Genomic DNA, 72,089 nt, shown 5'->3' with positions numbered 1-72,089 from the left:
ATTTTTTTAAATTTTTATCTCTTGTCATGTTTCTGGTTTCTTTCAGACTGTCCTGGAGTTCTCTGGCCCTCTCCGAATTGCTTAGGGCCTTTCAGAAGCGTGCCGGCTTGAGTTTTTGCTGTCCTCCCCAATTTGCTGTTATCTGGGGTAGGCTGGGATGCAGGGGCGGTACAGTCTAGTCTCTAGCCTCTGTGTCAGTTAGTTCATAAATTAGGCTGTACTTTCTGGTTGTCACTGAGTTGTGACCATTCTGCATCCGCCCATTGGGCCCCAAGCAGAGGCCTGATCTAGCCCCAACAGCTCCTGCCAGTTCTCCCTGAATCAGAAGCAGCTGGGTAATGGCACAGGATTCTGCCCAGGTCCCAGCCGTTCTCTTCCAAACCTCTCTGTGATAGGAGCTCTAGAAAAGCAGATCTGCCCAAAACCAAGATGGCTCCCACTAAGTTCTCCGTGCGGAGCTGAAGCCAGCAAGCAATCAGACTCTGCCAGGACTCAAGATGTCTTCCACCAGCCCTCCCTACAGGGGGTCCTGGTGATGTCACCAAGCTGCGATTTCTGCCGCCAGGCTAATATGTCTGCACCAGATTCTGTGTTATTGATTTCCCCGTGGTGGCGGGCCAGCTGTTCTCTGGCCAAACCCAGCCGCCGCGGGGTTTTCTATACTCACCAGAGTCCGGTGCAAGTCCCCGCTCCGGGACCGCCACATACCAAGCCGTCCACTTTTCCCCACCTCGCGGCTCAGCGCTGACTGGTCAGATTTCTGTGCACCGTTTAGATTCGAAACGCCAGAGCTCTGTACATCTGCTCTGGTGCAGCGGTGCAGAACTGGCTGCTGCCTGGAGTCTCGATCTGGGTCTCAGTTTCCGCAGTCCCCAAAAGCAACTCAGCTTTTCGTGTTGGGTCCACGAGTCTGTTCGTTGATTTAAGAGCGCGGGATTTGCAGCCTCCGGTCTCAGCACGACTTTAAATCCTCCAGCTGTACTGTCTTGGTTGATAAGAATCGCTATGGATTTGTCTGGTCCTCTCCATGCTGTCTTTTTTTTTTTTTTTTTTTTTTTTTAGCTTTGAGTTTGAATTCTCTGGAGAGATTCTTCGCTCGATCCCCTAGCACGCCGCCATTTTCTCCTACACTGCATAGATGTGGTTTTGATCTCGGCAATTCTTTTTAAGATAACAAGTAACCATTGTTCATCACCTTGTATTTTGTTTTTACATTATGTATTATGTCCATCCTTTTGATTTGACTGATTCTGTCCTGGTATGTCACATTTGGTTTTACTTTCTTCAAAAAAAAAAGGAATAAGAACTGTGCGAGTAATAAAACCCAAAATGTCTAATTGTCATTGTACAAAAGAAAGGAAAAGAAAGTTCTCTAAAAGATATAAGTGCATATATATTTAAATGTATAAGATAGATAACCATATTACTGAGTTTTGTTGGATTATTGAACAAAACTGTTTGCAGTCTCACTGTTTGAAATTCCCCTCTATATGCTTTAATTTTGTAACTTCAACAACTATTTCTAAGATGACAATATGTAATTAACTAGTGATTTCCTACTGCTTATTTTTTTTTTTTGAAATTCTGTATAACTTGTACCCTTTTTCTTTTTTCTCCTTAAATAAAATTTAAAAAAATTGATTGATATTAATATGCTCTGTTTATCAGATAAAAGAGATAGAAAATGACCACAATTGTGAATTTTATTTTTCTATTTTTCTTAAACTTAGAAGATCAAAACCAAAACAAAGCAAAAGTAAAATCCCACAAGTAAGTGAAAGACTATTTTGAGCTTATCATGCTGCTACTGAATGAAACACACCTGACCCCAACCTCCCTGATTCTTAATGGGATCCCAGGGCTAGAGGACATGCACATCTGGATTTCCTTCCCATTCTGCTCCATGTATGTAGTGGCCATGGTTGGGAACTGTGGACTTCTCTACCTCATCAGCTTTGAGGACTCCCTGCACAGGTCAATGTATTACTTCTTAGCCATGCTGTACTTCACTGACCTTGTCATGTGCACCGCAAGCATCCCCAAAGCCCTCTGCATCTTTTGGTTCCACCTAAAGGAAATTAGCTTTGATGAATGTCTCATCCAGATGTTCTTTATTCACACTTTCACAGTGGTGGAGTCTGGAGTGCTCATGCTTATGTCCCTGGACCGCTACGTGGCCATCTGCTTCTCTTTGCACTACTCAACCATTCTCACCAATCCTGTCATTATAAGGTCTGGATTTGCTACTTTATTGAGAGCAGTGCTACTCATAGTTCCCTTGATTTTCATCATCAAGCAACTGCCCTACTGCAGAGGCAACATAATACACCATACTTACTGTGACCAGCTATTTGTAACTAAGTCATCCTGTGGAAATATCAAGGTCAATATTATCTATGGTCTCAGTATTGCCCTACTGATTGGGGGTTTTGACATTCTGTGCATCATCACCATCTCCTACACCATGATCCTGCATGCAATGGTCAGCCTCTTCTCAGCAGATGCTCGGCAGAAGGCCTTCAGCACCTGCACTGCCCACATCTGTGCCATTGTTTTCTCCTACACTCCAGCCTTTTTCTGTTTCTTTTTCAATCGCTTTGGGAGCAATGTCATCCCTCCATCTTGTCACATCCTTGTGGCCTATGTCTACCTGCTCCTGCCCCCCACTATGAACCCTATTGTCTATGGGGTGAAAACTAAGCAGATACAAGACTGTGTTGTAAGGATCTTTTCAAGTTGCAAGGATACAAAACCACACAGCATATAAAAAAGCACATTTTACAGGAAAGGAGAAGAAATGTACGATTAGGAAAATGAAGAAAATGAAAAGATAAGGCAATACAGGAGATGGGAAATGTATACAATGTTTTTTCTTAGCTGTTTGTTTCTGACAATATCTTCCTCTAGATCCTGCTTTTACCATCATAAGAGATGATGTGAAGAGATGTATTTCCAATTTCTGTACTCAGAATTCCAATGTCACTCATGTGTGCTTTCTTTAACTTTGCCATATTCCCCAGCTGTTGTCATTCCTAATCCAATTTTCTATCAACAGTGTGAAAGTGGAGTGAGTCATACAAAGAAACAAAGTAGATGATACTCCTATAACCTGGTGCTAATTTTTTTCTATTTTCAATTAGTGACTGAAAAATCCAATTTATTCTTTTCTTCTGAATAACATATATAAGCATCACTACATTTATTCTGTTTACTTACACTATCTTCCTGATGATGAAATATAGATTATTCATGAGTTCATAATGTGAAATTTGAACTTTCAGATTTTTAATTTGGAAATGGTTATCTGACCATGTCTCCTTTATGCTGATGGATACAAAATGTTTCTCACATTAATGAGATACACACTTCTCCAGATAGCCTTTGAAATTAAATAAGATGGAAAAATACATGTCATTTATCTACATTAGGAAAAATAATAGTAAGTATTATTTTGTTGGCACAGAATAAGGAGAGAACCAAATACTTACCTTGCTTTGCACTTATTTGAAAGTGAAAGTAAAGAAATAAACATTTTCTTAAATTTTTAAGTTTTTAACCTTTTAGCATTTAGAAAAGATAGTGAAAAAATAGCGATTTAATAGTATTAACATAACAAAAATGTTAAATGTGGATGCACAGTTAATTTCAATATTTAATCCCCGAGGAGCCAATAATGAGAAATCCTCTCCCCTTAGTCTGATTCAGTGTACGCGTACCCAAGATTTTGTATTTGTGTCATCTCTGTCCATTCTCCTGGCTTTAAAATTCTACAAAGCAGCTTTCTCCACCCCAAAATAGTTCCCTGTGTCATCCCTTTCTCTAAACAATTTAAAGGAGACTATGTATAACAAATAGTCAACACTAGCCTACACAAAATGCCACTTTCTGAAGTTTGCTTACATGTCCTTTATCTTGAACAGCTTTTGTCATTTTTTCCAGTACCTGTGCATTAAACTTACTAGGTCACTCTATAGTTTCATCTAACAGAACCTCCCTGAAATACTGAAGGTAACTCATTCACTCCTACTGCCTCCAAATATAATTTTGATTTCAGAAACAATACTAATTTCATTTGTCTTCTCCTTTGGTGAAGACTCGACACACTATTATATGATGATACTGAATGTCTTTTCCTTACTTTTGCAGTTTCATGATTGAGTGTAAAGAGTGTAAGATGAGTGTGAAGCATATTCTTTTTCTATATGCATAAATTTTATTAAGCTAAAATGTTTTTTACTGTTTTACTTTTAAATCATTATAGAACTGTGAATATTTTGAAAAATTTAAATATATATTGAAACAATTGTCAGGTCTTTTTTGTAAAGATATAAATGAGTTGACCAGACAGGTCATGTATGTATCATTATCATGAATATACTTTAATGTTTATTTCAGTTTAGTACAGTATTGTTAGCTAAATCAACTACAATTTATATTTTTTTATAAATTCATGAAGAGATTGTGAAAATTTTTGTTTTTTTTCTTCCTGTAGAGAATTTATCTTTGAAATTAACAATTTATGTTTTTGGAAATATAAACTAGCACCTTTTCCTATTTTATCACGTTCTGAAATACTTTACACAATTCAAGAATGATATTGAGCCAAGTGTGGTGGTGTAAACCTGTAATTCCAGCACTCAGGAGGCTGAGGCAAAAGGATGTTCACAAGGCTCAGCTACATAGTGAGCTCAAGGTTAACTTTATTTGAGTAACAAGACCCTGTCCCAGACAATAAACAAAAAAGAATGGTATTGAAATTCTCCTTCTCAATAGGGTAATTTTATAGGTTATTGAGTTTAAAGAATGGATCATACAAGTTTGGATATGGTGTTAAGTATATAAAAATTATTTCTGTTTAGTTTTTCACTCGTGTTATTTTTACTGTCAAATTTGTATTCATCTACATATAATTTAGGGGATATTCTGAAATGAATTCATGCTTCTTACTCATTGCAAATTGTTTTTGAAGGGTTTGCATTTGGCTTATTTTTATGGTATTTACTTTGTTTTCTTCTTTATCAATTTACCAGAAGTATATTTACCTTAATTTTTTCAAAAAGTTAGGTTTTCTTTATAAAGGGTCTACTTTATTTTACATCTTATACTTGATTTTTGATACATTGATTCTCATTCTTTTTAAAAAATTAACAAATGTTTATTATTAAAATTAAAGTTTCAATGTAATATTCTCACACATGGAAATATCAAGTTGTGTTCAGGTCCAGCCTCCCTCTTCCTATTGGTTTCCTTCCCCTTCTTTTCCTTATTTTCTATCAGTTCTTTCTGTGTTTAACATAAATACAACAAGAATATAACTATACCTAACTTAATTGAATTCCTCCCATCCTATTTTAAATATATCATTTTAAAATTTGGATATTTTCTTTTTCATGAAAAATCAATAGCTTTCAACATAGAACAATTTTGAGCACTGAAGAAAACGCTTTGCAGAAACTCAAAAGTAAAATGGAAAACTTGTTTCTTTGCTGATTTTCAAAAGTAAAATGGAAAACTTGTTTCTTTGCTGATTTTCTGTCTGGTTGATCTGTCCCTTTGTGTCAATGGTGTGTTAAGTGTGTGCTCTGGAATTTGGTGAATATATATTTAAGATTGTTATCTCTCCCTCTTGAAGTTTTCCTCTAACAGTATATAATGACCTTCTTTATGTCTTCTGATTGTTATTGGTATGAAGTTCACTTTGTCTGTAAACAGAATAGCTACCCCCACTTTTTTGGGGGGATCCTGTTGCATGAAGTATTATTTTGCATCCTTTGACTTTCATTCTGTGAGTATCCTTTTGGGTTCGATGGATTTCTTGTAGACAGCATATGGTTGAATTTTGTTTCTTGATCCACTCTGCCAGTCTGTTTCTTTTAACTGGTGCATTGAGACCATTTGCATTAATGGTTGTAACTGTTATATGTTGGTTTACTGTTTTTCATGTTATTTTTCTGCTGTTGCATCTTTATCTTTCTGTTATGTGTATTTTTCTGCTTTGTTTCCTGGATTTTTCCTAAGTGTATCTAAACTATCTTTCAATATTCTTTGCAAAGTTGGCTTAGTGATAATGAAGTTCTTCAGCTGTTCTTTGTCATAGAAGTATCTTATTTCTCCATCGATTTTGAAGGACAGTTTTTCAGGGTACATCAGACTACATTGGAAATCATTTTCCTTTAGGATTTGGAATACTTCAATCCATGCTCTTCTTGACTTTACTGTTTGTGCTGAGAAGTCTGCAGTGATTTTGATAGGTTTTCCTTATAGAGGATCTGTCTTTTCTCTCTGACAGCTTTTAATATTCTATTCTTATGTTGGATTTATGGGATGGTGATTATTATATGTCTGTTTATAGTTTTATTTTGGTTATGAGTATTTGGAGTTCTATATGCTCACTGACGCTGATGTCAGTTTCTGATCTCATGTTTGGGAAATTTTCAGCTGTTTCTTCTCTAAATATCCTCTTGAGATCCTTTATGTTGTCCCTTTCTTTTTCATTAATCCCTTTCAATCTTATATTGCTTTTCTTTGAGTCATCTTGCAGTTGTCGAATTGTTATTTCCTGATTTCTTGTTATTTTTAAAAGATCTTTTGATTCTGGCTGCACTCAGAGAACTGTGGAGTTTCCAGCAAGCAGGCAGGCACACACTATCCCCAGAGCCCAGCCTATTTGGGACTCTAGCACCCTCTGGGTGCAGAGTAAGAGCTGGGTGGGTCTGGGGCACCTGCATCCACCTCCCCATGTGTCTGGAGGACTGTGGATTTCTCAGCAAGCAGGCAAGCATCACCAGTTCCAGAGGCCCTGCAGCCTGTGCCAAGTGCCCAGTGCACCCTGCCCCAAGCCCAGATTGTTCAGGATCTTTGAGCTTTCCGGGTGCATTGAAGTGGCCAAGTGGGCCCCAGGTGCCTACATCTGCCTCCCCATTCTGGCTGCTCTCGGAGAAATGTGGAATTTCGAGCAAGCAGGCCAGCGCACAGTGTCCTTGGGGCCCAGTTTATCTGGAACTACGGAGTTCTAAATTGGCAGAAGAGGGCCACTGGTTCCAGAGGCCCAGCGGCCTGGGAAACTGGGTGCCAGAGTCCCAGGAGCTGTGAACATAGAAGTGGATTTCCAACAAACACTGAGGAAGCTTTCAAATAAAACTTGAAACACAGAAATATAGGAAAATGACAAAACAAAAGACCAAATTACAACCTCAAACCTACAACCCATCTCAAGAAACCCTGAGTGATGTATATAGAAGAAAATTTATGTCATACACCTCAAATATCAGACATCATAGCTACTGAAATAAACAAGTAACTCCAGGAAGTTTTACAGGAATTCAAACTCGAAATAATCTCCCAGGTAAAAAAAGAAATGATAAAAGAAATGAAAGAGATTCTGAATATATCTAAAGAAAACAGAGTTAAAAAATTGGAGGAAATAAACAAAAAGATAGAATGCTGGGATGAGCAATATAAGAAACAAACAGAATACATAAAGCAGATGCACAGAGATATACAGGAAATAAAAAACTCCACTGAAAGCTGTAAAAACTGCCTCAATGAAAGTGAAGATAGAATTTCAGACCTTGAAGACAGGAGTGCAGCTAGTGAACAGGAAAGGAAAGATCTTTTAAAAATAACAAGGAACCAGGAAATAACAATTCAATAACTGCAAGATGACACAAAGAAAAGCAACATATGATTGATACAGATTAATGAAAAAGAAGGGGACAACATAAAGAATGCCAAGAGTATATTTAGAGAAGTAATAGCTGAATATTACCCAAGCATGAGATCACAAACCGACATCAGGATCAGTGAAGCATATAGAACTCCAAATAGTCATAACCAAAATAGAAATACACCCAGACATATAATAATCACCATCCCAGAAATCCAATACAAGAATAGATTATTAAAAGCTGTCAGAGAGAAAAGACAGATCACTTATAAAGGAAAACCTATCAGAATCACAGCAGACTTCTCAGCACAAACAATAAAGTCAAGAAGAGCATGGAGTGAAGTATTCCAGATCCTAAAGCAAAATGATTTCCAACCTAGACTGATGTATCCTGCAAAACTATCATTCAAAATTGATAGTGGAATACGATACTTCCATGACAAATTCAGCTGAAGAACTTCATGAACACCAAGCCAACCCTGCAAAAAATATTGAGAGACAGTTTAGATACACTTAGGAAAAAACCACTAAGCAAAGCAGATAATTAAACAGAACAGAAAGATAAAGAGGCAACAGCAGAGAGATAACATGTCAACAATAAACCAGCATATAACAGTTATAACCATTAATGTAAATGTTCTGAGTGCACCAATTAAAAGAAACAGACTAGCAGAATGGATCAAGAAACAAAATCCAACCATTTGCTGCTTACAGGAAACCCATCTAACACAGAAGTATACTCACAGACTGAAAGTCAAAGGATGGAAAACAATACTTCACACAACAGGAATCAAAAAAAAAAAAAAAGGAGTTGCCATTCTGTTTGCAGACAATGTGAACTTTAAACCAACATGATCATAAAGGACAAAGAAGGTCACTACATACTCATTAGGGGAAAACTCCAAGAGGAAGAGATAACTATCTTAAACATATATGCACCAAACTCCACAGCACCCAGGTATATAAAACAACTATTAACAGAAATGAAAACTCAAATTATCAGTAACACAATTGTAACAGGAGCTCTTAGCATGCCTTTGACACCAAGGGACAGATCAACCAGACAGAAAATGAGCAAAGAAATAACAGAACTGCATCACACCTGTAAACAAATGGACTTGATAGACACATACCAAATGTTGCACCCAACAACATCAGAATACACATTCTTCTCAGCAGTACATGGGTAGTTCTATAAAATAGACCACATATTAGCTCACAGAACATATTTAAACATTTGCAAAGGAGTTGAAATCATCCCTTGCAGGTTATCAGATCATAGCGCTTTGAAATTAGAAATTAATGATAAAAGATACTGCAAAAATCCCACAAACACATGGAAACCGAATAACTCACTATTGAGTAATGAGTGGGTCACAGAGGAAATTAAAGAAGGAATTAAACAATACCTACAAGAAAAAGAAAATACAGACACAACTTACTGGATCTCTGGATGCAATGAAAGCCGTCCTCAGAGGAAAATTTATAGCACTGAGTTCCCACATCAGGAAAACAGAACGAATACAACTAAATAACCTGAGGCTATACCTCAAACAGCTAGAAAAAGAAGACCAAGTCAAGCCCAAAGCCAAAAGAAGGCAGGAAATTATAAAAATTAGAGCAGAAATCAATGCAATAGAGACTAAGAAAACAATCCAAAGAATCAACAAATCAAAGAGTTGGTTCTTTGAAAGAATAAATAAAATTGATAAGCCCCTAGCCAACCTTATTAAAAAAGAGCAAGAAAAAGCTCAAATTCGTGCAATAGGAAATGAAAAAGGTGAAGTCACAAAGACTCCACAGAAAAACAGAAGATCATCAACACCTATGTCGAAAGCCTCTACTCTAAAAGGTTTGATAACACAGAAGAAATAGACAGATTCCTAGAAACATATGAAGTAACAAAGCTAGATCAAGAGGATGTAAGACTGTGGAATAACCCCATCTCTATTAATGAAATTGAAAATGTAACTAAGTCCTTATCTACAAAGAAGAGCCCAGGCCCAGATGGATTCACTGCAGAATTCTACAAGAAATACAAAGAAGACCTAATGCTGACACTCCTCAAACTCTTCAATGAAATTGAAAGGGAAGCAATTCTTCCTAAGTCATTCCTGGAGCAAATATTACTCTAGTACTAAAACCTGAGAAAGACCTAACTAAAAAAGAGAACTATAGACCGATCTCCCTAATAAACACAGATGCAAAAATACTCAATAAAATATTGGCAAACAGGATGCAGCAAATCATCAAGAAGATTATACACCATGACCAAGTGGGATTCATCCCAGGAATGCAGGGATGGTTCAACATACATAAATCAATAAATGTAATCCACCTTATCAATCAAGCCAAAATAAGAATCACTTGATCATTTCTATAGATGCAGAAAAAGCCGTTGAGAAGGTCCAACATTCATTCATGATAGGAACTTTACAGAAAATTGGAATAGATGATCTTTACCTCAATATATAAAGGCCATTTATGACAAACCAACAGCCAGCATCATACTAAATGACCAAAAATTGAAAGCCTGTACTTTAAAATCAGGCACAAGACAAGGATGTCCTTTATCACCACTCCTATTTAATATAGTACTAGAAGTACTAGCCAGAGCAATTAGACAAGAGAGAGAAATAAAACAGTTAAAGATAGGAAAAGAAGAAGATAAATTATCATTGTTTTCAGATGACATGATACTCTACATAGAAGACCCCCCTAAACTTCATTGACAGAGTCTTAGATATAATAAATAAATTCAGTAATGTAGCTGGATACAAAATCAATACTCAGAAATCAATAGCATTCCTATACACTAACAACAAATTCACAGAGAGGGAAATAAGAGAAACTACACTCTTCACATTAGCAAGCAAAAAAATGAAATATTTAGGAATTACTCTTATGAAAGAAGTGAAAGACCTATACAGGGAAAATTATAATACAGTGAAAAAAGAAATTGAAGAGGATCTCAGAGGATGGAAAGACATCATGGATAGGAAGAACAAACATTTTGAAAATCGCCATTTTCCCAAAGCTGTTATACAGATTCAATGCAATGCCAATAAAAATGCCATCAACATACCTTATATATCTAGAGAAATCACTCTTAAAATTCATCTGGAACCAGAAGAGACCTAGAATAGCAAGGAGAGTTCTAAGCAGCAAAGGCAATGCAGGAGGCATCACAATCCCTGACTTGAATTTATACTACAAAGCAACAGTAGTAAAATCAACATGGTACTGGAATCAAAACAGAGCTGAAGATCAATGGAATAGATTAGAAGATACTACCACAACTACAAATACATTCAACCACCTTATTTTTTATAAAGGAGCCAAGCAGTTTCACTGGAAGAATGATAGTCTGTTTAATAAACGGTGTTGGAAAAACTGGCTCTCCATGTGCCAGAAACTAAACTAGACCCATGCCTATCACCATGTACTAAATTAAAATCTAAGTGGATTAAAGATCTGAGTATTAAAACAGAAACACTAAATCTATTGGAAGACAAATTCGGTAGAAACCTTGAAGACATAGGTGTAGGTAGAGAATTCATGAATGGAACTCAAACTGTAATACTTCCCAGAATCAATAACTGGGACCACCTCTTATTAAAATGTTTCTGCATGTCCAAAGAAATCTCCAGCATAGTGAAAAGAAATCCCACAAACTGGAAAAAGATCCTAGTGAACTCCCCCTCAGACAAGGGACTTTTTTCTAAAACATATAAAGAATTAAAAAAACTCAGACCCCCAAAATTCAAAGATGTGCATATGAGATGAATACGCAATTCTCAGATGAAGAACTATAAATGGAAAATAAATACATGAAAAAATGTTCATCATCATTGGTCTTTAGAGAAATGCAAATTAAAACCACACTGAGATTCCATATCACTCCTGAAAAAATGGCCAGGATCAAGAAAACCAACAACAACAAATGCTGGAGAGGCTGTGGGGAAAAAGAAACTCTCCTACACTGTTGGTAGGAGTGTAGACTGGTACAACCTTTGTGGAGGTCAGTCTGGAGATTTCTCAAAAAGCTGGGATTGGAAGTCCCATTTGTTCCAGGTATTCCACTTCTAAGCATATTCCCAGAAGAACTCAAAGCATCATAGCACAGTGATTCATGTGCACCTATGTTTATAGCAGCACAATTTGTATTCGCCCCATCTTGCAAACAACCCAAGTGTCCATCAACTGAGGAATGGATAAAAAAGTTGTGGTATTTCTATACAATGGAGTATTACTCAGCTATAAAGCAGGATCACATTGAGATATTTATCAATAAATGGGTGCAGCTTGAGACCATACTCATAAGTGAAATAAATCAATCTCGCATGTGTGAATACCAAATAGTTTCCCTAATGTAAGTAATGATTCAAATATATAAAAGTAGGTGGTAATCATGATTCCCCATTATGTGGCCTTGAAGTCTTATAAAGTTTTCACTTATTAATTGGAGAGGCTTTATTCTGGGCTGCTTGATATGATTGCCTGTGATGAAATGAACAGCTGTTTTGAAGAAAATAAGTCATCATAATAGCTAGAGCTGATTTACTATCATCTTGTTTTGAAGCCACACCAAACTATGGCTTTTCTGTCTCCATTGGTTTTATCATGATGTACCTTGATGGATTTTATTATATGTGATAGCATAAACAAAAATTGTTATCGGCAAAGAGATAATATAGAAACCATTGTTTATTTTCTGTTAGTTGGTTCTAAAAACCCTACAATGCTTTCATCCACTTGAATGGTTTTACACTGACTTGATATGTTTGAAGCTCTAGTATATGAAGTTATATTCAAATATTTCAAGGAAAAAGACACTATGGTAAGTACTATTAAACCAGGTTATTTGGTGGCGAAGCACTAGTTTGCTGAAACTGTCATGCTTTGACCTGTACTGTTATGATGTACGTCCTCTTTTATCTCAATCTCTTCCTTAATCATTAAAAAATTATTTAGTTATTTTTTATGATTTTTTATTTAAGGGGAAAAATAAAAAAATTAGCAGGATATATTATAATAACATTTGATTTTGTATTAACTTGATTTGAAGTCCTGTAATACTCCCACTAACTTGTTTTAACTGATTAGACTCTGTTCATTCTGTATGATAGTATCAAGTTTGAAAGTATAGGCAACTACTTTGAAGGCAATAAGATTCACTATGATGCCCATTCTGGTTTGACTATTTTCTTCTTTGGAAGTCCTGTAATGTTTACAAGGTTTAGGTTTTATTCGTCTTGGTCTCTACTGTTTTATTCAACTTTATAATACCTAATGTGATAGACAATTCTTTTTAAGGAAGCAAGAGGCGTTATGGTAACCATTGTCGATAACCTTGTACTCTGTTTTTACATCATGTGCTGTGTCTATCCTTGGTTTTGACTGACAGCTTTGTTTTACCATATTTGACTTTATTCTCTTCCAAAAAAAGGTAATAAGAACTAAGGAGTAATAAAACCCAAAATTTGTAAATTTTGTTGTAAAAAACAGAGGAAAAAAAGTGCTCTAAAGTATACCAACTGCTAGGGTGTTTAGGGGTGTTAAATAGATGCTCATATTAATGTTTTTGATTGGATCATTGAACACAACTGTTTGCAGTCTCACTGTTTGAGTGTCTACTTTGTATGCTTTGATACTGTGACTTGAGCAACTGTCTTTAGGATGATAATTGTAATCTATTAACTGGTGAGTTCTTACTTTTTTTTGTAGTTCTGTATTAATTGTACCCTTACACTGCTTTGTTTTGTTTTGTTTTTTCTCGTTTTCCTTTTAAATAAAATTTAAAAAAAGATCTTTCTTTTCCTGTTCACTAGCTGCAATCTTGTCTTTGAGGTCTGAAATTCTATCTTCACTTTCACTGAGGAGCTTTGTACAGCTTTCAATGGAATTTTTGATTTCCTGTGTATCTCTTCGTGTCTGCTTTATGTATTTTGTTTGTTTCTTATATCGCTCATCCAGGGATTCTATCTTTTTGTTTAGTTCCTCCAATTTTTTTATTGTGTGTTCTTTAGATATGTTCTGCATCTCCTTTATTTATTTTATCATTTCTTCTTTTACTTGGGAGGTTATTTCTAATTTGAATTCTTTTAAAGCTTTGTGGAGTTGTTTCTTTATTTTAGTTGTAATTATGTGTGATATTTCAGGTGTATGCCTTATACTTTTCTTTTCTTTTTTAAAAATTTTATTTAAGGAGAAAAAAAGCAGAGAAAGGATTCAAGTTATACAGATTTACAGAAAAAAATAAACAGTAGGACATCACTAGTTAATGGATTACATATTGTCATCTTAAAAATAATTGTTCAAGTTACAAAATTAAAGCTTGTAAAGTGGACATTCCAACAGTGAGACTGCAAACAGTTCTGTTCAATGATCCAACAAAACTCAGTGATATCATTATCTATCTTATACACTTAAATATACATGCAGTTATATTATTTAGAGCACTTTCTTTTCCTCTCTTTTGTACAATGACAATTACACATTTTGGGTTTTGTTGCTCCCACAGTTCTTATTACTTTTTTGGAAGGGAGTAGAACCAAATGTGACATAACAGAACAGAGTCAATCAAATCAAAAGGGTGTACATAATAGATAATGTAAAAGCATAATACAAGGTGATCAACAATGGTTACCATAATGCCTCCTGCTATCTCTAATAGAATTGCCTATATCATCCATTATAATAAAATTGAACAAAACAGTAAAGAACAAAAACAAGACCAAAACATTGGAGACATTATAGGTCTTTAAAAGTAGATATTAGTCAACCAGAATGGGCGTCATAATGAATCTCATTATCTTCACAGCTGTTGCCTAAACTTTCGAACTTGGTATTATCAAGCAAAACAGAATAGGGGGACATCAGTGAAAAACAAGATGGTGAGAGTAATACAGGGCTTTAAATCAAGATAATGTAAAGTGAAAGTGGGTTACTATAATATATGCTGCTATTTTTAAATTTATTTTTCCCTTAATTAAGAGGATAAAAATAAAAAAGTAAATAATGAAGTGGAGATTGAGATAAAGGAGGGCATAACAGCAAAACAGCGCAGATCAAAACATAACCATTTAAGCAGAATAGTGTTTCACCACAAGATAATCCTGACATAAAAGTAGTTACCATACGGTCTCTTTCCTTGAAACCTTTGAGTATAACTTTGTATACTATAGCATCAAATATATCAAAACAATGTAAAACCATTTCAGAGAATGACAGCATTACAGGGTATTTAGAATCAACTAACAGAAAATGAACAATGGTTTCTGTATAATCTCCTTGTCTTTAAAAGTTTTTGCTTATACTATCAGACATAATAAAATCCAATAAGATACAACCTGTTTAGAACAATGGAGACAGAAGAACAAAAGCTTGATGAGACTTCAAAACAAGATGATACTAAATCAGTATTACCTATTAAGATGTCATTTTCTCCAAAATAGCTGTTCCTCCAATCTTCTCTGCCTCATTTCTGTTGAGCTCTTTTTCTGTCATTAGTTGTCAGTTTGTCTTCTTCATTTTGTTTTCTGCTCCATTCATTGTGGCCTCTCTGCCACTATTTCTGGATTCTTTGTATTTTTCTTTTGTAGAATATCCTGCAGTATTCTCTGTAGAGTTGAATTGGTGGTTGCATATTCCCCTAGTTCCTCTTTATCCAGGAAGCACCTTGTTTTTCCATCAATTTCCAGGGATAGTTGTGCAGGATATATCAATCTTGGCTGGAGATTATTATCTTTCAATGCTTGAATTATTTCCCCCCACACTCTTTGTGATTTGATGGTTTGTGCAGAGAAATCTGCTGTAATTCTGATGTGTGTTCCCTTGTAAGTGATCTGTTTCTTGTCTCTGATGGCTTTTAATATTCTTTTCTTGTATTGAATTTCTGGAATTTTAATTATTATATGCCCGGGTGTGCTCTCTTTGGGTTTTAGGTGGCTGGGGTCCTGTTTGCTTCATACAACTGAGTATCTTTACCTTTTGCTAAATTAGGAAAATTCTCCTGGATTATTTCTGTGAGTAGCTTTTGTAGTTCATTTGTTTGTGTCCCTACTTCTTCTTTTATGTTCTTAATTCTTAAGTTATGGATTCTCTTATCATCTTCTAGTCTTTGTATTATTGCTGTTTGTTTCTTTGTTACTTTTACGAAGTTTTTCATTTCATACTCCCATATTACAAATCTGCCCTCCTGTTCAGATAGTCTGTCCTTAGTTTCTTTCAAGCTGTTATGCCAGTTTTTGATAGAGTTTTTAGTTTCCTGGTAGTCTCTTTGAACCTGCTTCACATATTCTATGTTTTCTCTATTTTTTCCATCAAACAATTCTCCCCTCTTTTTCTGTTCTTCCATTCCACCATCTGTTTTTTCTTGGGTGGTGCTTAACATTTCTCTAACTATTCTGTTTATTTCTAGCTTCAGGTCATTAATAACTTCATTTCTGAACTCATCTATGAGGCTCTCGAGATGGCGCTTTATCTCTATTGGTGCAGTGTCTGCTATTGCCTGTTTCTCAGGATTGGGGGCTGAAGGGCCTTTCTTGTTGCTCCCTATTCCCATATTCTTTGTTCCTTATATATGCAAGCATATATAGGAGGCCCAGCTTGCTTCCCTGTCAGCCACAGTCTGATTAAATTGCACCGGCTAGGTGTTCCTGCCCATCGCAGCACACCAGGAAGTTGCAGAGACCAGGCAGCCTATGCGGGGCTCACCCCTCCAGGTCACCCTCAGGCGCTGGGATCTGGGTTGTGCTAGCCTACTGCATCACATTCTAGGCCACGCTGCTGTGCTAGCCAGCAGCGTCACGTAGGCTAGGCACTTCTCACCAATCCCGCTTGAGAGGGGGATACATGGCTGAAGTCTCTGCAGCACCCTGTTCCCGCAAGTCTGCCCAGTCCCAGAATGTCCTCTGTTGGAGTCTCCTAAACTATGGAAGAGTGTCAGTTTCTCTCACTCACCTTACCACAAGTCAATGCACAGCTGCCTGTCCATCCTGTTTTCAACTCCGTTTGCTGATTCCCATTCTCAGAGCTTCTGCATGTCTCTCTCCCTCCCGAGCTGATGTAGACACAGCTGCCGTGCGGCGGGAAACCCAATTTGCAGCTTCCAATACCTCAGCTTCCACACTGAGGCTTTTCTGTTCCTGTTATAGCACCAGGATTGCATTCCAAGTTGGTTTCTCTCAGCCCAGTTCGTTCTTGGGTTAACAGGGCATATGTCCACTTGCTTATGATTCCTTACTACGCACCATTCCTGAATTCTAAGCTGGGTCTTTCAGAGAGCCTCCATAGCTGCTGCTATCTGTCTGCCATGTTCTCCCACTACTTTTCTTTTATGTACATTGCTCCTAAAGTTTTTTTTGGTGGGCTGGAAGTTTGAGATTGTAATTTGGTCTTTTGTTTTGTCATTTTCCTATATTTCTGTGTTTAAAGTGTTTCAAGTGTTAATCCAAAGGTTTCCCAGGGTCTGTTGTAGATCCTCTTCTATGTCCTCAGCTCCTGGGACTCTGGCCACCCAGTTCCCCAGATTGAGAGAGGGTCATTGGGGTTGGGAAGGCCAGCCACAACCCAACCCCCAGAACTGATGGTGCCCACTAACCCAGAATTCCAGAGTCCTCTAAGCCCATCTAGGGCCTGCCGTGCTGGTCCAGTGCACTGGGAAGCTACAAAGTTCCCTCTCCATGCTAAGCAAGGGCCCCCAACTAGCTGGCCTCAGGGGAAGGTGCATGGGATACTTATGCCAGGCCACCCAGCCTCTGGAACCAATGGCATCTGCTTGCCTGCTCAGAACTCCTTCTGTCTTTTTTTTTATTTTAGTGTATCAAGGCCATCTATATTAGAGATTATAGCCAACCTTCTCTACTTCATTTCTCTTGTGCTCCTTTTCCATCATTAGTTGTCTGTTTGTCTTCTTCATTTTTCTTTTGGCTCCATTCACTGAGGCCTCTCTGCCACTTTTCCTTGAATCCGAGTACTTTTCTCTCTCTTTAGAATGTCCTGCAGTATTCTCTGTAGATTAGGATTGTTAATCACGAATTCCCCCAGTTCCACTTTGTCTTGAAAGCATGTTGTTTCTACATTAATTTCTAGAGATAGTTTTGCAGGGTACATTAATCTGGGATGGACATTATTTTCTTTCAGGACTTAGAACACTTTGCTGTAGGCTCTTCTTGATTTGATGGTTTGTGTTGAGAAGTCTGCCATTATTCTGATGGGCTTTCCCTTATAAGTAATCTGTTTCTTGTCTCTGACAGCTTTTAATATTCTGTTCTTATGTTGAATTCATGGGATCTTGATTATTATATGCTTGGATGTAGCTCTGTTTTGGCTGTAGGTGACTGGAGTTCTGTATGCCTGATACATCTGAATATTCTTTCCTTTTTCCTATGTTTGGGAAGCTTCCCTTAATTATTGCTGTGAATAGCCTTTGTAGCTCCTTTGTTTGTACCTCTGCTTCTTCATTCACATTCCTTATTCTTAAGTTATAGATCCTCTTGTCATCTTCTAGCCTTTGTATTGTTACTGCTTGTTTCCTTTTTTAAGAAATTTTTCCTTTCATGATCCCACATTGCAAACCTGCCCTCCAGTTTGGATAATCTATCCTTAGTTTCTTTCAAGCAGTTTTGTCAGCTTTCCATAGAGTTTTTAATTTCCTGGTAATCCTTTTAAACCTGCATCTTGTATTCTATGTTTTCTTTATATTCTTCATCAAATGGCTCTCCCCTTTTTTTGTGTTCCTGTATTCTTCTATCCATGTCTTCTTGAGAGGTGCTTAGCCTTTCTTTTATTAATCTGTTTATATCCTGATTTACTTGATTAAATATTTCACATTTGAACTCATCTATGAGGTCCCAAGGATATCTCTTTATGTCCTCTGGTGCCATGTCTGATATTGTATGTTTCCTGTCCTCAGTCTCCTTTGTATTTACCTTTCCTGGATCAATGTACTCATGGTTGGGGGCTGGGGACTTTTTCTTGATGCTTCCTCTTCTCATATTTTTTGTTAGTTCTTCTGAAGTGTGCTGGCTAGGTAATCCTGCCCTCTGCAGTGTGCTATTAAGGTGCAAACAGGGGCAGCATGTGCTGACTCCTCCCCTCTGGGTCAGTCAACCTGCTGAGGCCTTCACTGCATTCGTGTATGCCGGGTGTAGGGAGTTGGTTTGGGATAACCTATTTGATCTCAGCCAGGGATATGATCCAGGCCAGGTGTACCCCACCAATTCTTTTTGAGAAGGGAGCAGCTAGCTGAAGTCACTGCTACTCTTTGTTCTTGCCAGTCCTGCCCAGCCCCAGAATGTCTTCCGTTGGATCCCCTTTTTCTGTGGAATGGTTTTATTCCTGCCACTCACTGCAGGTTGATGCAGATTCCCCTCCAGCTCAGCTTGCCATTTGGCTTGCTGATCCCTGAGCTCAGTGTGACTGCATTTCCAATGAGTCAAAGCAGCGGGATTTCAGGCAGCTCAGTAAGTTGCTGCCGCTCATGTACGGGCATTGCAGCAGGAGCACTGAGCCTTTAGCTGTTCCAATAGTAGCACTGGGAGTGTATGTTTGATTGGTTCTTCTCACCTTAGTTTCTTTCTGGGTCGAGAGGAGTCATTTCCTTCTGTTAGGGACTCCCCACACTGTATTATTTGAAATATAAGTTGACTAAATCATGGAGCCTCTGTAGCCTGCTGTTATCTATCTGCCATCTTTACCAGAACAACAACATTCTTTGATCCAATCTATATTTATTGAGCTCCTGCTGGGAGCTACATAATACAGCAAGTAGATGCCCAGTAAACATAAGATAAATAAACCAAAGTTTGCTTGCCATTTAAGGAGTATAGGTATGTAATGATCATGTCAACTACTTTGGAAAACAACAGTACTAAAATTTTACCTGTGACTTATCACTGCTAGGTGCAATTATTCAAGATATTATAAGTATAGCTTTACTTGCATAGATGTACTATCAAAAGCACCTTCTCTTCAAGGATCCTTTGTTTATTTTATGATGAGTATAAAGGAGAAAATAATTGGTGGCTTTCCTTGATGGTTTGTCATACTCCCTATAAAACTTGATATACTTTTCTTATATATTATTAATTTAATGCTTTTGAATTACAATATCAGTTAACATTTTAGAAAGAACAATATTTTCTTCAATATTCATGATTCATAGTAAACTTATAAATTGCTGCATTTCTGGGTGATCTTTTTAGTGTTGACCAAACCACTTCCTTTCACACAGTGCCACCAGTTGGGACTATGGATTGTGCTCATCACAACTTGGAGTATGAGAAGAGTGAGAATAGTCTCATTTACTCAAGGCACCTCTGCTTGTTCTGAAAGTATTTAACGCTAGTATAGGAAACAAGGCATCAGTGGGGAAAACAAGACAGATTGCTAGTGCTCAGTGGAATTATTGAACATGGTCTGGAAAGGCATTTGGACACCAGGGAAGCCTTCTCTGTGTGAGTGCCAGGCAGGTTACAGGAATCCTGATGAGAGGCCAAGATGATCACTCTGGTTACCAGTTCCAGGAATGTGGTGGGAGAAGGAAGTAAAAGATGCCTGTCGCTCCCACTGTCATTCTGGGCATTGAAGGTAGAAGGCAGCATGGGTGTTTGAGCACAGATGGCTCAGATTAAATGCACAGACCTCACACATGGCTCAAGCCCAGGTTTGGCTGTGGACTTTTGATGACAGGAGGTCTGAATATATCCCATTTCTGACATGAGTAAAAGTTACCTCCAATCAGCATGTCAGCACTCTTCTTGTGGCCTCATCTTGTGTGAGTTCATGAAAAAAGCAAACAAACCAAAAAACACTATGCAGTCCAGAGAGAGTTTCAGCTGCTGTTTAAGACACACTCTTGAAATCTGGTCTCAGGCATGGGACCCTATGACAGACGATGGATATTGGTGGTTCTTAGGAAAATGACTGGCTGCGCATGCTGTTGTGAGTAGGAAGAAGAGAGTCACAGAGCTGTCTATAGAGGAGAATTAGAACTTTATATGTTTGGTGAAGGCTGAGACCCCCCCTGCCCAGGGAGCCCTGCTGTCCTCAGCACCAGTAGTGGATGCAGACCCATTTGAAAAAACCACTCCAAAGCACAGAGGTCACCTGGCAAGAGAGCCCAGGGCAAGGACTCTGCACAGCCAGATCTAACACGGTATGGCAGTTTGATTATAAGCCATATCAGAGGCAGCTTTGCTGGGTGTTCTAGTCCATAATATGCACAGTATTGTATTTATATTTAATCTAACTCACTCTCAAAAATATTTTTAACAGGAAGTTATCTTATGCTCACCATAGACCCCTTGACATTGTGTAAAAAGTTCACTTTATTTAACACGTTTGTAAGCAGTACGGGTATTGGTGACCAAGGTTTTTATTTTAGTATGGTTCATAAACATAAAAAGTCACAAAGCTCCATTGCTGTTTTTGTTCTTTCTCTTGCACAGTTTCTGTTGTCTCCCTTTTCTCGTTATCAGTACCAATCTTAGGCTAAACTTTCAGTCTTCTATTTTCCTCGACATTTGCATTGACTCTCACATATATTTTCTACCTGAATCTACCACAAGAGTTTAAAAGTATTCACCAAAAGAATTTGTCTTTGTGATTTTTCTTCTCTTGTTATATGAAAATAATGTGATTTTGCTACAATTTATTTTTTAGGTATACAAGTGACTATTTATGTGAAATTTATTTTTATTTGCTAAATAAAGAATCTATATCAGGTTTCCATCTGTTTCCACCTTTCGAATTTGATCTTTCCTAAAAATTTTAGGTTTATGTGGCAGAGGCTGTAAAGTGTAAATTACAGCCTATACACATAGATACAGGAAATCCCACAAGGTGATAAATATAGAGGAGTTGTTCTTAGTCCATGTCAAGTTTCAGAACAAAAGCTCCCAGATACACAAAAAGTTAATAAAGTTGCTCTTTTATATTTGCCACCATTTCCCTATACAGTAGTTTGGTGGTTTTTTTTTGCAGTATTTCACATATTTTTAAAGATCTAGACAATGATTCCAAAACATAGGACATGGGGGTCTAGGGATTTAAACCCAGCAGCATAAGCACCTGCCTGACAAGTACAAGGTCATGAGTTTGATATCTGGCACCAAAAAGAAAAAACCAAAAACAAAATGAAACCAAAAACCCCAAAATAAACAAAATATAGGACATAATAGATACTTCTCCTGATTTCTAAGTAAGAATTCTCTAATTAGTCATCGTTTAATTCAGTTATATTTTGACCTATTTTAAAGCAAATTACATTGCCCAGCCACAACTTGTGTTTGTAAAACAGACTAAATATTGGAAATCTGTAACTGATAATAATAAATATGGAAAGGTTTATATAATATTTTATATTTAATGACAATAAATATCAAAAATATATAATTAATGTTAATTAACAAAGTTAAAAAATTATCCTGAATATATTTTGAGATGGATAATCAAATCTTGTCTATGCTTGTCTATGAATTTTATTTGCTTCTCTAAGTTGTATGAATTCCTGTACATTTGAAGCAAATGATGTATTTAACAAGAAAGATTGTAGATAGAATATAATTAGAGTTACACACAGGAACATGTATTTATTCACATCTAAAATGATTTTCCATTAAGTGAGCAAGAAGCATCATGTCTCCTTTACGCCTATACTATTGTCTCTCAAGGTTTCCAATCAACAAGGTATAGTTTACTGGAGAAAGAAGGAAGAAGGAAAAGGTTAGGAGAAGAAAAGCATCAGAAAACAGAAAAGAAGTGAGAATGACATGAGAGATCATAAAAATAAAAATGAAAGATTTTAAAGATGAAGACAAAATTTGTGATTAGCATAAAAAAAGAAAGACTGCGGGGTGATAGATGTTCTAATTGATATACTATCATTAAATTATAGATTAAGCCTTGTTTTTTTCATCTATAATACATGACTAGAACCCAAATTTTCTTAGACGGAAGGTACATGGAGAAATGAGAATTCTCATTCCTTTGCTGCAAGTGCTTCTACTACACCTCGATCGCCACCTCCAGCATCGTGTGTTAGTCTCTAACTTTTGTTCTTATACATGGAGGGAGGTAGAAGAATGGACAGTAAAGATAGTTCTGTGTATCTGTCAATACTAAATCAATTCCAATCAAAATGATTTTCAGTATTACCTATGTTTATCAAAGATTTAATAGGAAGCTAAGATTTTTGTAACTTTGGTTGTAAGTGAATATGTTTACACAAATTTTATAGAGAATTATTATTTTGTGTAAGTACATTTACAATCCTATCTTGGACCTGTTTGGTCCTGACTCCATAAATAATGGGGTTAAGGGCAGGTGGGACAATCATGTATAGATTAGCCAAAAGCATATGAATATAACTTGGAATATTTTTGCCAAACATGTGTGTCATAAAAGAAAAAAAATGCCAGTGTGTAAAAACACAGCATGACACAGACATGGGAACCACTAGTATTGAGAGCTTTTATCTGGGCATCTTGAGAAGGAAGGTGGGAAACAGCTCAAAGGATAAGCACATAGGAAGAGATGATCAGGATCAAATCCATCATGATATTAGAAATCACCATGAGCTCATAGACTATGTTCACCTTGATCAGTGCACAGACCAATGAGGCCAGATCCATGTGCTCACAGCAGGTGTGAGGCATGAGGCGATGCCCATGGAATGGCAGTCACAGAATGAGAAACACAAATGGCATCACAAGAATTAAATTTCTTCCAACAACAACAGGGACCAGGATGTTGATGGTTTTACTTGTGAGGATGATTGTATACTGAAGAGGCTTGCAGATGGCAATAAAGTGGTCATAAGCTATGACCACCAGTAAAACTGTCCCCATGCCTGTGAACATGTGAATAGAGAACATCTGAGTAAGGCAATCCTCAAAGCTGATCTCTTGAAGACTGAACCAGCAGATGCCCAGCATTTTGGGGATGGTGGATGTGGATAGGCCTCAATCAGAAACAACACGGCCAGGAAATAGAACATGGGCTGATAGAGGCTGCATTCAGTCTTGATCACCAAGAGAATGGGGCTGTTCCGCACAAGGGATGTGAGGTACACAATGCAGAATGTTATAGCAATCCAGGTATGCCCAGTCTGCTGTCCTTATATTTCCAGCAGGATAAAGAAGAGTGGGTGGACCTGAGTATGACCAATGGAATGCATTCTCCTAACAAGTGTCAGTGAATTTCTGTTAAGTATGAAGCTTTATATTTTCATTAACAATTCTTATTAAGGCCATAGAGGGATGAAAAAATATCAGTAACCAGGCAGAATATTATGGTAAAAAACTTTATAAGGATTATAAATTCTCTTGATTTTAAGGGTAATTGTGCAAATAATTAAACACAGGTCATTATTCTGAATCCATTATAGGCAACACTGTTCATGGTTCCATTTTTTTCTAATTCATGTGATTTTCAGAAGTACTAGAAGTATTTCATGGTGTAACATGTACTTATGTTTTATCACACTGTCTACCACTCTTTAATTTGGGAAAATTATCATGCCTAATGTTTCTCAAATTGTAGTCTGGTAGGAATTTATGCTTCACATCATCACCGATATTTCAATTTGATATACATTTAAGAATTTACATTTTGGATCTAAAATAGTCACGTAAGGAAGATCAATCACATCTTATGTCTTAGAATTTTCTCTACAATAGCTCTTTGGCCATGATAATCTCTTTTTTATATGAGAGAATATGTATTTTAAAATGTTTTCTCAGTAATAAAGCCTGCTTTGATGATGAAACTGCTTACTCGAGCTTGGTGTGCGGTGGTCCTGGAATGAGGACTTGCACCGGACTCTGGTGAGTACCGGGAACCCCGCGGCTGCTGGGGTTGGCCAGAGAACAGCTGGCCTGCCACCACGGGGAAATCAATAACACAGAGTCTGGTGCAGACATATTAGCCTGGCGGCAGAAACTGTAGTGTGGTGACATCACCAGGTCCCCCTGAGGGGAGGGTTGGTGGAAGACATCTTGAATCCTGGCAGAGCCTGATTACTTGCTGGCTTCAGCTCCACACAGAGAACTTAGTGGGAGACATCTTAGTTTTGGGCGGATCTGCTATTCTGGTGCTCCTGTCACAGAGAGGTTTGGAAGAGAACGGCTGGGATTTGGGCAGAAACCTGTGCCATAGTGACATTACTCAGCTGCTTCTGGTACAAGGAGAATTGGCAGGAGCTACTGGGGCTAAACCAAGCCTCTGCTTGGGGCCCAATAAGCGGATACAAAATAGCCACAACTCAGTGACAACCAGAAAGTACAGCCTAATTTATGAACTAACTGACACAGAGGCTAGAGACTAGCCTGTACCGCCCCTGCATCCCAGCCTACCCCAGATAACAGTAAATTGGAGAGGACAGCAAAAACTCAAGCCAGCACGCTTCTTAAAAGCCCTAAGCAATTCGGAGAGGGCCAGAGAACTCCAGGACAGTCTGAAAGAAACCAGAAACATGACAAGAGATAAAAATAAAAAAAAAATCTTCAGCTGCTCAACAGGAGAAAACAAGCCCAGGAGAACTAAACACTGAAGACAACAAGCACAGTAATCATCCTCTACTCGACACAGCATCAGCCGAAATTAAAAAGTTCCTACATGATCTCATAGAGGAATTTAAAGCTGTACTCCTGATCCAAGTAAGGCAAGATATAAAGAGATTAATTAAAGAAATGACAAGCCCTGCCCAAGAGAACACAGACGGAAGAACTGAGGAAATCAGAAAAGAAAGAGAAGCATCTGAAGAAGAATTTAAGCATAACTTAGAATACATGAAACAGATCCAAAGAGAATATCAGGAAACTAAAAATTCCATTGAATATTGGCAAAATACCTTGACAGAAACTAAAGGCAGCCTTCTGAAACTTGAAGAGAGATTTAGGGCATATGAACGTGAAAGAAAAAGCCTCTTAAAAATAACAAGGAACCAGAAAGAAGCAATTCTAAAACTGGAAGATGACAAGAAGATACATAACCTAAGAATAAAGAATGTGAGTGAGGAAGCAGGAACATCCAAAAATGAAATACAAAAAATATTCACAGAGATATTAAAGCAAAATTTCCCATGTATAGCAAAAAGAAATGATATCCAGATAAAAGAAGCATACAGAACGCCAGCTACCTACAACCAAAACAGATCTACGCCTAGACATATAATAATCGAGATCCCAGAAATCCACCAAAAAAAACCAGAATATTAAAAGCAGCCAGAGAAAAGATGCAGGTTACCTATAACGGAAAATCTATCAAAATAACAGCAGACTTATCAACACAAACTCTTAAGTCAAGAAGGGAGTGGGGAGAAATATTCCAAGTCCTGAAGGAAAAAAATATGCAACCAAAGTTCATATATCCATCAAAACTCTCTCTAAAAATTAATGAAGAAATAAGATACTTTCAAGACAAGGAGGAACTATGGGAGTTCGGCCACCAATCCAACCCTACAGAGAGCGCTGAAGGACATTACAGAGAAAGAGAGGAAGAGATATCAGGATTCCAGCTACAGTGGCAGAGAGGCCTCAGTGAACAGGGCAGACAATGGAATGAGGGAATAAGGTGGACAAATTATAGCAGAAAAGTGGAGTAGCAGACATGAGGCAGAGACGGTAAGCTAGTCTTTAGTATAGACAGCTCTGAAACTATATTTAAAAAAAAAGCAGAGGTCATTGCTAATGCTGTATAATGATTTAAAAGACACAGTAGTCCTAGTGCCATATTTAGATTGAATTAAATTTGTTCTGGTCTGTCCACTCATGTCAGATTTGAAGACACAGACCTCTAGAACCAAAAATAACAGGTTATACCATGGTAACTATCCTTACTTTCCTATTGACTTAGGCTGAAATCCTGTATTACTTACATTGTCTTACTATGACTGATCTTAATTGTATCTGAATCATAAGACTATTGGTTGTCCTTGAGTGATTCTATTTGAAATTGGTATGCTTGTTAGAATCAACCCTAAAAGTAGAGGAAACTACTCTGAGCATGACAAGATGTAAAGGATATCCATACTGGTATGAATCAGTAACAGCTCTCAAATACTACAATGCAGTCAAAGTTAAGTTTTTATAAAAATAGGTGATAGTATGTTTAACTATAATAAGCCAGTGTTGTGGACAAATCTATTGAAAATAACGAGAAAACATAGTAGCTACGGAAGATCAAAAAAAAGAAAAAAAGAAAAAAAAAGAAACTGCGTACTCATCTTCATGGGTTCAGAATTACTGTGTGGTTGGTTTTTCCCCCTTTTGTCACTATGTATATTAAAAGTTTCCAAAATGTTTTACTATGTAAAGTGTAGATGGTCATTTTAATCATTCAGCCACCTATGTTTGGCTGATAAACGGCTTATACCGATACAGGAATGGTTGCATGCACACAGAAAGATTGGGAAGGAGTGTGTGTCTTGCATCAACAGCTGTCTTGTTTATGATATGTGAGTAGAATAGAGCAAATGTTCAAATATTTACTATTCTTAGTACCATTTCTCTAATATAGCTACATATTTTAGAGGAAAAAATATTTTCTCATATTATGAAACTTTTATTCCAAAGCCTACAACCTCCAATTTATCCTACAGTGATCATATATTATAGAAAAAGAAGCTTCCTATCAAATTGCTTTTGCCTTTGCTACATAATATATCATTAATAAATCAAATATATAACTGAATTTAAGTCATAAAGTTATAACCTCATGCATGTACAAATCAAACATTAATGAATTTTAGCAACACTAAAGCTAAAATGGTTAAGGGATAGTTCTAAAACTTTGAAAATGGCAAAGAAAATTTTCTGCTTTTAACTTTCTATGTTCCCAGCATACTTTAAAACTCTTTAGCAACTGATAAAATCTTAGTTCATTAGTTATATACAGAGCAGCTGCTAAGCATAACAAAGCTCAAGGGGATATTAATTTTAATAGCCCTAATACACTGACATATGAGAGTTTGGTTCTGTGTGTGTGTGTGTGTGTGTGTGTGTGTGTGTGTGTGTGTAAGGGACACAGGCAGAGAGTGAGGGAAGATCTTATCTTATATACAATGTTCCATACATCAGTTTTCTCTAATACTGACGAGTACTTATAACAGTACAAATTCCTGGACAAGAGAGGTAATGACTCTTTGTTCTAGAGAAGAAAAATAGTATCTTTTAACCCTACAGAAGCTGGAGAGCTTCTCTTCTACATATGAGGAAGAACACTAGTTATGAATATTAAGGGTTAGATCCTACGCAGAGAAGTTAGGGTTCATGGAACTTGACTTAGAAAAGTCTGAGGAAACAGCTAGGATTATACATCATGGCATTTAAGTCCATACTCAGCTTCATCTTCGGGGTTGTGGATTTCAACATGACACTTTACTAGGAGCAGCGATAGTTTCCAGTGCAATGGTATAAGGACTGGTCTTTTCTAGTACAGTTCAAAGCCATTAGGACACCAGCCCTTGCAAGTTTGGCTGAAATGATTGCCTTCCTTCTGTATACCTGTGTACCAAAAACAGTGCCAGGAAGTGTGTGATTGATAACCGCATACCATATGTGGGTGGCAAAATAAAAGCTTATTCTATTGTTGATGCGCAGTTTGATGAAGTTATCAGCCCTATAGTTCACTGTGAAAGCAGAGTAAATATTAGAGATTTTTTTAGTACCCATCAATGCTCCATTCACTGCTTTCACTTGTGATTTCTCTTTACACTGCTATATCTTTGTATGACTGGCTGTAGAAGAAATATTAAGAACGTCATCTGGATTTTGAAATCATTTAGATTTCCTTTCTACATCAGGTTCTTTTTCTGAAAAATTGGGAAAAATAAGTCTAAATAATCCAGTTTATTTACTTAACAAATAAGACTAAATTTTAGAAAAGTTGTAGCATGTAGAGTACTTTTGCCTCCAAATAATTTTATGTTTCTAGCCCAAGGTGCTAAGAAAAAAATCATCAATAATGTGAAATAACTGATTTCTCTTTTAAAAGACAACCATTTATGATTAAGCTAGCATTGCCGGTAACATGAAACAAGGAAGGTTTAGAAGAAGATTGAACAGAATCAGGCAATTTGAAGGAGTGGAATGAGGGTGGCCTTTGTACTTTTCTTCCGACTTCTATCAATACCAGTATAATACCGCATTGCACAGCCTGAAGGGAAGCACATTCTCTCCTTATGCTCACAGATTTGCTGGGCTCCATGATTCCAAGGCAGTTGATGAGAGTGTGAAATAATCTCTGTTTATCTACTAGAGAAACAGGCTGGATCTGGCTGCCCTTGCAGGGGTATTGGGTTTACAATAACAAAAGCTGGCAAATTATTCCATAACTCAGTAGGAACAAGGGACTTGAGATAAATCAGGCAACTCATAAGTTAGTAAGATTAAGACACATGGAAAGGAAGAAAATAGCACAACTGTGATTAATATTACCTATGTCGTGATATTGGATATTGACATCAGTCACAACTGAATCCCCACCCAAAAATGTGACAGTGGCTGACAAGAGTTTCTTTCTCAGATGAGACTGAAGTCCAGTTGCTGGCCTTGTTATGTACCAACAAGATACTTTGGTACCTTGAACGGTTTCGATTCTTATTGACAGATGCTGTGGTCATGATTGTAAGAGTGTGGTTTTAGAGTCCTGCCTAGAGTGTCGTACCTATATGAGTGTGTCTCTCTTTGAGGATATATGAGACAGACAGAGAGAGAGAGAGATATTATTTGTGTACCACAGTCTTCACCTATGGCTGTCTGCACCATCCCGTACTGTGCTGTGTTTTTGTGAAAGGAATGGTACTTGAAACATACCTTCAGTGAAGACAAGACTTCAGTTCTCTTTTATCCTCACTTCCTATCTCGTTGCATGCTCTATCATCTCATCTATCCTACTCAAGGAATTTTAGCTTTCTAATCTTTTATTTTAGCTCTTATTTGGAGCAGAATCAGAGCATGCAATTGTTTCTTAGCAATAATGCCTGAGAGCATCTTGTGGCCTCTGGGCCCCAAATCTGCCTAGTTAAATAGAGGAAACACTTTATAGTGAGCTAAGAGAGTCCTATAATCCTTGAACTTACTCTTAAGAATCCCCTGGGATTACACCAAGTCCAGAGGTGAGTATTCTCTTTAACTCTTGGTTTTCTATACTACAGAGAAACAGTGCACCAGACATAAACTCTTTGCTCGGGAACAGACATATAATAATGAGGAAGGACAAGGTCCTAAAAAGAGATTAATGTCTCTGAAGGACAAAACTAAGTCAGTCTTGCTTAGGACTAAATTAGTTTATGTCATTTTAGCTTCAATATCTTGTTTCTTTGGAAATTGTCTTCATCAACTTTTATACTGTTTAACTGAAAGTTATGAATTTTGTCTCATTTTGGTATTGTTTTAGCTGGGGTCTCAAAATATGGAGAAATAAGAGACTTCTGAAAAAGATGAATTAGACTGCGGCAGAAGCTTTGTTTATTGAAAAAGTGCATGCCTGCACATGATGGCATTTGCTTCCTTCCACCCGGCAAGAATCCCCTTCTCAGTCTATGACAGTGAAGAGAGAGATCTCTGGAAAGTGGTGCATTTGCTCTTTTGATTTATAGTGGGAAACTTCACATTTCCTTGTTAAGTTGTTCTATTGCCTTTTCCATCCAGAGCACAAGTGATGTAGTCTAAAAGCCTCCATTCCTAAGTGAGAATGAGGTAGCCTGGTATATGTTGTAGGCATTGTTTTTCTTTACTATAGACCTGTCTCTCCCCCATATGGTTCATTTTCCCCACTGCATCCACATTTATTTTCCAAAATCAAGCCTAATTCAATCCAGTCTCTCTGCTTAAAACATCTTCCTTTGACTCCTATTTTCTCTATTGTGTACAGCATTATTGCCAAATCCTTCTTTACTCAACACCCAGGGAGTTTTCTAATTGTACTTCAACAATTTATAGCAAATATTTTTGGTTTTGGTGATCAAAAGTCCTCTGTGTGAAACAATTTCCACTCATTTTCACATTTCTTTGAGTCTTCCTTGTGACCCTGGCCCCCATGATTTTATTCCATGTGAACCAACAAGATGTGATCTCTGTGTCTGTATTTTCATAACGTTATTATATCCTGTATGCTTTCTTTGGTTTAGGTTTATTGTTTCTTGTCTTTTCCATCCTTCTAGGGGACTGATAATACACTGATGTTTAACTCAGCTCTATTCTTCAATTTCGCCTGGCACAGTTCCTTAAGCATAGGAGGCACTCTGGTATTATTAATTACATTATTTCTTCTAATCTGATCCTATTCTGAAAATTATTCCACTGTGGTTTCTGAAATCAATTTTTATGAGAACTAATAAATATTTTTGCCCTAAAATATTTTAGATGTTCTGTTTATTTTCCTTTAGAGACAGAAATCCAGTCACTGGTTCTCTTGAAAACTCTGAGGCACTGAGTATATTTTTCTGCTATAATTCCCAATACTAAATATACCTAGAAGACATTTCTTCCCATTGATAGTCCTATAATAATTTCCACACTTCATCCTTAAAAATTGAATCTACACATTTGATGCTCACGAATTATGTATTAATACTTTCCCATTTCTTTAAAAAACATCTGATATCCATGGTTTAAAGGGAGGAGAATTTTATTTGGCTCATAATTTCAGAGTTTTCATTCCATGTTTGATAAGTTCCATGGCAGCAACATCACGGCAGAAGTGTATGGTGGGGCAAAGCTCCTCTGTTTATGGAGGTAGGGAAACAGCACAAAACTTACCCGAGAAGAGGAGACAAGAACTACCTGCACAACCTATTCAGACATCCAAGTGTGTGATTCACTGATACCCTCAGGACCTCTCAAACCAGTCAGGTTGACAATCCAGTTTTAACTGTCACAACATAATACAACCGATATCACTCATTGTTACCTTGATGGATATTTTACCTGTATTATTCTTGTTTTGTTTTTTAACTATGTTGAAATTTTTCTTCGTGTTATAACTTTGCAATACAACTTATAATGTATTTCTAAAATCACATTATAAGTCCGTATAGTATCACATCTTTAACTTTACTAAATATTGACAAATTTCTTCCTAATTTGGTCAAATTATTAATTTGAAGTCCTACTACTATTGTTTGAATTCTCATTTTTTTATTCTTAGGAATCTTGTTGATTCTATATCTGAGTATGCTGTCATTCTAACAACCTGCTAACTAGCTTTATTGAGTTTTTCTCCTTTTAGTAATTTTGTCTTTTACTTTAACTTTGCATTATGAATAAAAATCAGACCTAAAAATCAATTACAACAGTACCTTGCAATATCTTTATTGTTAAGACTCCTACCTCCTGGACAAACATCTTCAATTTTTCTATCTCATTTCTTTTTGAAACTTGTCTAAAAATAACTGAATTCCTTTAATATTGTGATCCATCAAAATTACAACCTTTTACTTTACTTTTTGCACATAATACTTGCATTTGCTCTTTTGCACAAGTTGACTAATATACCTCAAACTGTAGTCACTTCCTGGCATGTATCATTATTTCATTTCTCCTGGTATTTTGTTCTATTGGAAAATGTTCAAGACTAGTTAATTCAGTTCACACCCTAACACATACCTGCTTCTGGGCAAGTGAATGTGGTTAAAGACAATGACGATAGGTGTTCTCAGTCTAGTACATAATCACTTTTCTTGTGTGCTGTCCAGAAAACTCTTGTATGTTCTTCGCTGACTTACTCATTAGCAAAAAGATTTATTGAATGTGGTCTAATATGTCAAATTTTCCTTCATATGTTCTGCATTTTCATCTTGGTACATCACTTAGCTTTTAGGACAAAATAAATCTCTATAAAGTTAACAGTTTAAAATAACAATTTTTTAAATTCAAGATTGGTAGAGTTGAATGAGGAATTATTTTGGCTTAGATTATCTCACTTCATGTCCTGTTCTGTTTTGGTTGGATTATTAAGGGTCTTCTCGCTCACAATTTTCAGCAAGTAGAAGGCTAATATCTGGTGCATTTCAGTTTTCTTTCTCATAGCTTCTTATCCTTCGGCAGACGAGTAGGACTCAGTCATGATGGTGTCAGAGTTTCACATATGCAGAAAGAAACCCTAAATCACAACCTCCTATCAAGCCTCTGCTTGTATCAGATTTACTAATTTCAAAAGAAAACATGTATCAGCCCAAATTGAAAAGGTGGGAAAATCAGCTCTCTTGCCAATGAGAAATATTAAACATCACATTGAAATATCAATACAAAGGTATTACTTTTCAGTGTTCAATTGATCTGTATTGATTGTGTATTTGACTCCGCTCTATTTTAGCAAAAAAAAAAAAAATGATACTGTCTTCAGTATTCTGTAATGATGTTTGGTATCCATTATACTTTCATGTTTTAATTTATGGACTATAACATTCTAAAAGTTTGTTTATACTTGTACACGTATCCGACAATTTTATTCAGGGAAGTTATCGAATACATTGGAAAATATTATAATATAAATCCTAAAATGTTCTTTGAGGTTGTCTGTCCTATTAAATTAAAATATATTTTACAGCTTGAAAACAAAACCAAATAGACAGTTCCACAGAAATGTTTATTTCTTTGAATACATAACTGAAATACAGAGAGTTTTTAATATTGATTACTTCAAACTATCCAACTGCTCCATCTTTATATATTTAGGTATTTAAAATTATTTTTGATAATACTTCTACTTTAGTTTGCAGCCTTATGAATTATTATGGATTTAGCATGCAATGTCTTTTAATGTTGTTTTAAAAACATACTGAAAAGAATCTTTCCAGCTCAGTGGCTCTTTCCCAAGACATTTTCAGTGAATATGGTAATGTAGGTTGGTTTATATTTTTCCTATGTTTTTTGGAATGTCATTAATTGTCTTTATTTCACAGTTTATTTTTAGATGTTATTTTTAGTCTGATTTTGCTCATTTTAAGATTTTGTCTCCTCATTGACTGTTTAAAAAGTTACTCTCTTTTCCTATTTTCTAGTGGCTTTACTGTGACATTCCTTGATAAATTTTTAAATGAATCCTGAATAGAATTTTATTTTCATATTTTCCTTGATTACTTTTTTAAGCTTAATAATATTCATTCTCTAAATATTGTTCCTGGCTATATTTAAGTTCTTTGGGTAATAATCCAGTTATATATATATAAACAAATTCAATAATTTCCATATGTGCTATTTAAAAATTTTTCCATCAAATTATTTCTCTGTTTCATTGTGAATATTTCCTTGTTATTAATATATGCTTATCATCTTTTTATGAGTATAAATTGGTTCTACATCACCTATTAAATAGTTTAAATGAATGCAACATTTAAAAATAAATTTCCAACATTGTTATTATTTAGTTCCTCACTTAAATCTTTTATCTTATTACCAAATTTATTATCTATAATGATCATAACTATATTGTCTGTCTTTTGAATATTATAACCTGATCTTTTAAATTTGTTTTGGTAATTGCTATTCTTTCCATATCCATCTGTATATATGCATATATGTATATAAGTATACATGTATATATTGGAATTGTTAATATTCTGAGGGAAAACTTTGTCCAAATATGTTGGAGATATTAATATTGTTGCCTACTAAAAAGAGTTTTAGTTCTATTTTCTGGTAGGCCATTACAGCAACAATACTTTGACCCATTTTACTAGGGAACTGAGATAATTCTAAAATAAGGTATGCACTACTTTGTGATGTTTTTGATTTACTTTCATTCCTCAGGTTCTTCCATGGTATTCTATTTCCTGTATTTCTTGGCAAATTTTTATTGGTTAAGTAGCAGTGATTAGTCTTACTCAATTAATATGCAGTCCCAGTATCACTCTCTTAGAGAGTTCCTCTAAAAAATAGAAAATGCAATGTGCACAGTAAAGAAAGCAGGATTAGAGATAGGTTTCATTTTTCTTAGCTATGTTAGTTCCTGAGGTTTTGACATTTTCATCTTTGCTGACTTTTACTTCTCCAAAGTCTTAAAATACATTTTAAATTTGTCTAAATTTTTAAAGTATTTTTCTTGACAGAAGCACTGATCTAAAATAAGCTAGCTTTGTTACTACTGGTTACCTTATTGTAAAAATCATAATACTCTGATCCAGTTATCAACAGTTGTTTAGACCTAATTATAACTTTTAGTGCTTTTTTGTGCATTAATAATGTTTTTCATACTGTTTGATATTCAACTGTTCTTGAAAAATATTTTCCTTTTGGAAATAAAATCTATCACATTTCTGAAAATTTATTCAATATTTTCTTTGTGATGGATTGTGATATGCTTCTTATTGTGAGATGACAGTGTTGTGAATATATCTGCCTCTTATTTACATAATGCCACCTTAAATAAAAATATGGTATACTATTTTCTGAGATAATAGAAGTAGTAACAATGCTTCTCTGTATACGAAAGACAAAGAAGAGTTATTTAGCTATGTACTCTATAACTGAATGCACACATGTACTATTCTGCTTTCTGCTCAATGCACTGGTTGATCTGGAGTTTGGAAATAATTTTTTTCTCTTAAAAAAGAAGCTCTACTTACTCTAGACACTCTACTTGATTTGTTTTAAGGTGTTGCCTATTTCTCAATAATGGTGCATATATTATCTTATTTCTACCTTGTTTTTCATTCAATATAACTTTGAAGGTGATTAGAAATAAATTTTTATGCTAGAAAATATCTTGAAAGAAATTTATCCAGATTTTTGTCACAAATATTCATATATATGTATATAGTCAATTTTGATAAAATATTTTTTATTAATTTAAAACATATTTTCATAATCTTAGTGAATTACTATTTATTCAATATTTGTTTAGCAAAGAGATTCTTTACCTGCTCTTGGATCTGCTTGGTTCTAATTCCATAGATGACTGGGTTGAGGGTAGGTGGTACGACTACATAGAGATTGGCCAGGAGGATATGAATATACTGAGGGATGTTATGACCAAAACGATGAGTGAGGAAGGAGAAAAGAGCGGGACCAAAGAAAGCTAAGATGATGCAAATATGGGAACTACAGGTATTAAGAGCCTCAGGCGGGCATCTTGGGAAGGGAGGTAAAAGACAGTGCATAAAATCCTAGCATAGGACATAATGATAAGCAGCACATCCAGAAACAAGATGGAAATATTTCCAAGACCATAGTAGACATTGGCACTGATGCTGGCACACGCCAGACGTGCCACTCCCATATGCTCACAATAGGTATGAGGGATGATTCTATGTCCACAGTAAGGCAGCCTTAGGAGGAGAAAAATGATGGGAGCAATCATGCATAAGCTTCTGAGAACCATGACTGCAGCAATTACACCAATGATTCTGTTGGTGAGGATCATGGAGTACCTGAGAGGGTTGCAAATAGCTACATAGTGATCAAAGCCCATTGCAAGAAGTACAATGCTTTCCATGACTGTAAAAAAGTGAATAAAAAAGACTTGGGCAACACAGCACCCAAAGCACAGCTCCTGAAGGCCAAACCAGAAGATGCCCAGCATCTTGGGGATAGTAGCAGTAGACAGACTCAGATCAACTGCTGACAGCATGAACAGAAAGTAGAACATGGGTTGGTGGAGGCTATGATCAGTCCAGATCATAAACAGAATAATGAGGTTTCCAACAAGAGCAATCAGATACACAATACAGAAGGGAAAGCCAAGCCAGATTTGTGCAGCTTCCAATCCTGGAATCCCCAGCAACAGGAATGAAGAAGGGCGGAGATCAGTGGTATTGGGAGAAAACATTTTTCTGCAGGCTGATGATGGTCATGGTATTAAAAGTAATCAATTGCCTCTGGGCAATTCATTCAGATTCAATGGACATCTACAACATTTTTTAAAATCCTGAAATAAAAAATTGATACCAAGAATCAAAGTCTAAAGGGCTTCAACTGTTTCCACTCCATAGCTCCTATTAACACTGCTCATCTGTACTAAAAATATGATAGGCTAAACTGCCAGATAGAAGTTAACATCATGTTTATGGGCTGAAGACAAGTTAATACACTTACTCCCCTCTACTGCAAAACCTAGACATGAGGAAATAAATTGATAATAATAACCCTCACAGTAATAATAGCTATCATTAATTTGCAATCTATTATTTTTCAGACATTATTTACTCGTATTATCTCATTTAGATCTCCATACACGTTCTTGACACAAATTCTGCTGGTATGTGGTTTTATGGAAGAGAATATTTTGATAATTTAATTAACTTTCCAATGCTTAAAATTGTTTTGCTAACAGAAATAACGAGAAAGGAATGTAAGATGTGAGAATGAACAAAAAGATCAGAACAGTCAAAATTTCTTCAAAGAAGAATAAACCTTCACAATTTGCACTACTAGATCATGAGATCTTATGTAAGACTTTATGATAATAACTTGTTAGTAGTAAAAACATGAAAGAAGAAGGAGGGCAAAAAGCAGGAGCAAGAGAAGGAAAAAGAGGAGGCACATGGGGAGAGGGAAAGAGAGTGGAACGGAACTGAGAGTTTAAAAGCAAATCTGCACATTTCTTAGAGCCAAAATATCTAAAAGTAAGGTGTCTCAAAGTGGGAAGACAAATTTGCCAAGGGAAAATGGCAACTTATAAAATGTCTTCCTTAGCTAAAATTCCTATTCTGTATTACATAGGCAAGGTAATGATGCAATGTGATCTGAATATGTACCAAGACTGACTGATGGCACACAGCATAAAGATCTCTGCTCCAAGGGAATTGCTTGATTTTGAAGGAATGGCCATCCTCTACACTAAAATCTGGTATTTCCAGTGCACATTTAAATGAAGACATGCCTATCAAGTGGGGTAAATGAGGCCTGATATGTCTGAAATAGTGTAAGTGCCCAGAAAGTACCTTTCTTCCCAGTTAATTCTCAGTCTATTCCTCCTTTGGTTTCCTTTAAACCAACAATATATACCATCTTATATCCATCTCCAGTGCGCTGGATCTTGACACAATTTCAATGAGTCCAAACTTCAAATCTACGCATACATTGCGAAGACTTACCAAGATTTCTTCTATGAACCGAGGGAGTCATTTAAGAATTGTTCATTCAGTTTAAAAAACACACAGAAATTGCTTAAAAGGGCATTAATATATCCTAAGAGATATTAATAAAGTGCTGTGTGTGTGCTGGGATAGAAGATTAGTAATATGGTCTCCAGGTGCCAGACAGTTTACCATTAAAACAAATATTGATTTCCTCCTGGCTTTATGCCAGTTGAAGAGAAGCTCTAGGGAAATTTTAGTGAACATTCTGCCCCATAACTTAGTTACCTGCCACTTCTTGTGTTGCATGTATTCCTGACAGTTCCTAACTTATCTTTTGTTCTTTTTTCTTATCATTATATCACACAACCAATTGCTTGGTGTAATCCTTTGGGTTCTGTTGGGAACTGACATAACCATTAACTTTTTTTGTTGTTTATCTTCTCAAAAAGCAGCATAACACTTACCACTTTAAAGTTTAAAATTCAGGGACAGTAAGTGGACAGTGTTGTGTTATTATCACTGCTATCCAGTTCCTGCAAAATTTCATCACTCATCAAATAAAAAAGTAAATGGCATATCGATTAAAGAGCATCATGAGTGGGGGTTATCCCATTCTTCCTTCCTTCTGGTTCCTAGAAACCATTATTCTCCTTTCTGTCTCTAAAATTTTTCTGTACTTAATTACACTGTATGGTTCATACAAATGGAGTCATTCAATATGTAATTTTTTGTGTCTGGATTTTTTTCACTTTGCCTAATGATTTCATTTTATGACCAATAAAATCCACTGTATGTATATTTATTCACATTTTATTTATACATGTATCAATTGATAAATGTTTGAGCATTTCCATATTCCAGGTATTGTCACTAGTGCTTGAATGCATCATGTCTTCCAATATCACGAGCTCAAGCTTCCATGCTGAGGCTTTATCTGTTCCTGTTATAGCACCAGGATTGCATTCCCAGTTGGTTTCTCTCAGCCCAGTTTGTTATTGGGTCAGCAGGGTACATCTCCTCTTGCTTAGGATTCCTCACTCTGCACCATTCCTGGATTCTAAGCTGGGTCTCTCAGAGAGCCTCAGTAGCTGCTGCTATTTGTCTGCCATGTTCTCCCAGAAGTCAAAAACCATTCATTTACAGTCAATAGATTTTTAGTAAAGTTGCCAAGAATACATAGTAAAGAAAGGACAATCTTTTCAGTAATGATGTTGAAAATTCTGAGTACTCACATGCAGAAGAATGAAACTGAAATTTCACCTGATAACCTATGCAAAAATAAAATCAAAATGGGTTAAGGCCTTTAACATAAGACTCAAAAATATAAGACTAAAAATTAAAACATATAGAAGAAACATTGGTCTTGACAATGATTTTTTAAAAAAATATTAACTAATAAGTATACATAACAAAAACAGAATAAAAGGATCAATTGCATCAAACCAAAAAGTTTACTTGCAGAAAACAAAACTATTAACACAATGAAGACACAACTTATCAAATGGTAGAAAGTATTTGTAAATCACATGCCTGACAACAAATTAATATCTAAATTATAAGAAACTCAAACAACTCAATGCCAAAAAATCAGATTACTTAATTTAAAAATACAAGAAAAACATTTCTCAATGAAAAATATGTTAATGGGCACATGAAAATGCTTAGCCTCGTGAATTAGGGAAATCCAAATTAAAACTATAATGAAAACCACATTACTTCTGGTAGAAAATTACCAAAAGGACAAAAAAGGTATTGAGTAGGTGTGAGAATAGGAAGACTTTTGTATACTGTTGTTGGGCATATAAATTCATACAAATTAGAAAGTAATATGGGGCTCATCAAAACATTAAAATGGGTCCACCATATGATTTAGTAGTCTTACTTTTAGGTATATACCCCAATAAAAGCAATTCAGTATGTCAAAGAGATATCTACACCTTCACATTCATTTCAACATTATTTGTGTTAGTTGTAGCTTAGCATAAGTAATGCCATCTTGTGCCCTGTGTTTAACTCATGCCCTGTGTTTGACCCAGAAGGGTGAAAAATTGCTCAGGGTACAAGTCCCATGAGAAAAGAAAAATGAAGACAGAAAAATTAACCTATTCAACAAAGAAGCAGGATTACAGGTGTCAACCAAAATTAATGTAAGATTTTAGCTAAAATTGTTTCCAACAAGATGACTTGCTTTGTGGTCTTTTGCTTTAAATGCCCCGTGACTCTTCAGTTCAGGGTGACTAGTTTGAGTATAAAACAGGGGTCCACGGGTGGTTACTGAACTCAGCTAATAAAATTCCAAATTTGTTAACTTGGCTGCTTCGATTCCTATAGTGTTTATGAACCTATTTCATTAGTCAAGAAATGATGGATGAATAGGTAAATAACATGTGTTATTTACATACAACGAAATTTTATTCAGTCTTACAGAAAAGAAAATTTTGTGATTTGTGACAACATGAATGAATCTGAGAGAAGTAGTCTAAACAAAATAATCAAGCACAGAGTCACTGTGTGATCTCACTTATGTGTAAAATAACATCTAGTTTCTGGAAGCAGTGAGCAAAATGGTGATTGCCATGGGTGGACTGGGATGGTGAAAGGATACAAAGTTTCAAGTTGAGTAACTTGTGAAGATTTACAGTCCAGGATGGTGACTGTAGCTAGGCAATGTGGCTGTACTGGAATTTGTTGAGCAGATCTCACCTGTGCTCATCACAACAATAAGTGTCAGTGGTGGTGGTACTTTACTTAACTTTTTAAATAAATTCACTACGTATTCATACAACAAAATAATACCTGTACACTATAAATATATAAAATCTGCATTTGTATGTTTTAATGATGCTAGGAAAATAAAATATATTCATTTAATAATGTTTCTAGTAATATTTACAATGTTTGATATTGCTAGTTTTTCCTGAATCTCCATTTTATGATTGCTATTGCTGAAGATTTTCAGTTTTGGTAATGTTTCAGAAAAATTTTTTGTTTGATTTGTTGAGATTATTTTGTTTGTGTTGCACTTCACCGTTCCTATACATTTTTTTATTTGTTTTTACTTTTGTTTTAATTTTATTATTTTTGGTTACTTAAAATGGCGCCTAAATATTTTTTTTTTACATTTCTTCTTGTTGTATGTTTGTGGTTAAAGGTACACTTCACTTGGGAAGAGGGTCAGAAGAAGGAAGGGGAAGGGGACTTCTCAGGAACAAAAGAAGGAAGGGCCACATGATCAAAGTTTGATCTATGCATTATGGAAATGTTTTGGTCAAACCTATTAATGTGCTGATACAGACAGTCATGTAATGACTGCTATAGCTCGTGTCTAGCTTCATGTGGTCATGGGTGGGGCTTTTCCAGCAGTGACTGAATCTGAAGTGTGTGATACTGTGATGAAGAGTATGTGAATACTAAATTAGTCCACTGCTTGGTTTGATATAGGATTGAGGATGCCCCATCCTGGGTGTGAGTGCTATCTTCCGTAAGGGTGGATATGTTGTATAAATTACAAGGGATAGAAAGAGGTTTGGTCCTGGTCAGTTGTTGCTTGTTCATTGTTTACTGCTTGCTGCCTTCTGCCTGCTCTGCTTTGACATGGACTGTTTGTCCTCTGTGATACACTTATGCCATGCCACCCTGCCTTGGAGCCACCCAACTATAAACTGAAACCTCAAAAAACCATGAGCCAAATGAACTTTTCCTTCTTTCACCTTGAGTGTTGATTATTTTGTCTCAGCAATGAAAAAAGTAATAAGACAATGACCTAACTGATTAAAGACCACTAAGACATCTGACCAGCATTTGGATTTACAAGGCAGGAACATGAGCAGCAATGCAGCCTTATGGTGGATTCTTCTACAGAACAGTAATGTGGCTTTTGTTGATTGTACCTCACAGCACAGTATTATAGTTGTGTATAGCTATACATACACAATATAGCACATAAGAGTTATGCAAATAAAAGCAAAGTCATGAAGTTGGGATTTTGCTTGATCATTTCTGAATATTGTTCTGAATTATTGTAAAAGTACATACTATATACAATTCATCATCTAGCAACTACCTCATTTAATGACCTAGTTGGAAGACTGGAAATTTGGTTGTTAAATAAATTGCATTAATAAAACTAAAGGTACTTTCTTGGAGAAACTATAGCTGCATTATACTAGTTTTTAATGGAAGAATTACTTTCTCAATATCTAATAAGTAAATGCCTGTCATCCATGAGATATACAGAGAAATACTGGTTTCTATAACACAGAAATCTGATTATTACAAAATAAATATAGTAAACACACAGTCCATCTAAAAATTTTTGGATAAATCAGAAAATGAAAGGCAGTGGAAGGACAAATGAGTTCATTCATGAAAATCTAAATCAAGGAATGGAAAATTAAGAATTTCTTAGAACTACAGAAAGGGTTATAGACAGAAAGAAGAGGTAGGTAGATGACAGATAGAAAGACAGATTATACTCAGTATTTAAAAGCTTAGAAATTTTATTTGAAAGTGGGAAATCAAATGTGCCAATTTTAGTAAAGGAATTTGGGAAAATTTGGGAAAATCAAGAGAACAGTAATAAACTCTTGCTCCATTGCGTCAATAAAAGAGAATGATACTGGAAAAAGAATTCCCGAGACTCCAGTAACTAAACTCTATCAAGATTTCCACCCCAGGGGAAGCAGGGCCACAAGAAAAATATAAATATCATCTATTCAGCATAGTAAATGGTGTGCCCAAAGAACACGCCAAGGGATGTTTTTTACAAAGTTTAGGTAAGTTTTATTATGGATTGGCTTTGAGAAGTTGCAAGAGGGATGGGGAAAGAACTTCTGCCAAGCTAGTGTGGAGAGATGGAGGAAAGATGAAAGTATGAAAGTGAGATGAGAAGATGCACATTCACACAGCTCCTGAGGGTGCACTTTGTACACATGTACACTTCCACCTATGGCCATGCAATGGCTCATGTGTAACTAAAGGGAAGAAGCTGATGAGGGTTTCAATCAATATGTCTCATACTGATTTAGTTATATTTGTTATTCTGTATTACATGTACATGTGTGTGAATAGTAAAAGAGCAAGCGTTAACTACTGTATTTTCAAGAATCTTACCAGATATGCATAGATTATCCAAAAATATGTTTATGAGTTAATAGCTTTGTGAATAAATGAATATTTAGGCTGGAAGAATAGACGTTTTTGAAAACAGGACTCAAAGTTAGAGTGACAAAGTATCTGAGAAAGGAAAAAGGCTGCATGACAGCAGAATGATCATGAGACTCCAGGATAAGGTAGAGACAAGAAAGGGGCATACACTGTCTTTTATCCTTATATATCATTCTGGATCATGTGGGTATGTGGGAGAATGAGGAGGAAAGGTATAATGTAGGAAGGTGACACGTTTGTGGAATATCTTCTGGATGGCTAGATGCAATCCCATGTAACACATGGAGTTAGAGGCTCAATCTGAGGGGCTGGAGCCTAGTCTTATTTTTGAACTGAGACATAATAGTGGGTGTATTAATATATGTTGAGAACAGCATACATTTGTAGTATGATTAACTAATTATTTGCTTTGATCAGTGTTTTTATATTTGGAAGTGATTTTATCCCGAAGAGAAAGGAAGTACTATTTTTCTCACTCTCTTGACAGATCTGTTGAAATTAAATGGAATATGTTGATTTATATTTTATTTTTTGTTCCCTACAGTGATCAAAATATTGCAGTCACTTAGCACCCAGGATAAACAGAGAGCTCACTTGTTAACCTGTGAAAATTAATGCATTGGAAAAGTAAGTTACTCTAGGATCATGTATCTAGAGTAACAAGCTAATATTTTATCCTGATTTTACAAATCATAAAAAGAAAGTTGTAAGGACTGATGGCAAAATATGGCAGCATATCAAAATGACACCAGCTCCTCTGAGGTTTCATACTTCCTCCTGAACTGTTTGGTCAGGTCCCCACACTGGCGACTCTGGTTGTCCCTGCCCCTCAGCCTCCTCTTTCTCCTGGCCATGGGGGCCAATGCACTTCTTTTGATCACCATCCGGAATGAGGCCTCTCTGCATGAGCCCATGTATTACCTGCTCAGTCTTCTCTCCCTGCTGGATGTTGTGCTCTGCCTCACTGTCATCCCCAAGGTCCTGGCCATCTTCTGGTTTGACAGAAAATCCATCAGTTTCTCTGCCTGCTTCCTTCAGATGTTCATCATGAACAACTTCCTAGCCATGGAGTCCTGCACTTTCATGGTCATGGCCTATGATCGCTATGTGGCCATCTGTCACCCTCTGCGGTACCCTTCCATCATCAATGACCAATTTGTAATCAAGGCTGCCATTTTCATACTGACCAGGAATATCCTTTTTCTTACCCCCATCCCCATTCTTTCAGCACGACTCCATTACTGTGGGAAAAATGTCATAGAGAACTGCATCTGTGCCAATATGTCTGTCTCCAGGCTCTCTTGTGATGATGTCACTGTCAATCGCCTTTACCAGTTTGCTGGAGGCTGGACTTTGCTAGGCTCTGACCTCATCCTCATCTTTCTCTCTTACAGCCTCATACTGAGGGCTGTGCTGAGACTCAAGGCAGAGGGTGCTGTGGCCAAAGCCTTAAGTACATGCGGCTCCCACTTCATCCTTATTCTCTTCTTTAGCACCATTCTTCTGGTTCTTGTGCTCACTCACATGGCCAAGAAGAAAGGCTCTCCTGATGTGCCAGTTTTGCTCAATGTCCTCCACCATGTCATCCCTGCAGCCCTCAACCCCATTGTCTATGGGGTGAGAACCCAGGAGATCAAGCAAGGAATCCAGAGGTTACTGAAGAAAGGATGGTCTAAGGCAATTGCAGCTTTATAACCCTGATTCGGATAATTCACTATTCAGTTAATGGGAAATTGGTCCCAAACTCATTACTCAGACAAAATTTCAAGGATAAAAGTGAACACAAATTATGAAATAAGTTCCAGACTCTATTCTTCAAAGTTTAGCATGCTCTCAAAGAAGATTTGATGTCTGTGACATTTTTCCAGGATTTATTTTTCTGATTTTCTCCACAGCATGAGAACTACAGTATGATGATATCCAGGTTATAAGAGTAAATTCTAAAGTGAAACAGTAATTCCCTGCTAATATGGAAATAGATTCTCTGTATATTTAATTTTTAAAATATAATTTTTGATTTTAGTATTATTAACTGTTTTTTGCAAATATTGTTATTATAATCTTGAATATGTAGTATAGTTATGAAAAGTCCACAATATCTTAAATGGTAGCCTTTAATGATAGGAAGAGGCCAGAATTTTTGTTCCCTTTGCTTGCCTATAGTTATGATAACACGTTTCTATGCCTTGACTTTTTTTATTTTAAAGAGAATAAAAAAATAATAAAAATGATAAAGAATTTCAAAACAAGATGATAGGAAATTAGCACTTTGTTTATTATATTACATATTGTTATCTTCAAGATAATTACTCAGATTGCCAGATGTACAATTATGCAAATTTGATCAAACAATAAATATACTGTTTCTTTAAATTAACTAGTAAAATTATTAGCACAACTATCTTTAGCTATCTTGTGTATGTATATATTTTCTTCTTTCCTTCTTTTCTCATTTTCCCCATCCAATTCTTTACTTTTGAGCAGTTTCTTTCCCTTTCACAGCATCTGTTTTACCTTTTGGATCCTATTTATTCTTTCTGTTTCTTATACTAGGGAGACAATACAATGTGGACACATGCAAGTCTGATTTATTTTACTTATGAGTATGGTCTTGAGTTGCACCCAGTTACCTTATAGAAACCTTGAATTTATCTTTCCTTGTAGCTGAGTAACATTCCATTGTTTAATAACCACACCTTTCTTACTGATTCCTTGGCTGATTAGCATACAGGTTGCAGTTGTTTCTACATAGTTTAACCTGCTCCACTGAATCTCATGCCTGGCTTTTTTGTTTATTTGTTTTTTGCAAATATCATTCTGTTTTTTTTGCAAATATCATTCCACAGTAGCACTGTAGTATAATTTCAAGTTCGGAATTGTGATGCCTCCTACCATGCTTTTGCTATTCTAATTCTGGTTTCAGATGAATTTTAGTAATATTTTCTCTAGTTTTATGAGGTATGCTAGTGATATTTTGATTGGGATTCCATTAAACCTATATAACTTATATAACAATTAAACCTATATAACAATTTTGGGAGTATGGCCAGTTTCACTATTCTGATCCAAGAGCAAAGAATATCTTTCCATTTTCTGATATCTTATACAATCTCCTTTTTCAGAGTACAATCATTTTCTTTTACATTGTTAGAATGATTCCTGAGTAATTCATTTTTTGGATGACATTGTGAAGGGTGTTGTTTCCCTAATTTTTGTTTCAGTGAGATTTTTTTCTGTACAGGAATGCTATTGATTTCTGATTTTGTGTTCAGCTGTGCTACTGAATTTGATTATTAAACTGAGAATTTTGGTGGAATTTTTGGAATCTTCTATGTAGAATATTATGTCACCTGTGAATAAAGATAATTTAACTACTTTCCCCATCCTATTTTTTCTCTTGCCTAATTTCTTTAAATAATGTTTCCAAAATTATATTGAATAACGGTGGTGATAGTAACCATTCTTGTCTTGCTTCAGATTTTAGATTGATAGCTTTCAGTTTTTGTCCATTTAGAATGATGTTAGTTGTTGGCATGTCATAAATGGCTGTAATCAGATTCAGGTAAAAACCATGTATTCTGATTTTATTTAAGGTAAGATTTTTCTGCATCTACTGAGATGATCATGTGATTTTTGTTATTGGTTCTGTTGAAATGGCATATTAAATTTTTTGATTTGCATATATTGATTCATCCCTGCATTCCTGGAATGAATCCCACTTGGTCATGGTGTATAATCTTCTTGATGGTTTGTTGCATTCTGTTTGCTAGTATTTTGTTGAGAATTTTTGTATCTGTGTTCATTAGTGAGATTGGCCTGTAGTTCTCTTTTTTGGTTGGGTCTTCCTTTGTTTTTTTTTTTTTTTTCAAATCAGGTTGATACTTACCTCCAGGAATGAGTTAGGGTGTATTGTTTTCCTTTCAATTTCATTGAAGAGTTTGAGGACTATTGGCATGAAATCTTCTCTAAATTTGTTGTGGAATTCGGCAGTGAATCCATCAGGATCCAGGATTTTTTGTTGGTAAATTTTTATTTAAATATTTAATACCATTAGCTAATACCCAGTTATTCACTATTTTCACATCTTCTTACTCTTCTTATTTCTTACTTCTTACTCTTTTGATTCCATAATGCGTGAAGTAGAGATTATTCTTTCCTTTTCATGATAAGGCTGGGTAAGTGTTTATCAATTGTGTTCATTGTTTTGAAGAACCAACTCTGAGATTCACTAATTCTTGGTATTGTTTTCTTAACCTGAATTATGCTAATTTCTGCTCCAACTTTTATGATATCCTCCCTTACGTGTGCTTTGGGCATGACTTACTTTTCTTTTCCTAGAGGCTTGAGGTATAAAATTAGGTTGTTTGTTTGTGCTTATTATGTTTTCTTAATGTGAGACTTTACATCTGTAAATATAACTCTTAGAACTGATTTCCTTGCATCCCTCAGGTTCAAGTATGTTTTATTTGCATTTTGTTTAATTTAGATACTGTTTAATTTTTATCGTTGGTTTTTCAGAAGACTTTTATTTCCATGTGTTTGTGGAGGTTTTTTTAGTTTCTTTTGCTAATAATTTTGCATTTCTTTGAACTATAATCACATAATATACATGCAATAATTTCAATTCTTTTGCATTTACTTAAACATGTTCTATGGGCTAGTATATAGTGTATTTTAGAGAATGTTTCATGTGCAGCAGAGAAGAATGTATGTTCTGATGTTGGGTGGAACACTCTGTAAACATATACTAAGACCATTTGTTCATGTTTGGTTCAGTTCCTGATATTTCTTTGCTGATTCTTTGTCCAGTTATCTATCTCTTTGTTACAATTGAATATTAAGGTCCCCTGTTCCAATTGTGCTACTGCTTATTTGATTTTTCATATCTATTAATATTTGTCTTATATAGTTGGGTACTCCGTACTTTGTGCATACATGTTTATGATTGTTATCTGATTCTCTTGAAGTTTTTCCTTAACAAGTATGTAGTGAACTTCTTTATTTCTTTTGATCATTTTTGGTTTGAAATTCACATTGTCTGCAAACAGAATAGCAACCCCTGTTTTTTTCTTGGTTCCCGTTGCACCAAATATTGCTTTTCATCTTTGACTTTCGGTCTATGAATTTCTTTTTCAGTGAAATGTGTTTATAGTATACAGAATATATTGTTGGATCTTGTTTCTTGATCCATTATGTCAGTCTATTGCTGTTGGTTGGTAAACTGAAGCCATTTACACTGATAATTATAACTGATATATTTTGGCTTGCCTTTTTCCTGTTATCTTTCCAATGTTGGTTCCTCGCCTTTCCCATCTGTTTAATTGCTTGCCCTTCCTGGTGGTTTCTTTCTATCATTGTTCTTGAAATTGTGATTTTATTTGATCTCTTTCAGTACCCTGTTGGGTTGGTTTGGTGATCATGAATTTCATCAGCTGTTCTTTGTCATGGAAGTATCTTATTTTTCCATTAAATCTGAGCAGTAGTTTTGTCAGGTACATCAATCTAGTTTGGAAGTTGTTTTCTTTCAGGACTTGAAATACTTCACTCCAAGCTCTTCTTGACTTGAGAATTTGTACTAAGAAGTCTACTGTGATTCTGATGAGTGTTTCTTTATAGGTGATCTGTTTCTTTTCTCTAACAGATTTTAATATTTTATTCTTGGGCTGAATTTCTTGGATCTTGATTACTATATGTTCAGGTATATATTTACTCTGGTTATAGCTCATTGAAGTTCTATTTGTTTCACTTATCTATATGCAAGATTGTTTTCTCATGTTTGGGAATTTTCTGCTATTATTTCTGCAAATAGTTTTTTATGCCATTGTATTGGCTCCTTTCTCTTCATTGACACCAATTATGCTTACTTGATTTTACTTTGCATCATTTTTCAGTTGTTGAATTGTTATTTCCTCATCTTTTGTCATGTTCAAGGACTATTTCCTTTCACAAGTGCAAGCCAAGTTGTCTTCAGTTCTGAAATTCTGTCTTTAGTTTTGTTCAAGCAATTTTTTCAGCTTTCAATAGGACTTTTAATTTCATGCATTCTATTTTTTCCTATATCAGCCATTGACACATTTCTATCTTCTTCCTATCATCATCTATTGTTTAATTTATCTGTACTCCAGATGTGCTGAGAGATTGCTTTATAAATGTTGACATTTCTTTTTTTACCTGAGGGATTATTTCTGATCTGATCTACTCTATAGCCTTCTGGATTTGTTTGTTTACTTCAGTTACTGTCATGTCAGAGACATCAGGGGTATGTCTTCCATTTTCCTTTTTCTTGTCTTCTGGGCTTGTTCTGGGTGGTCTGGGCATCTGAGGTGTCATTTTGATTCTGTGTCTTGTCATTGTCTATTTCAAGAGTTTTTATTTTGTTTTCTGTGTTTATCCCTGTAAGTGTTTACAGTAGGTAGCTTTATCACTAATATCAAGGCCTCTCTAGTAAAGGATTGTTCTTCAGGATGTCTCCTGTGTATAGGAAATTCTTGGTTGTGTCTGTCCCAAGACTTTTATTCAAAATAGTTCTGGAATCATGATTCAAAGCAATTAGACAGGAGAGAGGAATACAAGGAATAAGTATAGGAAGGAAGAAGTTTTAAATTATCATTAGTTGCAGGTGACATGACACTCTTCATAGACAATCCCCAAAACTCTAATACATGGAAAATTATACTACTCTGTAAAATATCAGAGGACATTAGAAAATGGAAAGACATCCCTTGCTCATTGATGGAAAGAAAAAACTTTGTGAAAATGGCCATACTCCATAAATTTTATACAGATTTAATGTAATCTTGATCAGAATACCTCTAGCATCGCTCACAAAACTAGAGAAACATTCATAAAATCCATTTGGAAACAAAAGATAACTAGAATAGTAAAGGCAATCATGAACAACAAAGGCAAGGCTGGAGTTATCATAATCCCTGACTTGAAATTATACTACAAAGTTAATATGATAAAGTGAGTATTATACAGAAAAAAATAAAAGCAGACCCAAGGATCAGTGGAACAGATTGCAAGATGCAGGCACACTCAGCCACCTTATCTTCAACAATGGGACCACCCATGTTCACTGGAGGAATGATAGCCTTTAATAAATTGTACTGAAAAATGGCTTTCCACATACTAAAGACTAAAATTAGATCCATCCCTATCACCATGCACTGAAATAATGTCAAAATGGATTGAGGTTCTAAATATTAATACAGAAAAGCAAAATATGCTAGAAGAGAACATAGGTAAAAAACTAGAAAACATAGAGGTAAGCAGATAGTTCATGAACAAAACCCAAACTGCATGAAAAGAACTTCAAAGAATTAAGAACTTGGATTTCATCTTACTAAAACCCTTTTGCTCATCAAAAGAAATCACTAACAGACTGAAAAAAAACCCAAAGAGTGAAAAAAATTTTAGCCAATTGTCCCTTAGACTAAGGACTTCTATCTAGAATGTATAAAGAACTGAAGAAACTCAAGCAGTCCAAATTTAAAGACTCAATCCAAAGACAGCTATCTGAGATGAATACTCATTTCTCAGATAAAGAAATACAAATGACAAATAAATATATGACAAAATTTTCAACATCATTGATCATGCAAGAAATGTAAATGAGAACAACACTGAGATTCCATCTCAACCCAGAAAGTCTATCATTAAGAAATCAATCAATCATATATGCTTCCATTGTTGGTTGGAGTGTAGGCTGGTACAATCACTGTGAAAACTAGTGTGGTGACTCCTCAAAAAACTAAGATTAGCAATCCCATTCAACCCGGCTATTTCCCTTCTTGGTAGTCACCCAAAAGAGTTAAAAACATCATACCACAGTGATATATGTGCACCCCGTGTTTACAGCAGCACAATTTATAATAGCTTGATCTTGGAAACAACACAAATGTCCATCAAACAAGAATGGATAAAAAAGATGTAGTATTTTTATACAATGTGTACTATTCAGCTATAAAGAAGGATAAACTAGAAACTTTTATAGGTAAATGGATGAAACTAGAAACCGTACTCATAGGTTAAATAAATCAGATTCATATGTGTAAACACTGTATCCTTACTATAAGAAACCAAAAGATTAAGATCCAAAATGTACCATTGGAGAGGAGGAGCTGGGCGGATCCGGAGTCCCTGCAGAAGCCCGTTCCTTTGTCTGAAGGACTGAATACTTCTGCAAGCAGGGAGGCATCGCAGCTTCCTGAGGCACCTCAGCCTGTGGTGAGTGCCCAGCACAGTCTGCCCAAATCTCAGACTGTTCCGGACCCCCCAGGCTTCTGGGTGCAGTGAAGTGGAGCAGTGGGTTAGAGGCCACTACAGCTGCCTCCCCATCCCCCCCGGCTACACTTGGAAGTCTGCTGAGCTCCTGACGGATGGGCGGGCCTACACTAACCCCCGAGCCCAGCCGCACCTAGCCATCTCCTGCAGAGGAGGAGCTGGGCAGATCCGGAGTCCCTGCAGAAGCCCGTTCCTTTGTCTGAAGGACTGAATACTTCTGCAAGCAGGGAGGCATCGCAGCTTCCTGAGGCACCTCAGCCTGTGGTGAGTGCCCAGCACAGTCTGCCCAAATCTCAGACTGTTCCGGACCCCCCAGGCTTCTGGGTGCAGTGAAGTGGAGCAGTGGGTTAGAGGCCACTACAGCTGCCCCCCCCCCCCCCCCCCCCCCCCCGGCTACACTTGGAAGTCTGCTGAGCTCCTGACGGATGGGCGGGCCTACACTAACCCCCGAGCCCAGCCGCGCCTAGCCATCTGCCTGCAGAGGAGGAGCTGGGCGGATCTGGAGTGCCTGCAGAAGTCCCTTCCTTTGCCTAGAGGACTGTGGATATCTCTGCAAGCAGGGAGGGATCACAGGCTCCTGAGGCACTGTGGCCTGTGGAGAGCACCCTAACCCGGCTGCAATTGAAGAGCTGTGGATCTTCCAAGGGGCAGGTGGGCGCACAGTGTCCCTGAGGCCCAGCTTGTCTGGAACTGCGGAGTTCTGAGCAGGCAGAGGAGGGACACTGGTTCTGCAGGCCCAATGGCTTGGGGTAGTGCGGTGTCAGAGGCTCAGTAGCTCCAAGCATAGAAGGGGATTTTCAACAGATCCTGAGGAAGCTTTCAAATAACACTTGAAACACAGAAATATACAAAATGACAAAACGAAAGACCAAATTACAACCTCAAACCTCCAGCCCATCTCAGAAAACCCTAGGAGCAATGTATATAGAAGAAAATATATCCCATCCACCTCATATATCGGACATAATAGCTACTGAAGTTGACAAACAACTCCAGGAAGCTTTAAAGAAATTCAAACTCGAAATAATCTCCCAGATAAAAGAAGAAATGATAAAAGAAATGAAAGAGATTCTGAATATATCTAAAGAAAACACAGATAAAAAATTGGAGGAACTAAACAAAAAGATAGAATCCCTAGACGAGCAATATAAGAAACAAACAGAATACATAATGCAGATGCACAGAGATATACAGGAAATAAAAAACTCCACTGAAAGTTGTAAAAACCGCCTTAATGAAAGTGAAGATAGAATTTCAGACCTTGAAGACATGGTTGCAGCTAGTGAACAGGAAAGGAAAGATCTTTTGAAAATAACAAGGAATCAGGAAACAACAATTCAACAACTGCAAGACGATGCAAAGAAGAATAACATAAGAATGATAGGGATTAATGAAAGAGAGGGAGACAACATAAAGGATGTCAAGCGGATATTTAGAGAAGTAATAGCTGAAAATTTCCCAAGCATGAGATCAGAAACTGACATCAAGATCAGTGAAGCATATAGAACTCCAAACACTCATAACCAAAATAAAACTACACCCAGACATATAATAATCACCATCCCAGAAATCCAACACAAGAATAGATTACTAAAAGCTGTCAGAGAGAAAAGACAGATCACTTATAAAGGAAAACCTATCAGAATCACAGCAGACTTCTCAGCACAAACGATAAAGTCAAGAAGAGCATGGAGTGAAATATTCCAGATCCTAAAGCAAAATGATTTCCAACCAAGACTGATATATCCTGCAAAACTATCATTCAAAATAGATGGTGCAATACGATACTTCCATGACAAAGAACAGCTGAAGAACTTCATGAACACCAAACCGACCCTGCAAAAAATATTGAAAGACAGTTTAGATACACAAAGGAAAAAACCACTAAGCAAAGCAAATAATTAAACAGAACAGAAAGATAAAGATGCAACAGCAGAGAGATAACATTCCTACAATTAACCAGCATTTAACAGTAATAACCATTAATGTAAATGGTCTCAATGCACCAATCAAAAGAAACAGACTAGCAGAATGGATCAAGAAACAAAATCCAACCATATGCTGTTTACAGGAAACCCATCTTACCCAGAAGGATACTCACAGACTGAAAGTCAAAGGATGGAAAACAATTCTTGATGCAGCAGGAATCCAAAAAAAGGCAGGAGTAGCCATTCTGTTTGCAGACAACGTGAACTTTAAACCAACAATGACCATAAAGGACAAAGAAGGTCACTACATACTCGTAAGGGGAAAACTCCAAGAGGAAGAGATAACTATCTTAAATATATACGCACCAAAGTCCAGAGCACCCAGTTATATAAAACAATTATTAACAGAAATGAAAACTCAAATTATCAGTAACATGATTGTAACAGGAGACCTTAATACGCCATTGACACCAAGGGACAGATCAACCAGACAGAAAATGAGCAAAGAAATAACAGAACTGAATCATACCTGTGAAAAAATGGGTTTGATAGACATATACAGGATGTTCCACCCAACAACATCAGAATACACGTTCTTCTCAGCAGTACATGGATCATTTTCTAAAATAGACCATATATTAGCTCACAGAACATATTTAAACAAGTGCAAAAGAGCTGAAATCATCCCTTGCATGTTATCGGATCATAGCACTCTGAAATTAGAAATTAATGATAAAAGATACTGCAAAAATCCCACAAACACATGGAAACTGAATAACACACTCTTGAGTAATCAGTGGGTCACAGAGGAAATTAAAGAAGAAATCAAACAATACCTAAAAGAAAATGAAAATACAGATACAACTTACCGGAACCTGTGGGATGCAATGAAAGCCGTCCTGAGAGGAAAATTTATTGCACTGAGTTCCCACATCAGGAAAACAGAACGAATACAAACAAATAACTTGATGCTACACCTCAAACAGCTAGAAAAAGAAGAGCAAGTCAAGCCCAAAGCCAAAAGAAGAGAGGAAATTATAAAAATCAGAGCAGAAATCAATGCAATAGAGACTAAGAAAACAATCCAAAGAATCAACAAATCAAAGAGTTGGTTCTTTGAAAGAATAAATAAAATCGATAAGCCCCTAGCCAACCTTATTAAAAAAAGGGAAGAAAAAGCTCAAATTCATGCAATAAGAAATGAAAAAGGAGAAATCACTACAGACCCAATAGAAATACAGAAGATCATCAACACCTACTTCGAAAACCTCTACTCTCAAAAGTTTGATAACACAGAAGAAATAGACAGATTCTTAGAAGCATATGAAGTGCCAAAGCTAGATCAAGAGGATGTAAAACTGTTGAATAACCCAATCTCTGTTACTGAAATTGAAAATGTAATTAAGTCCTTACCCACCAAGAAGAGCCCAGGCCCAGATGGATTCACTGCAGAATTCTACAAGAAATACAAAGAAGACCTAATGCCGACACTCCTCAAACTGTTCAATGAAATTGAAAGGGAAGCAATCCTTCCTAAGTCGTTCCTGGAAGCAAATATTACTCTAGTACCAAAACCTGAGAAAGACCCAACTAAAAAAGAGAACTATAGACCGATCTCCCTAATGAACACAGATGCAAAAATCCTCAATAAAATATTGGCAAATAGGATCCAGCAAATCATCAAGAAGATTATACACCATGACCAAGTGGGATTCATCCCAGGAATGCAAGGATGGTCCAACATACGCAAATCAATAAATGTAATCCTCCATATCAATAAAGCCAAAAATAAGAATCACATGATCATTTCTATAGATGCAGAAAAAGCCTTCGATAAGGTCCAACATTTATTCATGATAAAAACTCTACAGAAAATTGGAATAGATGGTCTTTACCTCAATATAATAAAGGCCATTTATGACAAACCAACAGCCAGCATCATTCTAAATGGCCAAAAATTGAAAGCCTTTACTTTAAAATCAGGCACAAGACAAGGATGTCCTTTATCACCACTCCTATTTAATATAGTACTGGAAGTACTAGCCAGAGCAATTAGGCAAGAAAGAGAAATAAAAGGGGTAAAGATAGGAAAAGAAGAAGTTAAGTTATCATTGTTTGCAGATGACATGATACTCTACATAGAAGACCCCCTAAACTCCATTGAAATACTCTTAGATACAATAAATAAATTCAGTAATGTGGCTGGATACAAAATCAATACTCAGAAATCAATAGCATTCCTATACACGAACAACAAAATTACAGAGAGGGAAATAAGAGAAACTGGACTATTCACATTAGCAAGCAAAAAAATGAAATATTTAGGAATTACTCTTACGAAAGAAGTGAAAGACTTATACAATGAAAACTATAATACACTGAAAAAGGAAATTGAAGATGATCTCAGAAAATGGAAAGACATCCCTTGCTCTTGGATAGGAAGAACAAACATTGTGAAGATGGCCATTCTCCCAAAACTCTTATACAGATTCAATGCAATCCCAATAGAAATACCATCAACATACCTTATAGATCTAGAGAAATCACTCCTAAATTTCATCTGGAACCAGAAGAGACCTAGAATCGCAAAGGCAATTCTAAGCAGCAAAGGCAAAGCAGGAGGCATCACAATCCCTGACTTGAAATTATACTACAAAGCAACAGTAGTAAAATCAACATGGTATTGGAATCAAAACAGAGGCGAAGATCAATGGAATAGATTAGAAGATACAACCACAACTACAAACACACTCAACCACCTTATCTTTGATAAAGGAGCCAAGCAGGTTCACTGGAAGAACGACAGTCTCTTTAATAAATGGTGCTGGAAAAACTGGCTCTCCATTTGCCGAAAACTAAAGCTAGAACCATGTCTATCACCATGTACTAAATTAAAATCTAAATGGGTCAAAGATCTGAATATTAAAACAGAAACACTAAATCTATTGGAAGACAAAGTGGGTAGAAACCTTGGAGACATAGGAGTAGGTAGAGAATTCATGAACAGGATTCAAACCGCACGGGAAACACTTCCCAGAATCAATAACTGGGACCACATCTTATTAAAAAGTTTCTGCATGTCAAAAGAAATCTCCAGCATAGTGAAAAGAAAACCCACAAACTGGGAAAAGATTTTAGTGAACTCTCTCTCAGACAAGGGACTCTTGTCTAAAACATATAAAGAATTAAAAAAACTCAGACCTCCAAAATTCAAAGATCCAATCCAAAAATGGGCATCTGAGATGAATACGCAATTCTCAGATGAAGAAATGCAAATGGCAAATAAATATATGAAAACATGCTCATCATCATTGGTCATCAGAGAAATGCAAATTAAAACCACACTGAGATTCCATCTCACTCCTGAAAGAATGGCCAGGATCAAGAAAACCAACAACAACAAATGCTGGAGAGGATGTGGGGAAAAAGGAACTCTCCTGCACTGTTGGTGGGAGTGTAGACTGGTACAGCCTTTGTGGAGGTCTGTCTGGAGGTTTCTCAAAAAGTTGGGATTGGAAATCCCATTTACTCCAGCTATTCCACTTCTAGGCATATTCCCAGAAGAACTGAAAGCATCATACCACAGTGATTTATGTGCACCTAATTTTATAGCAGCACAATTTGTAATCGCCAGATCTTGGAAACAACCCAAGTGTCCATCAACTGAGGAATGGATAAAAAAGTTGTGGTATTTCTATACAATGGAATATTATTCAGCTATAAAGAAGGATCACATTGAGATATTTATCAATAAATGGGCGCAGCTTGAGACCATACTCATAAGTGAAATAAATCAATCTCGCATGTATGAATACCGAATAGTTTCCCTAATGTAAGTAATGATTCAAATATATGAAAATATGTGGCAATCATGATTCCCCATTATGTGGCCTTGAAGCCTTATAAAATTTTCACTTATTAATTAGAAAGGCTTTATTCCGGGCTTCTTGATATGGAAATATTTGAAGCTATAGTATATGAAGTTTTATCCAAATATCTCAAGGAAAAAGACAGACACTATGGTAACTATTATTCTTTAAAAAAATTATTTAGTTATTTCTTATGTTTATTTTAATTAAGGGAAAAATTTAAAAAATTAGGATATATAATAGTAACTCTTTTCGATTTCCTATTAACTTGTTTTGAAGTCCTGTAATGCTCCCACGATCTTGTTTTGACTGATTAGACTCTGTTCCATTCTGTGGGATAGTATCAGGTCCGAGGGTTTAGGCAACTACTTTGAAGGCAGTAAGATTCACTAAGATGCCCATTCTGGTTTGACTATTGTCTCCTTTGGAAGTCCTGTAATGTTTACAATGTCTAAGTTTTATTGGTCTTGTTCTCTACTGTTTTGTCCAACTTTATAATATCTAATGAGATAGACAAATCTTTTTAAGGAAACAAGAGACAACGTTGATAACTATTGTTAATAACCGTATACTCTGTTCTACATCATGTGCTAAGTCTATCCTTGGTTTTCACTGACAGCTTTGTTCTGCCATATTTGACTTTATTCTCCGCCCCCCAAAAAGTAATAAGAACTAAGGAGTAATAAAATCTAAAATGTGTAAATTTTGTTGTAAAAAGAGAGGAAGGGGAAAAAAGAGCTCTAACGGATATAACAGCAAGTGTGTATAGGGATGTTGAATAGCTGACTATATTAATGTTTTTGGATCATTGAACACAGCTGTTTGTAGTCTCTCTGTTTGAATGTCTACTTTGTATTCTTTGATACTGTGATTTGAGCAACTATTTCCAAGATGATAATATGTAATCTATTAACAGGTGATTTCTTACTGTTATGCTTTTTTTTGTAGTTCTGTATTATATGTAACCTTACACTGCTTTGTTTTGTTTTGTGTTTTTCTCTTTTTCCTCTTAAATAAAAAAAAAAAACAAAAAAAAAAAAAACAAAATGTACCATTGATATCATGAAAGGGGAAGAAACTGCTTAAAAGCAAAGACCAACTGTAATTGGTGAAAGGAGGAAAAAAGGAAAGGTGTATATATATATATATATATATATATATATATATATATAATTTATATACTATATACAACATATGCAAATGTAGTATATATATAGTATGTTTACTATATATACATGCATTTTATATATATATACACAAGATATTTAAAATAACTATTCTATTAATCTATTTCAATTAGTTTATTGAAGAGAGAAGTTTGTGCTTATATTGTTTAAATATATTGTTTGATTAATTTTTCATGCCTATATCTGGTAATCTGAGCAACTATTCCAAAGATAACAATATGAAATATGTTAACCATTGTTAATCCCATATTAGCTTGTTTTTAGATTTCATATCATTGTTTTGTTTTTCTCCTTAAAATAAATAAAAAATAAATTATAAGTAAAAGAGGTGAATAATGATGCTGAGTGCCATCCTACAAAAAAGCAACCTATAAACAACCATTGCATTGTGCTCCCTTCCATCTTATTTACTGAATCTGCCCCCATGTGAGTCTGAGTCTTCCCCACAGTTGCAGTACCATGGAAGCTCAATTTATTGAATTGATTGATAACCTTTAGACAGCCATGAGAGCTTGGTTAGTCAGGAAAGACTGCAAAACTGTTTCTAAAAGTGGCAAGAATTACGTGATTAATGTTTTTGAAGTGAAGGAAACTGTTGTGGAGGTCAGTCTGGAGATTTCTCAAAAAGCTGGGATTAGAAGTCCCATTTGACCCAGCTATTCCACTTCTAGGTATATTCCCAGAAGAACTAAAAGCATCATACCACAGTGATATATTTGCACCCATGTTTATAGCACAATTTGTAATAGCTAAATGTTGGAAACAATCTAAGTGTCCATCAACTGAGGAATGGATAAAAAAGTTGCGGTATTTTATACAATGGAGTACTACTCAGCTATAAAGAATGATCACATTGAGATTTTTATAAATAAATGGATGCAACTTGAGACCATACTAATAAGTGAAATAAATCAAACTCACATGCGTAAATACCGTATAGTCTCCTAGTGTAAGAAATAGTAAGAATACATAAAAGTATATGGTAATCATGATTCCCCATTATGTTGCTTCGAAGACTTATAATGTTTTCATTCATTAATTGGGATGGTTTTATCCTGGTTTGTTTTATTTTATTGTCTGTCATGGTATGCACCGCTATTTTGAAGAAAATAAGACATTATAATAGCTAGTGCTGATTTAATATCATCTTGTTTTGAAGCCCTACCATGCTTTTGTTCTTCTGTCTCCATTGGTTTTATCATGTTGTATCTTATCGGATTTTATTATATGTGATAGTATAAACAAAAATTTTTATGGACAACGAGATAATATAGAAACCATTGTTCATTTTCTGTTAGTTGGTTCTGAATACCCTGTAATACTTTTATTCTCTTGAATGGTTTTATACTATTTTGTTGGGTTTGGTACTATAGTGTATAAAGGTATACTCAAACATTTCAAGGAAAGAGACTAAGATAGCTACTTTATGTCGGTTTGTCTTGTGGTGAAACACTATGATACTTAAATTGTTCTGTTCTGATCTTTTTTGTTATGTCCTCTTTTGTTTTAGTCTTTTAAAAATAAAAAATGCATAACAGATATTGGAAAATGGGAATAAAATACTTAATAATGTTTGTATAACAATTGAGGGAAAAAATGAGGTCATAGCTTTATTTGATAAAACAATTATTCTTGCTAGCCAGGACACGTTTTTGATGATATTATTATTTTGTCTCCATTCAGACGTGTCTTGGAGAGGTATATTGTTTTTATTTTCTTCTGTGATCATTGATATAAAGTGACTTCATTGATATTTTGTGTATTTAAGGACATCATCACCTTCAAGATGACAAAGCCAGACAACTGTTATACTGTCTTTATCCCCTTGCAAAAAGAATTTATATTTATGATTCTATACTTATCTAGACTAGACACATTATATTTTTGAGAGTCCTTGAATAAAATGTTTCCAATTTACTGTACAGTTCTTATTGTGTCACCTTCCAACTTCATTCTAAAGGAATTTGAGTTAGAAAGTGTAGAAAACTTACTGGTTCTCTGAATTTCTATAATTCTAAATTAAAACTAAATTAACTGTGTATTCATAAGTGGTTAGTAATATCTGTACAACAAGTCCAGAGGTTCTTGGGGGAAGGAAATATACCGGAACACACAATCTCAAATAAATGCCTCCTGAGTTATCTAATTGCAGTAATCACAAGTGCTTGGCAGTTTACTTGATCATTACAGATTGAGTAAATCTCACCTGCAGAAAAAAAGCAGCATGGTCATTACAGAATACAACAGCTCTAGGTAATACAGTGGAAAATTACAGGTTCTTTGTCTTTCATGCTTTTGACCTATGGATCCCCAGAAGGGCCACTATTGCTGCTCAAATAGAGATTCTTCAGTTTTACTATCAACTTTTCTTCTTGAACCTCAGTTTGGAGGTGAAACATTCTTGGAGTGGTTGTTAATCAGGATTGCACATTCTTTCAATTATAGTCTCAGCATGGATCCATTTTCCTGCAATGACATTATGCCATTCTTCATTACAGTGGAATAAAATTTCAAAATTATGTGTGTGTATATATATATATATGTATATATATATGTATATATATATGTGTGTGTATGTATATGGAATTATATATATGTGGAATTATACATATATATTTGGAATTTATATAATTTGGTCTATATGTATGCATATATATATATAATTTTTTTTATCCTTTGTCTGTTGATGGGCATCTAGACCGTTTCCAGAGCTTAACTATTATGATTTGTGCTTCTATACACATGGGTATATATGTGTAATTACAACGTGGTTAATTTAAATCTTTGGGCATATACCCAAGAAGGCATAACTTCGCCAAATGGAATTTCTGTTTTCAGTTTTATAATGAATTTCCACACTAATTTTGATGTTATAACTTTGACAGCAATATAAGGGGTTCCTTTTCCCTGGCAGTGTCACCGGCATCAGTTGTTTTTGTGTTAATGATAATAGTCATTTTGACTGGAATAAGACAAAATATCAGTGCTGTTTTGATTTGTATTTCCCTACCGGCTAAGGATAATGAACCTATTTTTTTCATATAGTTACCTTTTCTTTTAGAGACTTTAAATTTTTACTTCTTTCATTAAGAATTTCACACATACTTACTTTTGATGTATGACATGAAATAGGCAGTCACATCAATCACATTATTTTTTTCTTTTGAACATTTGTTAACTCAGCATCTATTATTAAGAAAGAATACTATTTTACTTTCCTCAAGATAGGTCATCTTGTTATAGGAAAGACGAAATGTATTTATGTGTTTGACAGTTCTTTTGTGATGAAAGCATTTAAAATCTCCTGTCCTAGAAAATTTCAAGAATGCAATATATTGCTATTAACCAAAGCTACAATGATGTAAATTAATCTCTTGAACTTATTCTTTATGTCTAACTCAAATCTTTCTTGCTATCATGGATGTGACATGTTATTACCTTTACCATATTCTGTTGATAACAAGTATGTCACTACACAACTCATCAGGGGAAGTGATTAAATTATACAGAGTGAACAACAAGAACAACACAAGATCTGCCACAACATTGTAAAATATTTTATGAGTATTTCACAATATGAAATAGTAACAAAAATAATAGGTATTTTGTCTAAGAATCAGTAAGTATTGTGTGAAAACAATGGTCATACTCTGTTCCTTTATTACATGTTGGAATCTTGACTGTTTACCACTGTTCTATATGCCGATTTTTGCATTTCTTAAACATTTTAAATAAGCTACAATACTAAGGCATCTAAAATGTTTTTGCCCCAACTTTGAATATTAAAATATTGTGAAAGAAACAACTTGTAGAGGAAATTCTGAACTCTAAATTTTTACCAAAATTATATAGTAGAAATATTTACATATAAAACTTCATATATTATGCTACACATGAATCTGAGACAACCAGTCAAGAGTATTTCAGTTAATTAAGAAATAGACTAAAAGTAAGAATATAATATGCAAAACTAGTGAACACTAAAACAAACTGAGGGATTCTATTTACATAAAACAGTCATCGTAAGCATTGCTAACTCAATGGGAATAAGACAAAATATTCTGTATATGTATGTTAAGTATTTTAATCTGAAAATATCTAAATGCAAATTTATCTCCTGAATATTTCTAAAAGACTTCTATTCAATTTGTAAAGTATTACCTTTCTAGATATTTGGAGATTCACATTGACATGCTGTGTTTCAAGTCATTAATATAGTCTTTATTTCCCTTTTATTTGTACCTGGAAATTAGACTTTTATCATGCACTTTGCTTATTTGGTTTTTTTTTTTTGTAGTTTTAGCTAGAGCAACATAAAGCAATTGGAAAGAAATAAAAACTGAACTCATCTCATTCAATGGCATAAAACAGAAACAACTATTATTATTTCAAAATATTACTCATGTTTTAATATTTTGAAAATGGTAATGTAATTACTGAAAAATGCTCACCAGAAATGTGTAGTAAAAAGTTTTGCTAACCACACTAAATTAAGTTTCTCTGGCGACCCTTTTGAGAGACCAGCTATGGCACTAATGGGCTTTGTTTACTGTGTCTAGTGAGATTTAAGCATATTTAATAGATATTTATTATTACATTTTATTGATACATGGTGTATTGTTAATTTTGCCAAACATCTAGTCTTTTATTTCCATTATTTTATAGTATAAATTATAAAATAAAGTGTCACCAGTATCAAGCAGGTAATTTCCTGTCAATAAGGGGACATTTGAATGTCACTGAACACAAGGAACTCAACACCTGACAAAGGATCGAATCTATGACAAGGAATTTACACTTGTAGGGCAACATGTCTTGGCACAATTAACACTGACATTTAAATGGATGAATCTCTGGATGGAAGAATTAAATTTCTGCCAAATCCTAAAGCTGAGATAACTGGAACAGAAGTGGGAGTTAAGTTTCTGCCTTGAAGAACTAAAACTTCAGGACCTCTGATCAGACAGACATTTGAAGCTCTATCTGTTCTTTTCCTTTTCCTGGTCTCCTTTTACTTATTTCTCCTCCAGGCATGTTCTGTGGGACTGACAACCCATGTCAATGGTGATCCAGAAAGGTTTCCTGCTGCTTTTTGCTGAGCACTTTGTTTTGCTTTTTTGATTGATCTCCTTAGCTGTGGTGTGTCACAGAATCTGAACTCTTTATCTCATTTATCCTAAACATCTATATACATTGTTCAGACTATACTGAATATTAAGATTTTATTATAATGGAATTATAATAACTAACATGCTATTGGAACATTGATAGAAAGTCTGAGTGAGTCTAGAAACAGACTTGCTATATACTAATATATTATCTGCAATGCAAGTGTCAAGGAATGTGCACTGTGCAAAAGATGGACACTTAAATTAAGTGGTTATGAATCAGCTGAGAAATTCATAGGGGAAATATCACATACAAAAATCAATTTTTAATGGAATAAAGGCCTAAATGTAAAGTTAAAGTGATATAAAATATTGAAGATAGCATACCAGTATTTTCCATCACTGAGTTAGGCCAATATTTTTCCTTAAACAGGACACAAAGAGCACTAATCTTAATTGGAAAAGTTAGTTAGACATCACTGAAAGTGAAATTTTGAATTTCTTGAAAATTTGAATTACCTGTTTAGTGCAAAGTAATCCAAGGCAAATGTCTCAGAAAGGATTTATGCAGACTATAAGATAATTCATAATATTATAAGAACAAAGATGGGTGACTCAATTTTAAAGCAATGAAAAGAGATTTTTAAACAGTATCCCACTAATGAGGACAGTCAAATGATCAGTATCCCACATTTTGTACATCATTAGAACCTAGAGAAATGCATTAAAACTATAGATGATAGTATTCATTCCCAGTATAATGGCACCCAATAAACATATCTATCCCACAACACTCAACAAACCAATGATATTGTTAAGGATGTAGAGCAATTATAATCCTTTTCCATAACTGGTGAGCTTGTAAAAGAATATGACCTTATCTTTTATTGTTTGTATGCTAAGTTCAGTGCCTGATACATGTATTCTATCACTGAGATACACCCTGAGCTCTAGTATACAAATTTAGAGAATATATACCAGGCAATCATGGCTTTAGAAGCTGGAATTGATTGTGAACATCTCCCAAACAATATATACACTACTGGAGTATACACAGAGTACAACATGTCCTGAAATATCTATAACAATTTTACTCTAAATGATAAAAAATTGAACATAACTCAAGTCAATCCAGAATAGATAATTAAATTGAGTATATGTGTACAACCAAATATTACACAGCAATGAAAAGTAACTATATACATTCATGTTAATAAATCTTGTAAGCATATTTTTTAATTTTTAATTTTAAAGAGAATAAAACAAAAGAGAACAGAACAAAGAAAATCAGAACAGAACAATGTAAGCAACACAGCACTTCATAACCAGCAAAACAAACATCAACAGTAGCTATCATAATGTCTCTTCAAAATGGTTGAGCATATCTTCACACACATTAATATCAAACACAACAGTATAGTATAAAACCATCCAAAAATGAAAGCATTACAGGACTTTAAAATCAAATGTCAAGAAATGAACAATGGCTATTATAATATCTCATTTTCCTCAAAAAACTCGTTTATATAATCACATATAATAAAATCAAATAAACCATGATAGGATAGAACCAATCAAAACAGAAGAACAAAAGCATGGTAGACTTCAAAGTAAGATGGTAGTAAATCAGCAATGGCTACCATAATGTCTTGTTTTCTTCAAAATAGCTGTTCATGTTTTTATTGTTACACACAATAAAATCAAATAAAACAGAATACAATCAATCAAATGAATGAAAGCATTATGAGACTTCAAAGCAATACAATGAGAAACTACGATTATCATAATGTATCCCATTATATTCAAAATAGCTGCCCCTACCATCTGACAACATAGAATCTAACAAAACAAGACAAATAAATCCAAACCTAACAAAACTGTGTAAACAATGCAAGAGTTCAAGACAAGATGTTAAGAAACTGACAGTAGTGTTGACCTTTCTCTCCTGGGTGTTTCCTCCCCTTTGCTCTTATATGAACTATTTTGCTTTTGGATCCCATTAACTCCCTCTGTTTCTTATACTAAGGTTCACATGTATGAGTTCAAACTGTTTAGACCATGAACATGATCTCCAGTTGTGTCCATTTACCTACACTAGCCTTGAGATTATTCTACTTTATAGCTGGGTAGCTTTCCACTGCATGAAAATACCGTATCTTTTTTATCCACTCTGTGGTTGATGGGCAACTTGCTCTTGCTTTTTTTCCCCCGTTGGTCTCCTGTCACATGAAACAATTGTTTTCTCTCTTTTCATTTTCAGCCTATAAATTTCCTTTCCAGTTAAATGTGTTTCTTGTGTACAGTGTATCGATGGATTTTCTTTCTTGACCCATTCTCCTTGTGTTTCTTTTTATTGATGATCTGAATTCATCTACATTAATGGTTACAACCAACACACACTGGTTTGTCTTTGCTCTGCTATCCTCATGTTGTTGGCTCTTCACTTTTTACCTTCATTAATGTTGTGTTTACACTTCATTCATGCCTGTCTTGTTTGGTGACCCTTCTCTGCTGCTTTTCCTGGAACCATGGTCATCTTTGTCTCTCTCTAGAATATCCTTTAGCACTCTCTGTAGGGCTGGTTTGGTAGTCATGAATTCCTTCAGTTGATCTTTACTATGGATGTATCATTTTTTGATCAATTTTGAAAGATGGTTTTGTAGGGTAGATCAATCTGGGTAGGAAGTTGCATCTTTCAGGGTTTAAAACACTTCAAACTTTTCTTGACTTGATGGTTGTGTTAATAAGTCTGCTGTGATTCTGATCAGTTTTCCTTTGTAGGTGATCTGTCTCTTTTCTCTAACAGCTCTTAATATTTTTTCTTGTGTTGAATTTCTGGGATGTTGATTATTCTATGTCTGGATATAGATTTACTTTCGTTATGGCTAGTTGGAGTCCTATATACCTAGCTTATCTGCATGCCAGGTCCATTTCCCATGTTTGGGAAGTTTTCTTCTATTACTTTGATCATATTCTTTTAATTTCATTTGTGTTGACCCCTGCTTCTTCACCTACATTCTTCTCCATTAGGTAACTGAGTGACAAATTATGGTTAGAGCAGCAGAGGTTCCTCTCGGCTACAACTTGAATGTGCTTGCTCTTATTCATCTTATCCAAGTCTCAGACTGGTTTATCTCAGAGACTTGGATAAGATGGATAGGGTAAGGACATCCATATTTCCAAGGTTCTTCTCAAACTTTGTATTAAAATGTCTATAAACATTAAGTTAAAATTTTTGGATAGATCTAAAGCACTATGTTTGATCTATGCTTTTGTGAAAACTAAAACTAGGAAGAAACAAAGTAAGGAGAGATCGTGCCTACCAAAACAACACCTAAGCTATGCTATAAGTTTTGGATACATAGGCTGAAGATACTGTTTATCACAACTCCAGCCTAGTTTCAAGGATCTTTGTTACTACATCTCAAACTTCCTGCCCCTCATTTCTAGTGCCTTACCATAGGAGCAACATCACCTGACCTGGGATCCCTCTTAGAATCAGATTACTGTAGCATCTCCCCTTTTGACTTTATTCTGGTTTTTGTCCCACAAAGGGAAGTTTATATTTCTGCTGCAGCATGATACCTACTTCCAGCTGATGCCCCACAGGTCCATTATACTTGAAGTTTAAAAATATTTTATTCCTGAACAGATGAAATGCTAAAGAGAGGAGAGTTACAGCTGAATGGGCTACATGGACCCAGGAGAAAGAGACATTGGAATGGGTGGTAGAGGAGCAATGAACATGGGAGATCCATATGGTTCCAGAGGCCAGAAATTTCCACCTCTAGGTGGTGGTGGTGGCATAGGTTATGAAGCCAATCCCAGAGTTCCATCAGCAACCATGAGTGGTTCCATGATGGGAAATGACATGCATAGCGAGTGCTTTGGGCAGAGAGGTGCGGAGCCTGTGGGTGGCCAATGTCCTAGAGAAATGGACCCTGGAACTGCAGGAGGATATGATGGAGGGGGAGAAGAGCATAAAGGCCCAAACAAAAAACTCCAATTTTATATGTAATATCTAGGCTTTCATTTCCTTGTTTTTGACTTTTGTTTAGATACTACTTTTAAATTCTTGCATTTTAGTAGGAAAGCTATCTTTTTATGGAAGTTAGCATTTTACTGACATAATTATTTGTAAATGGTCTGTTTGGAAAGATAAGAGTACATATGCAGTATTCGAAACAGGATAAGAAAATTTTCCTTTATATTTCCTTTTTTAAAAAACTGTGTAATGTCCTCAAGTTAATGGCAGTGTACCTTGTGTCACTAAATTCCCATGTACTAATTTTTACTGTGCTTCAAATAAGTAGAAGAAATAGTTATACATGAAGAAATATTTTCTTCCTGAAATAAAAATTAATTCTCTTGTGACTGCATTTCTGAACCATGAGGTCTGTGATGCCCACCTTTCATTACCATTCTCTACTCTGATCATCCCAAGAGACCTACTACTGAGATTAACTTTACTTCACTGACCAGCATTAAACCATTAAAATGTTTTATTTTACTTACAGTTACAAAAGGAAGATAATGTAATTGGAACTGTGTGAGATATCCTGGAGAAATAGTGAATATAAAAATAAAAATAATAGTAAAGCTGTGGCATGGAAAGTGGTATAAATAGCTGTGAACAGGAGGGTTCCAAAGCTTTCTTATATAGTCCTATTATGTTTAGACATAGAGAAATCATTAGTACACACAAAATTTACAACCATGTTAACTAGTGAAACTTTCAGAGATTGGAGAAGTGAAATGTGTTTAGGTCCCTGTCTGAATGTTACTTTCTGGATCATATTGAAAGATTGGTTTCCTTCCCTTGGTATCAAGAAGCCATGTGACTGGAATAAGCACCTTTCTTCTCCTATGTCAGAATTCAGAGTTCAAGAATTTTTTCTCATGGTGTCTGAGCTCCAGGTATCTTTTAGTTCAGACCAACATACATTAGTTTACCAAGGTCTAGGCTGCACCACAGATAAGCAGGTGTACCTAACCAAGCACAACAGAGTTAATGGAGTAAGCAGGCTAGAAATTCTTCCATATACAAACAGGTGTAGGTTAATAAATGCAGTATGGAAAGGTCAGAAGTCAGAGACAAATGAAAGAAAAAAGGGCAGAAAGAGATAGGAGAGAGCTAAATCATTTACAGTTAGAGGTGGCATGACAAACAGCATGATCTATTCTCTCAACATTCTTGCAGTATTGATTGAATTTATGGCTCATCTGTAACCAGAATTCATGATGTTCTGTGAAGGCCATCTGTCTTTCTGGATGGACAACCTGCTAAGGACCTGAGAGTTTAACTTTAACTTATTAAACACATATCCCAAAGAGCGAACTCTATTTGTCACACTAAGTCTATCACCAAGCAGGCCATAAAAATTCTAAGGTTGAGAATCTGGTCACTGACATTGATGAAGGTTACAGTTATGGGTAGATGATGGACTATTGACCACAACCATCATGCATTCAATAAAAACAACATTATTATTATTGTCATTTTGGGGAAATTAAAGTAGGTTTTCACTATTTAGTTCAAGCTGGACATGGACTCACTATGTAACCCAGGTTGGTCTTGAACTTGCAGCTGTCCCCCACCCTTAGCCTTCCAAGTGTTTGGGATTACAGCCATGTACCATCAAATCCAGTTTAAAAGTGGCATTATTGAAGATAACAAGAGGCATTATGGTAACCATTGTTGATCACCTTGTATTTTGTTTTTACATTATGTATTATGTCCATTCTTTTGATTTGACTGACTGTCCTATTATGTCACATTTGGTTTTACTTTCTTCAAAAAAAGTAATAAGAACAGTGGGAGTAATAAAACCCAAAATGTGTAATTGTCATTGTACAAAAGAGAGGAAAAAAAAGTGCTCTAAAGGACATAACTGCATGTATATTTAAGTGTATAAGATAGGTAACCATATTACTGAGTTTTATTGGATCATTGAACAGAACTGTTTGCAGTCTCACTGTTTGAATGTCCACTCTATATGTTTTAATTTTGCAACTTGAACCACTATTTCTAAGATGACAATATGTAATCTATTAACTAGTGATTTCCTACTGTTTATTTTTTCTGAAATTCTGTATAACTTGTACCCTTTTTCTGTTTTTTTCTTTTTTCTCCTTAAATAAAATTTAAAAAAAAGTAAAAAAAAATTGGAAAGTCAATCACAACAGGCAGAATTTGGCAGCATTTGGCAGAAGAGAATTTGGCAGCATTGTGGTCCTGGAACAAGTGATGAGTTATGGTTCATGGAGAGACCTGGAATGAGGTAGCTGGACATTATTTTCTAAAGTAAATTGGAACCTACTGGAGGTAGTAGTAAAGGAAGTCAGTTGATGTCATAAAACCACAACAATATCCGACATATGAATTTTTCTGTGAATTGAAACACCTGTGAGTTGAGACATATAATTTTTCTTTAGATGAAGGGCATAAGTATTAGGAAATAGTCTAGTTACGAGTACAGTATATTTTTCCCTAGTTAGTAATTAAGCCCATAATGAACTTTCCACTTTCTGAATGAGGCAGGTAGATTAAGCACCACTGTTCTTTTGTCTATTTCTAATTTCACACACTATGTGGAGCAGAAGCACTGCTGAGGGTGTTCCATAATTCATTCCCACTGCCATTCTATCTGGGAGCTTCAGTCTTCTTGGCAAAATACAAGGGAGCTTTGGAGAAACTCCAGCCTCAATCTATTATCCCATAACTTTAAGAAGCAAGCAGCATTAACAGGAAGAAGCAGTTAAGCAAAACAAGTTTAGCCATAACTGCTCACCAAAAGCTACCTCTTTTCCCTAAGTCTCATACTTCTGTTGTCTCCTATTTTTATTTTTGATTCAATATGTCTTTTCCAAGGAAGTGGAAGAGAATGTATTCAACAGAACAAATGACTAGAAGCTTCCAGCTAAGAGGGACTGAAAGTTACTGGGGAGTTTACAGACAGGACTTGCTGATGCTATGCTAAAGAATTCAGAATAAAAGTCACAAAATTATAATGGACTCATTCATTTTGCATTCACATAAAGGGCTAATACGTTAATTCTAGTTGAAAGATGGATTTGGAACAAAGGAGGAAACATTAAAAAACAAAACTGTAGAGTTGGAGCAAGATGGTGGTAAGATCCTTCAGCAATTCTCTCCTTGTAGACATACCATTTTGAATGGCTCTTTACACAGCAAACTGCTTCCACCAAAACTAAGAAAGCAGGTGAGAGGACACAGTGCCTGGTATCAGTAGAATAAAAGGGAAAATATATTGAAAAAGAAAGAAGGAAAGATCTGCCAGCATCATCATTCCTCTAAATTCAAGCAGCTTGGAGGAAGATACCTCCTGCTTGGGGAATGAGAACAAAATTTAAAACCTCAGATTTAAAACCTATTACCAGTCATGAAAAAAGCAAGTGTCGAAATGAGCCTCAGAAAGTCTATTTCAAGACTGAGCAGCTGGAACTGCATTATCCAGGAAGCTGACATCATTCACCTTTCCTCCAAACTCAGGCAGCAGACAGCAGAGCAGAGTTCCACACACTGAAAGAGCAGAGCCCAGAGCTAATGCAGCACTTTGTTTTGGAGCTCATTGCTGGGCCACCATAGTGAAACCCAAGCCAGACAGAAGCCAAAGACCAATATCCAGGCCAGAATACATAGGCAAAGGTCCTACAATGTGGGATGACTCTCTTCTCCCCAGCCAGACTGACCGCAGTGCGAGTATGGAGGTTCAAGAGTACATTTTCTCTTTTTGTCTTTTTTTTTACTTTTCATGGTCATGTTCAATTGCTATCATTTTCAAAATAGCTTTTTTTATACTCAAAACTAAACCTTGTCAAAGTATGGTCATATATTTGACAGTAGTAAAATATAATTTTTCTCATAGAAATGCAGAAACTGTCAAGTAAAAGTAAAATCACCTAGTAGATCACTACCTAGATACAGCAATGGTTACTATTTGCATATTTCATATACTAGGTTTCTATCAATGCAAATATATTTTTGTAAGTTCTTTTTCATTTAACAATAGGTAGTAAGTGGTAAAAATAAATGTGTTTTGTAAGATTCATGGAAAACAAAAAGCAAAAAATTGCAAAGACAAACCAAATAATAAACAAAATACACTATTAGCATAAGTCAAGTAGGCCCAAAGGAAGACAAGGAAGAAAGAAATTACCTTAAAACTAGAAAATAAGGACTTAATAGCATTAAATGTAAATGAGAATATTAATTCTTTCCACTAACATAGTGATCAGATGTAATATATGACCCCAAAATTTTATTTACAGATCTATTTTTAAAAGAAATGACTAAATTGTGCAAAAACTAGACATACAAACATGCATGTACACATACATGTGTGCGCACACACACTCCTTATTAAATGTCATATCTTTGTGACTTCCTTATTCTCTCAGGATGAGTGTTTGAACTTTTGTGATATTTTAGCATTTGTGAAATACCCTATGGTTGCATTTATATGCCTGGCTTGATGCTCTGAATTAATTTAAAACAACTACCTTTCATGGTCTGGTTTTAGGGAAGAGTCATAAGTTACACATTTCCAGATGTGGGGGGTAAAAGTGGCTGAGGACAAACTATACTGTCTCTAAGAGCTTGCCTTCCATTGGTTACCAATAGCATTCACTGAATCTTTTATCATACTTAATAAAAACACAACAGATGGCTTCCAAAAGTACTTCAGAAAGCAGCAAGCATGATAAGAATATTCAAAGTGGGGGGGATATTTTGTGAGAGTTAGTAAAAATATGTTTTTCACTGTAATAATTCTTTAAACATTTGAAAATTTATCATAATATTTGATTACCCCATATATTCATACATTTT

The 72,089-nt window shown here is 35.6% G+C and overlaps 2 protein-coding genes and 2 pseudogenes across 2 annotated transcripts; 2 read left to right on the top strand and 2 right to left on the bottom strand.

Annotated features, from left to right (window-relative positions):
* The first annotated feature begins 1,798 nt into the window (after positions 1-1,798).
* Positions 1,799-2,767, top strand: LOC100714830 (olfactory receptor 52N4-like). The gene has a single exon (XM_003465260.1). It carries the CDS (start codon positions 1,799-1,801, stop codon positions 2,765-2,767), a length of 969 nt encoding a protein of 322 aa, XP_003465308.1.
* A 20,137-nt stretch (positions 2,768-22,904) lies between these two features.
* Positions 22,905-23,849, bottom strand: LOC100723346 (olfactory receptor 52E4-like; annotated as a pseudogene).
* An 11,646-nt stretch (positions 23,850-35,495) lies between these two features.
* On the bottom strand, positions 35,496-36,467 carry LOC100723620 (olfactory receptor 52E8-like; annotated as a pseudogene).
* A 7,119-nt stretch (positions 36,468-43,586) lies between these two features.
* LOC100723900 (olfactory receptor 56A3-like) lies at positions 43,587-44,555 on the top strand. Its single transcript, XM_003465326.1, has one exon. The coding sequence runs from the start codon at positions 43,587-43,589 to the stop codon at positions 44,553-44,555; it is 969 nt and encodes a 322-aa protein (XP_003465374.1).
* Positions 44,556-72,089: the final 27,534 nt, after the last annotated feature.

This window comes from Cavia porcellus, unplaced genomic scaffold, assembly GCF_034190915.1.
Source record: "Cavia porcellus strain 051 isolate PalLab524CR breed Dunkin Hartley unplaced genomic scaffold, mCavPor4.1 scaffold_9, whole genome shotgun sequence".
In the NCBI taxonomy this organism is placed as follows: domain Eukaryota; kingdom Metazoa; phylum Chordata; class Mammalia; order Rodentia; family Caviidae; genus Cavia; species Cavia porcellus.
This window is presented reverse-complemented; position numbering and strand designations above follow the sequence as displayed.

Excerpts from the sequence above, each read along its gene's own strand:
- LOC100714830 (XM_003465260.1), top strand. The coding sequence starts at position 1,799 with ATGCTGCTACTGAATGAAACACACCTGACCCCAACCTCCCTGATTCTT.
- LOC100723900 (XM_003465326.1), top strand. The coding sequence starts at position 43,587 with ATGGCAGCATATCAAAATGACACCAGCTCCTCTGAGGTTTCATACTTC.